This window comes from Xyrauchen texanus, chromosome 40, assembly GCF_025860055.1.
Source record: "Xyrauchen texanus isolate HMW12.3.18 chromosome 40, RBS_HiC_50CHRs, whole genome shotgun sequence".
Lineage (NCBI taxonomy): Eukaryota > Metazoa > Chordata > Actinopteri > Cypriniformes > Catostomidae > Xyrauchen > Xyrauchen texanus.
In genome coordinates, this window is record NC_068315.1 from 16,573,309 (window position 1) to 16,645,397 (window position 72,089).

The 72,089-nt window shown below is 37.9% G+C and overlaps 1 protein-coding gene across 1 annotated transcript; it reads right to left on the reverse strand.

Moving 5' to 3' along the window:
* Nucleotides 1-2,663: 2,663 nt before the first annotated feature.
* LOC127633286 (junctional cadherin 5-associated protein-like) lies at nucleotides 2,664-44,073 on the reverse strand. Its single transcript, XM_052112284.1, has 4 exons — nucleotides 43,929-44,073; nucleotides 14,391-14,857; nucleotides 8,404-12,503; nucleotides 2,664-4,738 (listed from the first exon to the last, which is right to left on the reverse strand). Exons 2-4 carry the CDS (start codon nucleotides 14,750-14,752, stop codon nucleotides 4,704-4,706), a joined length of 4,497 nt encoding a protein of 1,498 aa, XP_051968244.1. The 5' UTR covers nucleotides 14,753-14,857; nucleotides 43,929-44,073; the 3' UTR covers nucleotides 2,664-4,703.
* Between the last annotated feature and the right edge of the window lie 28,016 nt (nucleotides 44,074-72,089).

The following is a 72,089-nucleotide window of genomic DNA, read 5'->3' on the forward strand; positions in this document are numbered from 1 at the left end:
CTAGGATACATCAGCTGGTGACTTGTGGGCAAGAACCCATTTGAAGTTCCAGAAGTCAAAGCGGTACTACTGTGGCAGACGAAGGACATTTACTGTTGTGTTTACCCTCAAGAGTTTCCCCTCTGTAAGCTTGCCAAAGTCTGATGGCTTGTAAGAATTGTCTCACCCCGTCAACATTTGTTGTTTTGTTGGTCATCATTTTAATAAATTAATAAACACATGGAGGAAATGAGAGTAAATAGACTTCATTCTTTTAACGTGTCAGTAGCTAGTCCTGCAAAACCTCACTACTGTGATGATGGTAATAATGCTGTCACTGGTGTGAAAATGCTAGTAGTTCTCTCACTGGCTACAAATGTGCTGGGATGGGCAATTGGAAAACAGGAAGATTTTAGGGTTCTATGTCCTCCTGTCCTTCTGAGTTTGTTCTTCCAAGTTAGCTTGGCAAGACTGTTCTTCATAAGAATACAAGTCCATTCTCTGCATTCTTAGCATTGAGAAACACCCTATGTTTTTGATACTGGTTTGCTGGTGTCCCCACCAAGCTTCTTAACTACCTAAACCAGCAAGACTACATGACTCAGCCGGCTTCACCAGCTACAGTTATTTTTGCTGGTGAACAGCATGTCTATTGCAGATCCACCAGCTGGACAACCAGCACATACCAACATGGACCAGAATGGAAGATAAAGCTGGTCTAAGATGGTCTTTTCAGCAAGGTTACAAAGTCTATTTGTACATAGATGGGTTTTGGAAGTTTCTCAAAATAGAATGAAGAAGGAGGGGCTAACCCAGAAGTTTGGCACATGCAAACATATACCCATAGACCCAAGAAAACAGATTAGCATTTTTGGGCTCTATGGTGAATGCTGCACAACGGTTTTATTAACAGTGCAGTGTTTGTTGCGTATCTAAGTGATTATCATAATTACTGAGACCCTGCAGGTGTGTTTGAGGGATTAGTTCAGTAGCGGGTAGGACAGTTAAAACCAAAAAAATGAAAAATTATGAAATGCACATGTTGGAAATGTTTATCCCTCAATTTTACAAATATGATTTTGATTGAAGGAAGATAACTGTCGACAGTATACAGAAATAAATAAAAATGTTTGCTTGCGAAGTGCTTTCCTACTTTTTCAGGTGCCATGGTTCCGGAAGTATTTTTACCATAATTGTTTTTGCTCTCAAGGTTTCATAAAATTCTTCATTAAAGTGTTCTGAGCCATGAACCAAACCAACCAACTCTGAACTGAATCACAATATTACAAACTTTGATTTTAATCAAATAGTATCGGCTTTAGTGAGGGCATAAACTGCAATCCCATGAAGCATTAAAACAATGGAAAAGTATTAAACTACTGATTTAAAATAGTTGGATATAAGTATACAAACATATTTTATGTTTATTGCAAAATGCTCTGAAGCATATAGTACTGAATGTTTGATAGTGTAGAGAGACAATTTTGTCATCCACAATGCTTTAATCGGAGTGGGCACTTTATTGGAGTGGGCACTTCACACTGGACAAAGTGTCGGGTAGGATAACATAGATTCAGTTGCAGTGCTATCTAGATCTTGATTGACAGTTAATACTTCCTCAGTTGCCAGTAGTGGGTGAGCATTCTGATTTCTCTGAAGAGTCATTTAGGTGGTTAGATCAAATGCATTAGTCAAACATGGCTTGAGAGAGCATTGACAAAGAGAGGGCTCTTTCTGTGTTGGTCTCATTTGAATGAGCTCATGGCCAGTTACTGTTGGCTGATTGCTAAGCTAGGGGTCAGCCGAGGAAAAGGCCAAGCTGGCTCTGCTTCAGTCAGGGTAATTTGTTAGCCTAACCTTTTCTTTCCGTAACATGAGACAAAAAACAGCCACAAACACTCATCAAATGACAATTTGACCAGTGACTGTAATTTAACTTGTCTGGCAATTAATGTTCCTGACCTTTTGAAGTAACAAAGATCCAGACCATGTCTGGAAATAAATAAACAAGTGTAATACCATGGTGCATTTTGTAAGAAAGTATAGTCTATTACTTGTGATAAAGGAAAAAATTGAAAAATGATGTACAGTATATCATACAAGAAAAATGCTTTTTTTTTAAAGAAGTTCAAAAGTAAGTTGTGTTTGTTTAATCAAGATAGGGAGGTCTTGCATTGCACATCCTTCTGGGCAAAGCTATTGCTGAGAAAATGTTGCATTCTTTATTAATGTCTCATTTAGTGCACAAAGTATGAGCTGTAAAGTAAACATGTCATAATTTGTCAGTCGTTGATTATGAATGCATGTTTTATGAGTTACATCAATACTCCAAAACAGCAAGAATTTCAGACTTTTGAGAGAAAATGGGGAACAAATTAGGTTTTGGATTTTGGATAGAGAGAAAAAGGTTTTCTTCATTACATAATGTTCATTCAATAGATCTGTGTTCATAGGTTTGTTTGCATAAAACAAATATGATGGCATTGTGTAATATTTGTTTCATATACTGTATATGCAAGCACTGTTATTGTACTAATCTTAACATGTGAAATATGTTTTATGCATGGCTTTTATTAAACCCTTCAATGACAGAAATGATGAGGAGCTCTGGAATTGTTTCTTATCATCTTTCCATGGGTCACAAATTAAATTTAATGAAAAAACAAAAACAAACCACAGTCCATGCAAGATGTTTATTAATGAGCAATCTTCTATAGTTAATGCATAAAGGAATTTCCTTTCAAACAATTAATTCACATTCACCCAATACTTCAAAGAGACAAGTACTGAGGTGCACAGTAAACACTTCCCTTTCTGTAAAATATTCTAAAAATAGCTGGTTTTGATTTTAAATATTCAAAGCTTTTAGCAGGATAAAAATGTGCACAATGTAATGTAATGAATATTTTTAATGTAGTACCAAATGCAAAACAGTTTCCTGACCTCAGTTTGCATCTCATGCAGAGAAAGCAAGTCAATTGTAACCCATACAAAATAATCATGTACAGTTTCTGTATGAAAATAGAAAAAGATTTTAAATGCCATATATGTTATATGCAACAATATAATCATCTGTTTAAAAAAAATACAAAATGGTAGGAACAATCAAGGACTAATTACAACAATAATTTTATGCCAACTTACAAAAAGTGTGATGAATGCATGTCGTCATCAAAATTATGAATGGACTGTATCTATCTGCATGAGTTTATAAATTGATTTTTTTTAAATAATCATGCCTATAGCAAATGTCAATATTTGTACTACAGTAACATAATTGTTAATCCATAATAATAATAATCATGTTCTGAGCAAATGGAAGCAATTACTTTTATTAACTTTTTGCCAAGCCCACTATTGCCAGTCTTTGGATGTGCTAATTACTCCATTTTTTTTAGTCCACTCTGGACTGCAATTATAAAACAACCAAGAGATGGAAATATCATCAAAGTAACTGTTTTCCACCTAAATTTTGTATATACAGAGTCATAAAGAAAGAAACCAGATGATAACAAATGTATACTCAACTATATGAGTGATCTTCATTTAAGAAATTGCTTAATTTATGAAATAAAATGCATAAACACAAAACACAACATAATACTTTCTTAAATTTGTGCAACAAAAGGCACACCACACACACCCACACACCACAATAAAAGTCTCATTTTGACTAAAAGATTCATTGTGAGAGTAATACAGGATAATAGACATACAATATTAAACATATTCAGACATGATATATTTATGATTGTTAGCAAGCAAACATTTTCACAAGGTAAAATAGAAATTACTTCTTTGAATATATTTTCATCTGTACAGTTTGTTGATAGCTTGAAAAAAATAAATATATATATTTTTTTTATTTGCATTTCATGGTGAGATGATACACTATCATATTGCAACTCCGAAAAGCTCAAAATGAATATGAGTTAAGAAAACTTTTTGTGTGGAGTCATTTTAAAGCAATATCTACTGAAACTGACTAATGAAGTCACTGCAATTAAGATTATAATTGCAGGAGACCAAGACTTCAAACAAAATACCTTTCAATCTTTGTCTCTGTTCAGCTTTCTTCTTAGCTGCCTCATTTTGGTAAAAATGAGTACTGTGTAAAAGTAGCCAATGCATAATTTGATAAACAAACAAAAAATTATAATGTTGTATTGCAGCTTGTTTCTCCCAACTGTAATATATCGCACACATGCCTTCTAACATTTCTTTAAAAAATACTTTGCTCGGTGATTGGAATCGTAGTGTTATGTAGCTGATCCAGCTGCAGCCTCAGTCCTATTCATTGCTTTGATACATCAGGGCCTCTCTTCATTCTCTCATTGGTAATAATGCAGAAAATCTGAAGTGCAAGCTTTAGTGTCTTTTGTGTCGTTGCTTAATGGCACAACCACACTGTGCTCTGTAAAATTCCAACAGAACTCCAGCATTTGCTGGTGCAGAGAAACTTTAGAAAATTAGTAAGCCTACAGAGATTGATTTGTAGCTATATGTGTCATGTCTGAACTTTACTTGATATATATTGTACATTCATATCTAATTGAAAGACAAGTTAGCTACTCCAGACATGAACAGTTCATAGAAGCTCTGAAAATGTGTCTTAAAGAGTGGCATGAAGTCCATCCGCCTGCTTATTTCATCTCCAGCTATGTTTAAGATGAGAGTTTGGTTTTCAAGTAAGGTCACAGGGTTTGCTCTTAAGGTGTCCAAATTCAGACTCTCTCCACATGACTGGGGTCATATGGTTCTAAGGACAAACACATGATATATTAACAATTTTGACATAGAACCAATGGAGAAGATGGATATATCAAGGAGTGTCAACTAACTTTAATGCGTCTACTTGAAAAACAGATGTCTAATCTCGGTACAATGTCATCTAAACATTATTAACAAATCTAACAACATTTGTTATACATTATTAAATATAAAATTAGTCTGTAAGGACTGTTTTGGTCCATTATTGGCTGATTTGTGATGGCAGTGAGTCTATTAAATCAGACCACGCTTCCCTCTTGTGGTGAACAAAATGCATTACTGATTGGCTCAGAAGATTATGGACAGTTATTGTGGCCTTGCTGCTCATTATGCTAAAAGCGTTTTTCCATATGGCCAAAAATAACTTGACTCCCATGCAGCATAGTACTGGAGGTGACTTCTCCCAGGGCACTACATGGAAGGTACTTCACACAATACAAATAGCACATTAAACAAAGCCCTAATATTGGAAGCAGACTGGAATAATTTGTTAAACAATTACAAACAAAAGTACTGGAATGTTGTCTAATTTTAAATTGAACTTAATACATTTGTGTTTAAAACTATTAAGGAGCACAGGTATGAAGCTAAGATTTATCTACTCATTCATGAAGCTAAGAATAATTATACAGGTGAAACTCGAAAAATTAGAATATCGTGCAAAAGTTCATTAATTTCAGTAATTCAACTTAAAAGGTGAAACTAATATATTATATAGACTCATTACAAGCAAAGTAAGATATTTCAAGCCTTTATTTGATATAATTTTGATGATTATGGCTTACAGCTTATGAAAACCCCAAATTCAGAATCTCAGAAAATTAGAATATTAATGAAATCAATAAAAAAAAAAGGATTTTAAATACAGAAATGTCGGCCCTCTGAAAAGTATAATCATGCATATGTACTCAGTACTTGGTTTGGGCCCCTTTTTCATTAATTACTGCCTCAATGCGGCGTGGCATGGATGCTATCAGCCTGTGGCACTGCTGAGGTGTTATGGAAGACCAAGATGCTTCAATAGCGGCCTTCAGCTCTTCTGCATTGTTTGGTCTCATGTCTCTCATCTTTCTCTTGGCAATGCCCCATAGATTCTCTATGGGGTTCAGGTCAGGCGAGTTTGCTGGCCAATCAAGCACAGTAATACCATGGTCATTGAACCAGGTTTTGGTACTTTTGGCAGTGTGGGCAGGTGCCAAGTCCTGCTGGAAAATGAAGTCAGCATCTCCATAAAGCTTGTCTGCTGAAGGAAGCATGAAGTGCTCTAAAATGTCCCGGCAGACGGCTGCGTTGACTCTGGACTTAATAAAGCACAGTGGACCAACACCAGCCGATGACATGGCTCCCCAAACCAACACAGACTGTGGAAACTTCACACTGGACTTCAAGCATCTTGGATTGTGTGCCTCTCCATTCTTCCTCCAGACTCTGGGACCTTGGTTTCCAAATGAGATGCAAAATTTGCTCTCATCAGAAAAGAGGACTTTGGACCACTGAGCAACAGACCAGTTCTTTTTTCTTTAGCCCAGGTAAGACGCTTCTGACGTTGTTTGTTGTTCAGGAGCGGCTTGACAAGAGGAATACGACATTTGAAGCCTCAGTCCATTCCTTGTGAAGCTCCCCACACATTTGAATGGCCTTTTCCTGACAATCCTCTCCAGGCTACGGTCATCCCTGCTGCTTGTGCACCTTTTTCTTCCACACTTTTCCCTTCCACTTAACTTTCTATTAATGTGCTTTGATATAGCACTTTGAGAACATCCAACTTCTTTTGCAATTACCTTTTGAGGCTTTCCCTCCTTGTGGAGGGTGTCAATGATGGTTTTCTGCACAACTGTCAGGTCAGCAGTCTTCCCCATGATTGTGAATTCAACTGAACCAGACTGAGAGATCATTTAAAGGCTCAGGAACCCTTTGCAGGTGTTTAGCTGATTAGAGTGTGACACTTTGAGCCTACAATACTGAACCTTTTCACAATATTCTAATTTTCTGAGATTCTGAATTTGGGTTTTCATAAGCTGTAAGCCATAATCATCAAAATTATATCAAATAAAGGCTTGAAATATCTTACTTTGCTTGTAATGAGTCTATATAATATATTAGTTTCACCTTTTAAGTTGAATTACTGAAATTAATGAACTTTTGCACGATATTCTAATTTTTCGAGTTTCACCTGTAATTTTAGACTATAGCATTAAACATTTTACTTAAAAAAATAAACCCAGTTTGAATGTTAAAATACTCTAAAATGTCTTATATGCAGGGCTGGAAAGGGGTGGAAACCTGGAAGGACTGAGTCCGGTAGTGAATTTGAGGGGGGATGAAGTTCCACTCCCCCTTTGCCCTCCTGAGGTGAGGTGATTCTCTGAAGAAAGTCATATAATTTGCATAAATTCATTTTTGCTGATGCTTTTCATCTTCAGTGTCAAAGCGATTTATATATGATGAATAGCACAAAAATCTGTGTATCTTCTGTTCATTCCGTTTTGAAATAAAAAATGGATAACAAAAACAGATGTTTTCTTTTTTCATTTTTCTGCACAAGTAATACTCAAATTGATTAATTAAAAAAAAAGTTAAATTATTTTGTTTCTCATTATCCCTTCTTAAAACAAAAATTTAAGAGAAAAAAAATGAAAATAATTTACATCAACACTTACAAAAGTCACCAGCATGGAGAGTAAAGATTAGAGACCATGTATTTTACATGGGGTAAGAGGATGTGACTATTCAGATGATAAATAATAGTATAGTTACAATGGCATTTTGTGGAATAATTGGTGATATTAGCGAGCCTGAAATCCTATTTGACACTCTTGAATAAAAAATATGGACATTATATTTGTCCCTCTGCAAAATATGCACTGAAACGCAGGGAGCAAATCACAATTTGACATGCTTGTGTAGCTACCTTTCTCATTTTCTTAACTAAATATATATATAATCAGGGTTGGGAGGGTTATTTTTGAAATGTATTCAACTACAGATTGCATGCTGTAAAATTACATTTGTAACATATTCCACTAGATTACTCAAGGCCAATTACATATTCTAAATACTTTGGATTACTTCTTCAGCACTGGTAGATTTTTTCACTTGTTTTGACTATAAAACTCTGTCAGTAATACATATGTTAAAAATACATTCTCTGAAAAACCTAAATATCTTATGCAGTGTTGTTTCTAAAACAATATTAATCAAATTGATCTTGTTTTAAGAACCTTTTTTTAAATTTTGACAGGAAAACAATACAAAAATTATTAATAAGAATATGATTTTTGCCCTAATATCAAAGACTTACTATGATCCAAAGTGAATTTTCTTGATAAAAAAATATGATCGTGCCTGGTAACATGTGCATGTAAAATGGCATTTTAGCTTAGCGTAAAGCTGACAATTTACACTAGGTTAATTTCTATTTCTTCTGCTCCAAACTTACTTCAAACTTACTTCTCTCCAGTAATCAAAATACTTGATTCTATATATTCATGACTAGATAAACACTCAACAGCATAAAATGCTTGAGAAAAACATGCATCAGTCCAAACAGTGAATCTCAGCCATTTCCAGCACTGCTTATATGCCTGATAATGTGTTATCTTTTCGCTAAAAAAATTATAATGATAGTAGTAGGTAAGCGAATCATGTACTGACCTGACATAGATAGATTGTCATCATCCTCAATTGCAGACATTGTATTGTCCATGAATCCTTGTGGCAGAGTGATTTCTCTCTTCGCTACCTTGCCACTGCGGGGCTGTGGGATTGGACGTGCCATAGACTTCGATGGCAGTCTTGATTTAACTTGTATTAGATTGTCTGCTGATACTTTCTCTTCCTCCTGAGAATTTGACTCATCATCATGTTGTGTACAAATGGTTATGTCATTATTCTTGTTTTCTTCCACCACATTCTCAGTGTATTGATCCTTTTCCACAAGCATTTTGTTCTCTTGAGCGGAGTCTGTTAGTTCTTTTTCTTGTTCTTCTTCTGAACACCATTTTTCCTCTGTCTCTTTAGCCAAGGTGATCCTGGTCACAGTTCTCACTAAAGACTGAGAGTCTTCTTCCTTTGCATAGGCACTGTTCTCCAGAAATGCTTGATCATTTGTGGATAAAGAGGGCAGAGGTGATGGGGAATATGCCTGGAGCTTGTCCTGTGGTGCTTCAGTTATCTCAGCAATGACTCTATCCTTCCTGTCTCCCCCAGCAACACTTAGTGCCAATTCACCATCCTCTGTCAGTGGAAGCGACAAACACAAGTTACTTGGAGGAAATTCTGGTAGCTCCAATACAGACAAGACTCTGTGGCTGTGTTTCTCTACACTATGTAAATTTTCTCCAAACTCGGGATCCTCTTCAACTCGTATCACTGTCTGTTCTGTCACACCTCCATGACTTTCCATAGACGCATCTGGCACTTCCTCTGACTCTCTACTGACATTCTGTGTCTCCTCGTTTAAGCTCATCTCTTTGGTTTGCATTGCAAAGGCTGAACCTTCAGTGGTTTCCAAATTTCCATCCTCTTTTCCGTCACCCTGATCAACAACCAAAGCTTCAACTGGTACAGCAATGCCAAGTATCCTGGCAGCCCTTTGTTCAATAGATTCATTCTCAGGGATGCCTTTGGCACACTGAACTTGGTATAGGTTACTAAGGTCTTCTGTCGGCATGCTGTTGGCCTTCTCTTGACTCAAAAGGGTCTCTAGATGTTCATCTGCCAATGTCTTCTCATTACTCCAGCTCATATAATCTGAATAAAAATGGTCATCATCGTCCTCATAATTTGCTTTAAACCTGCAATGGAGACTCTTGATCACATGGATACATGAGGACTTCCCTGAACTTGTAAGCTCTGTGCTTCCTCTTCTTGATTCCTTCTCGATGAGGGCTTTGGAATTGAAGGAATTACTGTGGTTCAAGCTTTGAGTACCTTCAGCAAGCTCAGGGCTGTGCCTGCTCATATCTCCACTACTGTCAGATGATGTAATCTGTAGGGTTTCACACATCTCTGAATTATCTGAAGGGCTGGTTAACATAGGGGACTCGGGACTTACGCATGTTGGTGATCCAGAGGTCACAGTGTCTGGAATGGCAGTGTACACTGTTAAACCAACATCCCTAAGCAAGCACTCCTTTGGCACTGGGATATCCTGCCTATGTATCCCTGGATCACTGTACCCCCTTTGCAGAACCTCAAAGTTTACATAACTGTTGGGTTTGGCCAAAGGTGTCTCTTGTGTCTGGGTGTCCAAGTTTACATTTGCCTTGGAACTTTTTATTCTTCTGTATTCTGGATGTCCCTCTACTCTGCCTCTGTTTCCTGAATCTGTCATTACATTTAAGTTTTTTTGTTTCAGATGCATCTCTGTGACCTGTACTATATGTGACTGCTCATCAGTTTCCTTTTTCAAGTGAAGTGGAGCAGTTTCCTGTTTTCTATTGTTTACCTCTCTGCTAGTGTTACTCAGTTCGAGAATATTGTTTAATGCATCTTCCAGCTCATCTATGCTCTGGTCAACTTTTGGACATTTGCCTGTCTGATCCTGAATCTCCTTATTAAAAGATTCAAGCTCCCCAATTGCGTCCCATTTGCGTCTGTTCACCGGCTTTAATAAGAACTGTCCAAAAACTGCTTGGCCATCTGTTTGCTGTTTTGCTGCAGTCCTTCTCTGCAAAGTCTGAAGGTCTGGAGATGCTGGAGTTGGTTCTGATTGGGCTAGAGTTGGGCTTCTTATACTTGAACTGCTGTCAGTCCCAGTTCTGGAGAATGCACTGTAGCTGGAAGGGTTGAGATACTTTTGACCGATCATGGGACATCCATAGTTGGCACTGCAGTTCGTTCCATCTTCAATATCTGTGGTTGTGTGAGGGGATAGTTGGTCATTTATTGTCTGCATAAGGGCTCTTTGAGGATGGATGTTTCTGGAAAATTCTGGAGAGCCTGTCTGTGTTTCCTGGTTCCTGTATTGATCTCCAGGCCAGGATCCTACATAGAACAATTCATTGTCTTGGCTTGCATTCAGTGATGTAGCATCTGCAATCTCTGTCCTTAAAGGAGAGCATCTAATGGATAGGAAGCTGCTGGACTGCATTTCTGACTCCTTGCTTACTGGGGTTTTAGAAAGGCTTTGGTTGTCGGACTGTATCACTGTGTTTTCTTCAGATATCATCACTGGAGTAGCCACTTTTTCATTGTTATTTGGGTCAGAGACAACTTTGTCTGCTTGCATATTAATAGGGACAGAAACTAGGCAAAACATTGTCTCTTTGAGTTTCTTCTTTGAGTTTTTCTTATTCTCAGCCAAAGTTTTGGCCTCAAATTTCATCACTTGTGTTACCGTCTCAATGAAACCCTGGTTTGAGTTGGAATTCTGTTGTGTTGTCATCTGAAGAGCTATTGTATTATTGTGGTCAGTTGAATGCCTGTTATAGTTTTGGTCAGATATTGTGTTAGAACTTTCTGTCTCTTTCAATACATTCTTGTGCATACTGTCTTCATTAATATTGCTTTTACTTTGTTCAGTGTGGTCAAAGGATTTCTCTGTGAGAGGAAAGGCACTGTCATTGGACTTCTCAGATATGAATCTGACCGGAATCTCATTTCTGATGTTTCTAATTTTATCTGCATCCGTCAGCAAGTTACCATCCATTCCCGCTCCTGAAATGTGCCTGACGCGAGGGTCGTCAAAGGGAATGTACTGAACATTACCTATTCGCTCTTCGCTGTAGCCTGGATATGCCTGTCTCCTGCAGGGCATACTTCTTTGTCCATCTCTGTAATGATCTGGCCAAGCCATCCCTGTCTGCCTGATAAACCATTCCTGCACCTCTGTCATTGCAGAATCTTGCATATAGGGGTCACCTCTATACTGGTGATTACCCAATGAAATAGGATAAGTTCTATGACCTCCCTTAACTAAAGGCTGTCTCCTGTAGGATGGGGGAGGGTTATACACTGGGGGCTCTGCACCAGAGCCTCCAAGCTCTTGCACAAAGTATTCATGCCTTGAGAAGTGAAGTGGAGTCCTGTCTCTAGCCCGAGGGGCAACTTCCCCCATAAGCATCTCTACGCTCCCACGCATCTGCTGGTGCACTTCATAAGATGGAGGTCTAAGCGGTCGACTAAATCTGGGTTTTGATGGTGGAGCAGATTGTGCACCCGATCGGTCAGTCCACCTGCTCTCTCCATCAAGATGCCTTCCATGAGGGTCTTGTGTATGGTGGCCATTCAACCTATAGCTTCCATAAGAATCTCGGCCAGCGTTTGGTATGCTAAAATACTGGAGGCTTTCTGATTGAAGAGCCATTCTGGGCAATGACTGGGACTTGGTTTTTGTTCTAGGTGGAACAGCACCTTCTGCAGTTCGTGGCCTGCGTTGCTCCTGTTTTACTTCATTTTCAGATGGCTGGCGGCTCAAAGTGGTCACAGGACGCCACTCATCTGTTCCCAAACTCTGGTACTTCCTCTCAGCTGCAATTCTCCACTGGTGCAGGGCAATCTCTCTCTCCCTGGCACGTGCACTCTCAGCCCTACGCTGTCTTTCACGGTTATACTCATCTGTGCTCAAGGCGGATTCTGGTCTCCGTTGCATGCCCTCTGGCTTGTTGGGAAGCCCTACTGCACTTCCACGTGGGTCCCTGAAGTTGGCATAATCCAGAAGCACACTGAAGTCCTGACCTCTTCTTCGCCAGTATGACACATCCTGCTCAGATCTAGGCTGAGTGTGTATTCCTCTGTGGCTATCATAAAACCTGCAGAAATACAGATGGAAGTAAATAAGTAGAAGTCAACTTTTATATTTCATAAGCTACAATTTAACAGAGGCGGTATCTGAAGGACTTCAGAATATAGGATATATATATATATATATATATATATATATATATATATATATATATATATATATATATATATTTTTTTTTTAAATTTTTTTTTTACAATTATTAATTTCTTGTTACTAATCATATAATTAAGAAAATAACAAATTGTAATTCGAAATTTTCTAATGATTTTAATAATTAAGACAAGACAAGATTAAATTGTCTTACAGTCAGTTAACTCAATGACACATTTATGTTCAAATCCCAGTATGCAATATTCAATTAAAGTTCCAAGAGGTTCGGTCTCTAGATTTCTTTCCCAGCAAAGGTCCGGACAATAACTTATGGTGTTACTAGTCATTATAGCTATGAAATGACATAAGGAATAAGGCCTTGTGACTATTAAGGAAATAGTTTGGGGGTTCAGGTGTGTCCCCTGAGAGAAAATTTTGAAAATGTAAAAGTCTGAATGGACCATTTTTTCATTTTCCTTAAAATGAAAAACTACCAACAACAATATACAGCACAATATTGAAGCTTACAAATACTGTTAGCTAAAGGTAAGTAGGCCTACAAATGGTCAGACTATCAAATAATGGAAACATTCTCATGAGAACTCCACTATGCTACTAGTAAAATCAGATTTTTGGTCGTTTTTCCTTGCCATTTATGCGAGAGATGAAACTGATTAATTTTCACCAAAAAAATCTGTTTGTGAAAGACTCGAAACATGATGATTAATAAAGCAAGGAAAAAACTTTATAGTTTAAAGGTGCTATGGAAGCACATTGTCTTCCAATGCAATTATTTGAAAGTGCAAAGATGCACTACAGTATATGGCAATAATTATATCCAGATCTCTCTATCTATCTATCTTGAAAGAATGGCAATAATTATGTCCAGATCTATCATCTATCTATCTATCTATCTATCTATATATCTGTCTGTCTATCTGTCTGTCTATCTGTCTGTCTATCTGTCTGTCTATCTGTCTGTCTGTCAATCCATGGCATTACAAAAATCAATGGCACACATACGCACGCATGCACACACGCACGCACAAACACATGCACACAAAAACATTCCCTGAAGCCGCTCTGCGACAACAGAGCTGACAGAATGCAGATATTCACATTTATATTCATCATGTTTTATTAATAATGGTGTTATATAAGAGATTGTTATAAGGGATGGAATATTGATATGACAAAGGGCTCTTGGGACATGTAGTTTACTGCTGACTCTGCCTGCAAAACTGAGCATGCTCAGTAGAGGGTGCTGCGGGCTTTTCCACAACAGTGCTTTTTACACTCCTATGGTCCCATGTGAATGAGAGGAAATAAAAACAGCACTGCAAAATCTTCTAAACAGTTAATGAATTCATTTGCTTCAGGGAGAGGGGGAATGAGGCAGGAAGGAGAGCAGGCAGTCAAGTGAGATTAGGAAACAGAAACATGAAAATGTAGGTAGTACAAAGATTTTAGAGGAAGAGATCCAGATAAAAGAAAGCAAAAATAAGAGAGGGAAAGAGAAAGAGAGAACAAAACGGGAGGAATAAACCAACCAACCAACAAACAAACAAACAAACAAAAAAGGGATCTTGTCTTGGTGCGAAGAGAAACGTCCTTGACAGCTTCTCTCTTTACATAACACTTTTCATCATGCAAGACAGCTTAAAGCTCAGATCAAAGGGATGAAAGGCAAAGAAGGAAAGACAGCAGAAATAAAAGAGTGTGTGTTTGTATGTGTGGGACAGAGAAAGAGAGGTAATGCACTAAGGTAGAGAACGTCAATAAACAACAAATCAGTACAACTCACCCACTGTCTGTGGTCAGGCTGTCTTCTTGCAAACGTCCATCTCCTAGGTTACCGTTGTCTACGTCTTGCGTTCTCTGTTTTCTGACCCGGTTCTCTGTGTCACTGGGGAATCCCCTGGCAGAAGTCTGTCTGATGCCTCCTCTGCCACTACTGCTGTAAACGTGGTCCCCCTCATAGCCATTCACGCCACTCTGTCCTTTCCGCTTCTCACTGATTTCACACCGGCTGTCGCTTTGTGTTGGCAGACATTTTTCATAGGTTGCAGGGTGGGGGGAAGATGAGTGTGGCACAGGGACATTGTTGCTGTTCTTTTGTGGGACTTTGTATCCATGTGAGATAAGAAGGTCTTCCACGCTGTACATGGCCAAGCGGTAAGTTGTTGTTTTTAGTAGTGTTTGTGTCAGATAAATTGCAGTCCTACTCCAGATGAGGCGAGCTCATGAACAGCTGCACAGGAGAGGCCATCACTGTTAGAATCGAGAAAACGGGACAGTGGGGAGAGAGAGGAAGAAGGAGAGGGAGAGAGGGAGAGAGAGAGAGAGAGAGAGAGAGAGAGAGGGAGAGAGACATAGGTGAAGCTAAAATGATTCTCTCTCAGTATGTTTATCATAATAGGATTGCTGCTCGCTCGCTCCCCAATCAGAGGGGCAGCCAAAACAAAATGGCCCTATCTCACCACAAGAGAAGCGATTTGTATGGCTCTTTGCTTGTCTAACTACTGACCCAATCTAATTTTCTCCCTCTCTCTCATCTCCACTTTCCTCTGTTCTTTATCCAGAATGGAAAATCCATCTATTAGATCGCTGACTACCTCATCAGCAAAAACTTCAGAGATGTGGAATGTTATCAAAAACTTGAGCCCCAAACTTGACTTTAGCAAACAAAGGCTTGTTATAAAGACTTTGATGAGAGGTTTTTTGTAATAAGATGGCAATAAGAAATCTGGATTAAAAATGACATCCTGAGCAAAAAGTTTGTTTTAATATTTGAATCTGTGTTTACTTAACTACACATTTGTCCCCAGAAGTGAGTTAAATTGGAAAAACATCCCATTTTGGACAATTGCAGACATCCTTAATTGGAAAATTGTTTCAGTGATCAAACAGTGAGCATTTTTATATGCACAATCTTACACGATTATGCTTAGTAAGTATACAACATGTCAGGTTGTGTAAACACCTTAAATGGTTTTCCTTTATTGGGGTTAGGTCATAAATTGTCTAAGCGAAAACAAATCAGCACACAGATGTTTGCCCATTACCCTGATTTTGCATTGCATTTGTGGTTATTTATGCCAAGCATGGTGCTAACAATGCCAAGATCATGGGTTCAATTTGCAGGGAACACACAAACTGATAAATATATACCTTGAATGCACTGTAAGTTGCTTTGGATAAAAGCATCTACCGAATGTATAAATGTAAATGTAACTTCTTTACCAGCTTATCCAATGTGTTATGAGCATGCCTGTTTAGATTTTGACATAAAAATCAGAGAATAACCAGATGACTTTCTAAAGATGCTAAAAGTTTTTTTTTAATTGGCAGTGTTAGAGTGTGGGTTAAGGTTGGTCTATTGCTATTAGAATTACCTTTAAATAAAAACAATATGAATCTTGGCATGCCCTCATTTGGATAGCTAGAGAGAGAGCAAGAGAGGGAAATCAACATAGTCTACAATCTCCCACCATTAGAAGGATTATCATTATTATATTGATCTGCTGAGAGTGAAGTCCAAATGGAAGCTTAGAGTTCTGCATTTTACATTTACATTTATGCATTTGGCAGACACTTTTATCCAAAGCGACTTACAGTGCACTTATTACAGGGACAATCCCCCCGGAGCAACCTGGAGTTAAGTGCCTTGCTCAAGGGCACAATGGTGGTGGCCATGGGGTTCGAACCAGTGACCTTCAGCGACCTTCTGATTAACAGCCCTGTGCTTTAGCCACTACGCCACCACCACTGCATACCTTAATATTCTCTCACCCCTGCACACTGCCTGATCTTCCTAAAACAAACTAAAGAAAATGTTATTGTTCAACATTTCCAACATTCTGCCCAAAACAAAAGAGTCCATGGTAGTTGTTCAAATATCAGGAACTAAATCAAAAGATTGGACCAGGCTTGTGGGTTATGCCCACTTGTTTAAACATACAGAGATGGTGGTGCACAGCTCTCTTTGTGCACAGAGGCCCCATTACAATTTTCTCCAACCATAAACCTGTTACATAGTGTAGTGAGACGTCTCATGGTGTTACGTTACTTCACATAGACAAATTTTCTTTACGGATGGCACCGGATATTAACATAATAAAACATATAGACATATGTTTTACCATTTTAAAAACTGATATGTTTTAATTTACAGCAAATGCTTTTCAGAAGTAGAAGGGTTCAGTTTGCTGAGATATGACTTTCATATTTTCACACTTCCCAACCCAGATACTCGGCCAGACTGATCCACATTTACCATTAAAGGCCCTTAGAGACCACTGCATCTCACAGCTACAGCACACACAGAAGTCAAAAGAGGCACCCAAAATAATACAAAATGTTTTTTGTCCCCACACATTTGCATGTCCTCATCCCATAGCAAATGCAACATTTAAAAACCTATCCAGATCTATCTATCTATCTATCTATCTATCTATCTATCTATCTATCTATCTATCTATCTATCTATCTATCTATCTATCTATCTATCTATCTATCTATCTATCTATCTATATATCTGTCTGTCTATCTGTCTGTTTATCCATGGCATTACAAGAATCAATGACACACACACACACACGCATGCACGCACACACACACACACACACACGCACGCACGCACAAACACATGCACACAAAAACATTCCCTGTGCTATCATCACCTTGCACACACAGAAGTCAAAAGAGGCACCCAAAATAATACAAAATTTCCTTTGTCCCCACATATTTGCATGTCCTCATCGCATAGCAAATGCAACAACATTTAAAAACCAAAACTTCTAGGCAGTGTCCATTGAGAAGTTACAAGGCAAAGAACTGTATGTCTGGTTCAGAACACAGAGAAGGTTTTAGCATTGACAAACTGCCTCCTTGAGCATGAGACAAATTCATATAATTGCAGATATGTGATATAAAGCACATTTCTTTTTTTATTAATGGCCTGTTTTTATGACTAACACATGTTGCAAGCTAAAAATTAACCAAAGCACAAACAGACCAGTGATGACATGAGGCTGCTTTGAGCAAAAAATTAACAATAACAGTTAATCATTTGAATCCATTCATATATTTTGATTCCTTTTTCTGAAAAGAAACACTCATGATCACTTCTTTGAAGCATTAATTTCCTGTAAAGTCCCTTATTTGCAGCTACTCATAAAGATAAAACACATAAAGACCATGAGTCTCTTACCTCAGAGAAGACCACTGAACTCTTTTGCTCTACATACAGTAAGGTATGTCTGTGGAGCCAGCAATACCTTGCCTCAAAAATTAATTACACATTTTTAGATCTGGCCCGCCTCACACACCCCTCACCAGTAGGCCTGCAGAGCACAGAGCCACCGCCATGACAGTTTGGTGTCAACTCTGTATTCTTAGACTTACTGAGATTTGTGGTGTGTGTTTGTGAAAGAAAAATAAAATAGAGAGAGACAGACAAATAAGAGGAGTACATTTTCAGACACACAGATTGTGTCTGTGTGTGTGTGTGTGTGTGTGTGTGTAAATTTTCAAACTTATAAAACATAAATAGTAAAGGTAAATGCATAACATTTAAAAAAGAAACACTCATATAACATAGGTTACTAAACAAATTAATTAATAAGTCCTAAATACACAGTATTTGTAACATAAATTAGAAAAAGGTCACGTGGCCCCTTTAAGAGACGAGCTGATTAGAGAAGACGTGAAAATGATAGGTTACCTTTTCTGTAACCCCAGTTCTCTGAAACATTGAGTGGAAAGGGCATATGCTCCAGACCTCTGCACAAGCATCCAACTGCCCCAAATCTGGCTTGACAGACAGAAGCGCATGTCCAATGCCGGTGTAAGGCCCTGCCCTTACCTGAGGGCATAAAAAGACCTGTAGGCATCATCAGTGAGCATATTCGCTTCTTGTGAAGCAAGCGGGGCAAGCTTGGTGGATTTCTCCACTATGTTTCAGAGAACTGGGGTTATAGAAAAGGTAACCTATCATTCTCTTTTATCATCTCGTGCTCAAGATCCACCTATGGGAAGATATGGACAACTCCACAATTGCCCTATCAAAAGGATGGTCTCCTAATTAAAGGCAGTGCCTGACACATCCTTTATAATATTAGCAGGCTCTATAAACCATAAACATATCAAATCACAGAGAAGAGGCCATGCATTGTGCTTGTATTAATAAAAATTAATATTAAGATTCAACTTTATTGTCATTGTGCAGAGTACAGGTACAGAGCCAATGAAATGCAGTTGTTTTCGCATATCCCAACTAAGCTGGGGTCAGAGCGCAGGGTCAGCCATGAAACAGCACCCCTGGAGCAGATAGGGTCAAGGGCCTTGCTCAAGGGCCCAAGAGTGGTATCGGCATTCAAAGCCTCTCATCCTCCACAGTGGTGAAAGAAGGTGGATGGAAAGTGTTGAGCTCTAACACCTCCCTTGTTTTGTTTGAATTTAGGGAAACACTTATGAATAAAGGCTGGATTGGGTCTAAGAGAAACCTTCTCCATGCTTGGGGAAACTCTTGATCAAGAAGGATGAATAAAAAGGGCATGCAGATCAATGACACTTCTGGCTGATGCCAGTGCCAGGAGAATAGCTATTTTGTAAAAGGTTGCTGTGGCATAGCTTCCAGCACCATGGAGAGGTCCCACTCAGGAACAAACTTTCTAAAAACTGGTACAGAATGGCGAGCACCCTTCATGTATCTACGAAAGAGAGGATGCTGCCCTACTGCTGCATCATTGAAGCCAATGTGGCAAGCAGAAATGGCTGCCAGGAAAACCTTGATGGTCGAAAAAGATTTCCCTTTGTCAAAAAGGTTTTGTAGAAAGCATAATATATCCATGACTGAACACTGAAATGACACCAAATGATGTGAATTACACAATTTTTCAAACACCTGCCACTTACAATCATTCAAAGACCTCATGAACAAAGCCCTAGAATTTTGTATAATGGTGACAACCTTGGGGGGGAAGCCCCAGTGTGTTCAGGTTTGACCTTACATGGGCCAGGCCCATAGCGCCACCCTGTCTGGGTGAGGGTGGTATATTTCTCTGTTTGCCTGAGATACGAGGTTTGTGCACAACGGGAGTGGACGGGGGAGTATGAAGGAGGAGAATTATCTCCACCAGCCACGGTGCTTTGGGCCATCTGGGTGCTATGAGAATTAGTGTCAAGCTCTGCTATCTCCCTTGACAGGAGATCCTCGCCTGAGTTCAAAACACCAGGGAGGTGAGTCACACGTAATGACAGGAAGTACTGACTGCTCCATACCAAAAGTTTGTGGGCTAGGCAGTGAAGCTGAGGGGAGCACATCCCTCCTTGGCAATTGATGCGTGCTACAGCTGTGGTATTGTCGCAGCGCACTAGAACATGTTGCCCCTGAAGGCTAGGCAGAAAATGTCTCTGAGCCTTCCATACAGTAAGGAGCTCTAATAATTTATGTAAGCTGACTGTAGTTTGGTTGGCCACGTCCCATTCACTGTTCTACACTCCTGGGTGGCACCCCACCTGGACAGGGAAGTATCTGTCATAACAAGGTTTTATAACATAACCGCCCCTAGAGGCATCCTTTGTGCATAAATCTCTATGCTCGTACAGTGGCGCAATGCTGATGTGCAAGCGGGGGTCAATGTAACATTGCGATGGAGATCGCGTAGGGGGTTGTGATGAAAAGAAAAAATCCATTTCAAGAAAACTCTCATCCTCAAAAGTCCCAAGGGCAAAACATGGATGGATAAAGCCATGAGGCCCTGAAGTCTGAGACCAATGCGTTACTGCACGCTCCCTCCCTCTTTGAACTGTGAGAGACCGTTCATTAGAGATAGTGCGACTATGCGCTCTTCTGATAGACGAGAGTGCATCACAGTGGAATTCAGCTCCAGTCCAAGAAAAGTGACATCCTGGGATGGAGTGAAAACGCTCTTGCTCAGATTTACTCTAAAACCATAAAAGAATTGCAAGGTGCGAGAGCACTAGTTGTGTGCCCTGCACTATTTTCTCCCTTGAATTGGCTATGATTAACCAATCGTCTCTTTATATTTAAGGATTTTCAGCCCCGCTAGGCATAACAGAGCTGATCCTGCTTCCACACAGACAAAATATAAACAAGCTGAGGGCGAGACTGAGCGGCAGAACCGTGAATTCATAACAAATGCCATGATAGGCAAAACAAAGGAATTTCCTGTGTGGGGGATAAATGCTGACGTGGAAGAAAGCATCTTTCAGATCGACTGATGTGAACCAATCATTCTGATGTATTGAATGAGAGAGAGTGTTGCATGATAACATCTTGAAATTGTATTGTCTCAAATGTCTGTTTAATACTCTGAGATCCAAAATAGGGCGCAGTGAACCGCCCTTCTTTGGAACTAGAAAATAAAGGGAATAATACCCCTGTTGACATTGGTCCTGGGAACTAACCGAATTGCCCCTTTCTCTAAGAGAGATGAAATTTCCTCTTCCAGAAAATAAGCAGAGCTCTCGTTTGTCTGCGAGAAAATTGCACAGCCGAAAAATGGTGGTTTCATAGAAAACTGAAGCCTGTGGTCGTGCGTAATTGGCTGAATTACCCACTCGGGAGCCGACACGGTGTGCCAGACTTGTATGTGACTAGTGAGAATTCCTACCTGAGCTGAGGCATTGCAATGGGTTTCAACAGCGGGCAGTATGCTCGTTTGTGATACAATGGTGCCATCTAGTGGGCAACTTAGGGGTGACATGTGGGACAGTGGAGAATTTTCAATTCTTAGCAGTTGATTGATTTGATTTTTGATTTTCAAGCACACACTGGCGTGGCCTTTATTGCGAGTGTAAAAATGGTGTTGTGCATACGGTGTTTGTGCACTTGAAACTGAGTCTCTTTCCAGCGTGAAAACTCATAACACTGCATGCTGGGAGGCGAGACTTAACCTGGGCAGCACCTGAACTAGTGCAGTCATGCATGAAATGTGGGGAAGGGAACCCAGGATAAAACAGCTGACCCCACCCAGTGAAGAGTTTTCTCCTCTTGTGAGTAAGGAGCAGAAAATCAGAACTCACATCCAAAGGGCTGACAGCCCAGGAACCTGGACTTAAAGCCCCCGGAAACTACATTGGCAGGTTGCTTCCTTTTGCAGTCAGACGGGGTAGGGTTGGGGGGGCTCCAATGCCATAGCAGCAATAGACCCCACCCACTGAGAGTTTTCTCCTCTTGTTAGAAAGGAGCATAAAATCAGAACTCACATCCAAAGGGCTGACAGCCCAGGAACCTGGACGTAAAGCCCCCGGAAACTGTACATTGGCAGGTTGCTTCCTTTTGCAGTCAGAAGGGGTAGGGTTGGGGGCTCCTTGGCCATGGCAGCAATGAACATTTTCCCCCAGTGCTTTGGAGGAGGATTGGGCGGATGACTAGGTGGCTTGTTAAGAGGCTTAGGTCTGCCGGCATTGTGCTATGCTTGCCTAGTGGTAGGTGCCTGTGTATTCCATACAGTAGAAGCCTGTTGAGGCATAGATTGAGCCTACGGCCAGGAGCTTCATGAGTAAGGCGAGGCAATTGCTGCAGTTCTTATGCAGAGAAAGAGCTTCCTCCACTTGGTTCAACCCCATACACAATGCAGAAGGGATAGTATCCCTTGCTGCAATTAGGTCTCCGCAAGTGGCCGGGCATGCCTGCAACTGCTGGTCGCAGAGTTCAAAAACATTGTGGGTTTTGACTGAACCATGCTGTAGAAAACCGCTGAATTCTTATTCCCAAAATATCAGCAGGTGGTTAGCCTGAGATTCAGGAAAAAGAGCAACAAAGAAATCACGGGTAGCCGTATAGCAAGAGGGCCAGCGAGTGTGAGCGTATTGCTGGCAGGACAAAACAGCAACTGACTGGTATATCCTTGACCATCATGCCTTGCAGAGGCTGATCCTAGATCCTGTTAAATGAAAGCCAACAAGTTGTTGGGGGGGTGCGTGTCTTGGCCCCGTCTGCCGGTGAGTGATCCCCGCCTTCCTCGACCTGGGAGGAGACAGGAGGACAAAAACAACTACAAAACAATATAGGAACAAAACGATGGAAAAGGCCAACAAGAAGCAACAGCGAGAGTTTGGTTCTCTGATGCGCCGTCACTTCTCAACACTCTCAGGCAGACGGCAGCCGCTCTCCCCAGGCGGACCGGAGTCAGACCACCCCTCCGCGTTCTCGCCAATCCGTGGGGACACTCCTCCGTCCCTGGCAGCGGCCCCCAGGCGGTCAGGGAGTCGCTTCCTTCCTCCCCTCACGGACGCCGGTCTTCTCTTGACCCCTCGCGTTTCTGGGGGAAGGCCCCTGGTAGCGGCTCCTTCATGCCAGGCGGTTGGGGAGTCCAGTCCCCACTCGCACGGCGGTCGTTCCCCATGTCCGGGCGGTCGGGCTACTCCGTCCCCCGGCGGATGTTAGTGGTGCACCACTGGGTGGATGGCAGAGTTGAGGACTCTGCAACGGGCATTCCTCCTCCCTCCCGGGTTTCAGCACCAGTTTAAAGAGATTAATGGAAAGGAGGAGGCGAGAACCGGCATGACGATATAAATAATAATTTTTATATAAAACGGAACTAAAAACACACAATCATAAACACACAGAGCAGCTGCCTGTAATTTTCTCTCTCTCTCGAAATGTCATCACCGGCCAACTTTATCGCTCATGCGCCCCATCAGGCTGATTGGGGACGGGTGTGCTTTGTTCCAGCCCGGCCCCGCCCTCCTCCACTCTACAATATTAAAATAACAAAAACAAAATCACATAGACAATTAAATATAAAGACATTTTATAATCCTACGCCTAAACAAAAATAAAATGGAGATAGTTGAAAGAGAGAATGTCAAAATTACGAGCTCAGTTACAGTTAGTGGCCTTACTAACACAGCATTAGATGAAGACTTGTCTGACTTTCTAAATACACATGGCCATGTTTCCAGAATCCTTTGCATAGATGACCCACAATCTCCATATTATCATGATGTCATTGTGGAGTATGAGAGTTGCTATGCTCCTACAACCTTTGAACCCATGCTGCCTCATAGCTTAAAGAGACCACACAATGTCACATAAGACACTTGTCAAGCATGTACCTGCCCATAGTCATGGAGCACACCACATTGAGTTATTTCAGTGAATTGCAGTAATAGCCAAGCTTAGTGGTAAATCATTCGATAACCTCTTGAAAGAGCAGCTTTCCAGATGTACTGAATCAGCCGTTGGCAACCTGACAAGTTACAAGTGAGTTTGTAACAAGTGAGTCACAATTGCCTTATCCTCCTTCCCCACTTATGAGTACTAACCTTGCAGAAGCGAGTCAAAGCCCAGCTACAATTAATACAATAATTACAGAGAAACAATCACCTGCCTTTGGAGTAATCATTTTTTCTTTTTGGAGCTCATTCTATAAGATCCTTCTCTTTCAGACCTTCATCGGTCTGGGAAAATCCCAAAAAGACTTCTACCGCCACCAATAGACATAGTCATACACCTAGGTTCAAAAGCTCTACCCACAGCTTCCCTAGATTGTTGGACTCTACTTTTGATACTGTGGAAGATGGAACAATTTGCCAAGTTCTTAAAGACTTTACAGGATGCTAGTGAAAAGCTGTCCTCATACATACAGCAGTTGCAGACAGCTCTTAACAAGGTAATCAAGAGAGGTGGTGTCTCTGCTGATGAAGTCGACCAACAGCTTCTTTAACAATTTTTCAGAGGGTGTTGGGACAATGTGCTGATAGCAGGTCTCCAGCTCGAACACAACACAGAAAACCCACCTCCATTCCCTGAATTTCTCCTACAGATACATATTGAGGAAAGCAAATACACTGCTAAAGAGAGCACAATGACAAAGCATCTTGGAGCTCACAAGCAAAAAGTCACTTCCCACATTGTAAACGCTTGTCCAATTGACAAAGAACAGGACATAATCTTGGAAGAGAATGAAGTATCTGAGTTAAAAAGACAAGTTGCCAAACTTCAGAGCCAACTCACCAAATGTAATACCAAGCAAGCTGAAAAGAGTGTGCAGCTCCAAAGTAATGCTGTCCTTGACCTGAAAATGCAAGTTACTAAGTTACAGAGCCAGATTACAAAACGAAATGTACAGAAGTGCCAAAACCACTAATTGAATGTTACTGAAATGAGAAAGGCACCTTTTCCTAAACCTACTATGAAGAATCCTCCTCGTACCGCAACTAGGAAGACGCTCGATAGGCCCAAGCCCAGCTACTGTTTCCATTGTGGAGAGGATGGGCACATTGCTTCTGTGTTAGATAGCGAGTCAAACCCTTCGCTTGTGGCATGTAAGAGGAGACAGTTAAAAGAAAGACAACGTGTATGGGACAGCCACTATGGAAAAGCTGGTTTTGAGTCTTTAAACGAGAACTAGCCCTTGTCGCAGTGTTGTAGTGCTCAGGATTGGTCTTGGTCTATTTTTGAAGATGTCGGTCTCATCTCAGAATCAACCACATTTTTACTCGGTCTTGTCTCGGTCTCAGACAAAGAGGACTCTGGATTTTATTTCAAGACGGTTTAAGACCACAACTCTGGGGATGTCACTAAATTACCTGTGCATTGTCTGGTTTATTTGTTAACATCTTTACTGTGATTGGATGTAAAACTTCTTGCTTCAAATGCAAGCAATAACTTGACTCATTTCTAATTTGAAATGAGTTTTACTGTTAAAGGCTGTAACCCCTCCCCTCTTCACACACACTCCAAGAAAGTGAATGCAGGAGACAGGAGAAGAAACTGTGGCTGTCTAAGAGATGTCAGCCAAATCTTCAGTAATAAAATGTGGCAACCTAAACCAGTGTTTCCCTACCACTGTGCCCACTAGCATAACGCGAAAGATTGTCAGGTGTGCCATGGAAAATGATCACATTTTTCAAAATAAATTAATCCAGTTTTTTCACAGGATTTTAGTGAAGGCCTAGAGACGGTATAAGAGTTTTAAAGTTGCCAATTCGGTATATTTTCCATTACAAATGATTTTATGCAACCAGATTAAATATTTTGTCTATCATAACATTATTGTTCTAACAATCTCTAGTCCACTGTCAAACACAACTCTTCACATGCCCCCAGAATGATGCTTCATCATCACACTTGTGGTAATATCACTCAGTTAGTGAAACAAAAGAATGAATAGAATACAACAAACTAACAGATGATATGAACAGATGTGGCTTACTAGTTGCATTTCTCTCATGAAACATAAAAAGATTATGAGAAACTGTTACATACAGTTACTAAAAGCAAATTATCCTGTTTTAAACACGTCCAAAAGCACTGTGATACAATGTGTAGATTCTGATGTACTGTAATCTTCATGGAGCACGTTTGTCATCGGAACCAGTGAATTGAGGCAGAGCGGCTGCTCCCGGGTCCTAAAGCCTGCTGAATCTAACCTCTGTCATTGTGACATATGTGTGTATCAGGAGTGACTTATAGTCAGGTGCAACTTTATTTCTGGAAAATACACTAAATAAATAAAAACAAAAAATGTATTTGCTGTGCCATTGCAAGAATGAATTTGAAGAACAAATCTACAAATTGGAAAATACACAAATTTGTTGGTTTATCATTATCCAAATAGCACTCTTGATATCTATCTCTCTCTTGATTAGCCTAATATGGGACCGGGTGTGTAGGATCACGACCCGGCCCCGCCCTCCGCCCTGCCACACCCAGTAATGTGTTGAAACAGATCATCAGAAAATTGAAGCAATAAAGACCTGGCCAAATCCAAGGAATCTAAAATAACTGCGTCATTATTAGGATTCTATAGTTATAACAGAAGATTCATCAAGGATTATGCCAAATTTGTGAAGCCACTAAATCATTTTATGGCTGGTTATCCACCTCTAAAGAAGAACTTCAAAGTCAAAAGCCCCAGTAAAAAGTATTTGAATCCCAAAGCAGGCTGTTGGTGTGATATTAGCTATAGTAGCAGGACAGTTGTAAGTGTCACGGTCTGGAGCTGGTGTGCTGGCTATGGGAAACCGGCTTGTCCTGTCTGCATGTTATCTTAGAGTGGTGATGGCGTAGTGGGCTAAAGCACATAACGGTTAATCAGAAGGTCACTGGTTTGATCCCCACAGCCACCACCATTGTGTCCTTGAGCAAGGCACTTAACTCCAGGTTGCTCCGGGGGGATTGTCCCTGTAATAAGAGCACTGTAAGTCGCTTTGGATAAAAGCATCTGCCAAATGCATAAACGTAAATGTAAATCTTTGCAACAGTTTGCTAACCAACTACCTAGCTAACATTATTTACATTACTTGCTGTGCTGTTGTTCGCTCTATATTATAGTATTTTTCCGTTCAAATTTTGCAAAGGTTTGTAGATCCATGACAGCCTAAAAATACAAGTTTGCTAGCACAGTGTTGAAGTTACTAGAGATAATGACATCGATACATTGGCTAAATTTGTCCTCAGCTTAGACTTTGGCTAAGATAAGTATTTTGCTTCCACACCTATTGACAGGGTTATTGTCACACATTTTACAGTACTACAAAAAAAAAAAACATATGCCACATGAACTTTCATAGTGATTAAAATTGCTTCCACTTATTGAGGCCAACTTACCTTTGGGCAGCAGATGCACTGGATTCTGCCATATTTGTCAATTTGTCAGCTATCCCAGTTGTTAGTGTCGTTGGGGGGGGGGTTCTGAAGTAGCACTGAAGGGAGGGGTGTATTTGTTTGGCTGTTGAGTTCAAATATCAACAGTCTTTCTCAGGAATCGCTTACTCGACCCTTTAAAGATCATGAAACGAGACATTGGCATGATTTTGTCAAGCCGATTGCACATGTCTACAACTGTACAAAGCATGAAAAAAGGGTTTGCACCATATGATGTTTCGGTTACAGCCTAGATTGCCAGTAGACCTGGCATTCAATGTCCCTATGAGTCACACTCTTGAATATGTCCAAACCCTGAAAACCCATCTTCAGGAGAGTTACCAGTATGCTAGAAGGAACGCTGCCAAAACAGCTGACAGAAACAAGCAAAAATATGACAAAAGAGTCACAGAATCCACTCTGGAGATTGGTGACGGTGTCTTGTGGGCCTGCAAAGTAAGCACAAACTGGCAGATAAATAGGAGTCTGCTCTGCATGTTGTCATAAGCCGTGCAGGTGAACTAACAGTTTACACAGTCAAACATGAAAGCAAAGATGGTCCCATATGAACATTACGTAGAGACTTCTTGCTACCCTGTGGGTTTTTATCAGTTGGTTTCTACCTGTTGTAGAGAGTCAAGCTGTGTCCAAAACAAGAAAACGACCAGTAACACAACAAAATCCTGATGCTGACAGCACCTGAGCAATGATGATAATGATGAATGTTAACCCACATCCCTGGAGAACTCCCAACATCAAACACCACAATGTTTGCCCAAGAGTATGATGTAATGAAACATCCAATAAAACCGCCTCTTACATCCATTAATCCAGCTGAACAAATCCCTCCCAATCTAGAAGCAATCACTGAAGAATTTCCTGGTAATGTCAATTCCAAAACCCTACCTAGAGGAGAAGACGTAAAACCAACAGAATACATACTTGAAAAATTATATTTACCAGAAACTGAGGAACCAGAAAAGGAAAATGTACAAGATTGCTTACCCAGAGTGAGCTCTGAAAATCATGACCTACCTGAAATGAACATGGAGAAACAGTCTAAAATGGATCCAACTTGTGCTAAAGAAAACTTACTTAAGATTCCGTTTGAAACTAATGAAGTGCATTCCAATGAGTTTGATGTACCTGAGGAGGAAATTACTCAGAATGAAAGTGAACAAGATGTAAATCACATGAAAGCCTTAAGGAGATCTACCAGAATAAGAGAGAAGTCCAAAAGGTTGACTTACCCAGAGTTGGAAAACCCCCTGGCCACTACTATTCAATACTTGTTTCAAGGTTTGAACACAGTCTTCACAAATTCACTCACAGACTAGTGACACTTTGTTCCCTGAACCGAATAACAGTACAGACAATTAGTGTAATGCCAATGGACTTGCATGGAGTAAAGAGGGGAGGGTGTAACCCAGTCTAGGTTTTCAAACTCATAAAACATATATAGTAAATGTAAATGCATAAAATAAAAAAATAAAACATTTATTTAACATCTAACATTTTGAAAATGTACAGTAATTTCAAATCAGATGAATGCAATACGCTACAAAAAAGTTGAGACTAATAACAATTTGAGGAGTTGAAATAGCAAGGCGACGTGAAACAAGTGAGGTAATCGTGTCATAGTATATAGGGAGCCTCCAAAAGCAGCCTAGACCTTCAAAAGCAAGGATCATTCGAGACTTGTCAATTTGCCAACAGATGCTTCAGCAAATAATCCAGCACTTTGAGAACAATATTCCCAAAGACAAATTGGAAGGATTTGGGGTATTTAACCCTCTACAGTGCACAATATAGTTAAAAGATTCAAGGAATCTGGTCAAATCTCAGTGCGTAAAGAGCAAGACGAAAACCATTTCTGAATGCACGTGATCACTGATCCCTCAGACGTCACTATCTTAAAAAATAGCATTCATCTGTAATTATATCATGAATATGGGCTTGGGATAACTTTAGTAAACCTTTGTCAGTCAACACCACTCGCCACTGCATCCATAAATGCAAGTTAAGACTTTACTATGCAAAGCAGAAGCCCTACATCACCACTGTCCAGAAGCGCTGCTGACTTCTCTGGGCTCGGCTTCGTCTTAGATGGAATGTAGAACAGTGGAACTGTGTTTTTGGTCTAAAGAGTCCACATTTCAAAATATTTTTGAAAAACAAAGCCCTCGTGTTATAAGGGCCAAAGAGGAAAAGGACCATCCAAGCTGTTATTAGCCAGGGGTGTGGGTTATGGGCCAGGGGGTGTGGGTTATGGGTCAGTTACCATGGCATGGGCAACTCTGTGAAAAAACAATGAATGTAGACAGATATGTAAAAATATTGGAGCAACATATACTGCCATCTAGCACAGTCTTTTCCAGAGACGTTTTCCAGCAGGACAACTTCAAACCACATACTGCCCAGATTTGAAGTGCATGGCTGTGTAAGCAGAGAGTGTGAGATTGGCTCCAATTGAGAATGTGTGGTGCATTATTAAGCACACCTTACAGCAACAAAGACCCCATACAATTGTGCAGCTAAAGACCTAAATAATGGATGACTGTGGGAAAATTACACTTTCTAAACTTATCAAACTTGTGTTTTCAGTGACCAAATGCTTTATAAGTGTTATTAGAAGAAATGGTGATGTTTCACAGTGGTAAACACTCAACTGTCCCAACTTGTTTGGAGTGTGTTGCAATCTTCTGATTTGAAATTACTGTAATTGTTGTACAAAAACAATGAAAATCACAAGGAAAAGCATCATATAATGTTTAGTTGTAGTGCTTTCAATATAGCAAAGGGTGAATATAATTTACAAATCTGTTCTTTTCATTTTAAAAATAGTTCAAAATGTCACTGTTTTTACTGTATTTTGGATCAAATAAATCAAGTCTTGGTGAGCAGAAGAGATTCTTTTAAATGGTAGTGTAGGTCTAAAATTAAGTAAAGTCTTTGTGTAAAGAAATTGTATAGTCAGATTACTTCTTTTAACTAAAAACTTGACTTTGATCATCAAGTCTCCTCATATTCATTCTCTTTATGTCACATTCCTCATTGATAGGCCCAGGGGAGGGGTCTTTTGTCTCCTCAGGTGTGAATTATAATCTATATTCATGATAGTTCACGCCTCCTCGCATATGACCTTTCAAACACTAAAAGTGTCTTACAAAAGTTCCATTACTATATTGTTTTGTATGAATGAGTGATGAGGATGGTTTTCACATCATTTTGTAGCAAAATCTCTAGTCTACAAGATCCAGTTCTGAAAAGTCTTGTGGACACATGTTTAATATGTGTTATATGGCCTTATTTCAATTACTTATAAAAACCATGCATAAAGGTTATTTTCTCAAAAATACAAACCTGTACATACCTGTTGCTCACATATTATTGTAGCCCAGTTTCTGCTGAATACAGTGTTATCAGACTTTAGCCATTAATATATTTTAAAGCAACTGAAAAAAGCACAAATGTCAAGGCATGTCAAAACTTCTCCAAGGCCCAAAACACCCTCAGACCCCAGAGGGTTAAAAACGTATTTGTCCAAAACACTGTGGCAGAAATCTGTGTTCATACTGTATGTAACAGGAAAGTCAACCTTCTGCTGATCATTTGCATTTTTCATCTTCTACCAATCTACATGTCATGAGAACCTTGTGTGACTAAAATATCTTAAACTTCTTTTTTTCAAGGAACTTTTTATTTTATTGGTCTCATCTCATCAAGGGATAATGAAAGAAAAAGAAAATTAGCTGCATGATGCCACCTGAAAACTTTCACCAATGAATCATGCACAATAAGACCAGGAATGTGCATGGAAAAAGTAAACATGGTGAATTTTAATTTAATAAAATTCACTCAGCCTCTGGTGTGACAGAACTGACTGAGTGGGAATGAGACTCATGATGAATTGCCTCATCAGACTAATGTCTCCTCACAAATTGCCTAATAAGTGCCACATAAACATGCAAGTAATGACAGAAACATTATTATGCCTGAAACCACAGCAACTGTACTATGACACGCCATCATCTTTTTCACTTCAAGTTGAATATAAATAAGACTGGAAACGGAGTGTCTACGTGTAACCAAAAACCAAGTTAAACAACAAACAAATCAATGTCCTCCTTGTCCTATTAAAAGTTATTTCAGAGTCACACCCCATTTTTGTTCTCTCCATCCCGAAGTAACTCTTCATCGTAAACACTGTGACATCATCACAGTTGACTTCTGATTCCTGAGGATATGCATGCATCTAGGGAAAGTGGGGCAGAGCGGTTTAATAACCTGACATTCAAACACGATACTGAGAGGACAGAGATGATGCCAAAACAGAAGGAAAATGCTTAAACAAGCTGGATTTCAGGCTGACTTGAATATCTCCATTCTCTCACTCATAACTCTAAGCCTTGGCAGAGTCATAGGCCTTCAACTGAATTTTACATCAGTTGGGATCTAAACAAGCATAATGTTCTGGAAATTCCACAAAATCTGTACCTTATCCCTGGACCACCCTGACTTTAACTAAACCATTTGTAGGTTGATTTCACTTAAAAGCGTAAACAATGTGCCTCTGTAGTACTATTAAACATTCCTCTTTTTGTATAAGTGGCCTGTCCAGCCCGTCACGACTACATTGGCTCAACCAGTGGTGTGAGTTTGGGGTGGGACCAGGCCCGGTTACAGATAAAATCGCTGAGGGTGCTTCTGAAAAGAGTAGGAGTGCTCTGTATAAAGTGGAGAAGTGATATCATTATTATTATTTTTATTTTGTTTAGATAAAATCATATTTAATGCTACCAATACAACATATTTAATCCACGATTTACTGTCTTTAAGAAAAAAAAAATATTTATTTATTTATAAACATTTATTACTTAATTTTTCTGCTCATGAATACAGCAAGCAATGTGGGAAATGTTATCCACTGCCACTGATAGTCAGTTTTGCATTTCACTATAGGGTTCGATTTGGGAGAAGTGTATAGCGCTGGCAATGCTCCAAAATGGGCAGCAAAGATATAGGGAGACCACAAACCAAACCCTTACCTAATCTTTACATATTCTGAACTGCCCCACCCCCTTCTGGAGTAACCAAGCCCTCTTTTGGAGGTTATGCCCCTGTTTGGAGATCTCCGTGCTGCTACAGTACTTAGGATTTGGCTGTTGGAAACAGATACTAGACCAGCAGTCAAAATTTTTACAAACCAAAATTGTGTGTTGTAGTACACGTTCGGCTGCAGTTTTCCAGTGAAATATCCTGCGGGGGCTGTCAAAAGCAACTGCAATGATGTTGTAATCAGAAAAGGGTTTTAAGGTGAAGTATAGATGGGTGTTTTAATGAGTAAACCATACCTCCCTATTCTAAAACTTAAACTAAACCTAACCAATAGTATCCTAAAAGATAAATGAGAGGTGAACAAAACAGACATCCTTACTCTTAACAACACCTAAATATAACCAATATTTTAAAAAGCACATTTTCTGAAGCAACCATGCCATTTTTTGTAATTTCTATGGTACTTTCGTTTCAGACATCCTTGGCAAGGTTTGAACCATAGTCTAGGATTTCCATGTTCAATGCTCTATCAGGTGAGCGACTGTGCAAGTTAATCACACAGGAATAAGTTTGTAAATGTAGGTGGGTCTGTAAACCAAGCATTAAAATGTATAATTTTTCAAGTGATGGTTTGGAGTAAAAGTGTGTTGATATCATTAAAAAATTATTTATGTGAAAGTGAATAAAACGCACAGTTGTTGTACTGCCTCTCGTGTTTATTTCACCAGGAAACTGCAGGGAAACGTAGTCCATGGCACATAAAACTCAGTTTGCAACAATGTAGTTATAGTAACATTTTTTCTATGAGAATAGTTTAAAAAAAACACCTTTACTTAAGACAGTCTTTAATCATTCAAGCCATTTTTTACCATCTGTTCTGACATCACAAGAAAACTAACTGACATTTTGATACCAGTGTTTGTGACTTAAATACTAAAATGTGCAGAATGCATTGGAGTTCGTTGACAAGCTACAAATGATAATGATACATTTCTGAAGAGGGTTTACTCTAAGAGCTGATTCTGCTTAATAGGCTTAGATTACCTTAAATTAGATTGGAGATTGAAAATATATCTAGATTAAGTTCGGTTTAGGGTTTATACAGTAATATTTTGAATATAACGGGGTTCAATATACACTCAGACGATATAGTGCTGGTCCTTTGAGCCTCATAGTTTACAATTACATTTAATCATTTACAGTAGAAGACACTTTTATCCACAGAGACTTACAGATGAGGATAAACACAAGCAATTTATTATAGAGCAGCCATCAATATTAACAGCAACATAAAACTGCATTTTATTAGTAAACAGAAAAGCTAGAACAGAAGTGTAAAGGGAAGAAAATGAAAAATAGATTTTCAAAGGAAATTAATAGTAAGTGCCTTTAGGTTTATGGATTAATTAAGTGATCATTGACGTGGTAGGTTACATCTTCAGCTGTTTTTTTGAAGACTGTGTCATAGTTTCATTAACAGACAAATTACAGTGCATCTGGAAAGTATTCACAGCGCTTCACTTTTTCCTCATTTTGTTATGTTACAGCCTTATTCCAAAATGGATTAAATTCATTATTTTCCTCAAAGTTCTACAAACAACTCCATAATGACAACATGAAAGAAGTTTGTTTGAAATCTTTGCAAGGCACTGTATCCATGCCTCTCTTTTCACAAGTAGGTCTAATCTGCCAGCTCCTTAAGATACCATTGTTTTGTTTGAGCTGTGGCCATGGAGATTTTGTCCTTGGAGATTGTTGGTGGCCATTTTGCTTTCTTTGAAAAGTGGATTTTAGAACAGTAGACTACAAGTATGGTGTCACTGGAAGCACTAAAGAAATTTTTTCAGAGTGTGTTAATTCAAATGGCAGGACTAGGAAAGCATCATCATTGCATAAGGTAATGTTTTTCCATGCTGTGGTCTAACCACAGTGCCAATCCTACAATTCACATTTCACCATGTGTTCCACAAACCTATATACCGGTATATATATTTTTTTCATTGCACAAAATCCACAATAATTTAATAATTTACAAAAGATTACTGATCTAATTTTACAATAAACTTTAGTACTGTACAAGATCTTGCTCTATATACCATCTCTAATAAATTAATAAAGAGATTAAATTTGGAGTTATTCATTTATGCTGGGTCAGTTTAATTGTTTATCATTAAACATATTAGACTAAACATTTAAAATAATATGGCAACTTTTTGCTCCTTTCAGTCCTGAAATATTTTGGCTCAAAACTGGGGTTTTACGTATATAAATGCTTAAATGTACTTTCAAGGTCAACTGCTGCACTATGCATGTAGTTGGTGGTTGTCATTAGGAAATATTCATGATTTGTACAGATAATCTTCTTGTTTATGACAGGAAGCAGAAAAGGCCTTGACCAAGATCCGTGAAAATCGAATCCAACAAGAGCATATTATAACAATTTGTCATGAGGAAAAGCAATGATATTGCAAGGGGTTATGGCTTACAGTGGTTCATTGATTTCAAGGTTAGCGTCATCTACTAATGTGCACTTATAAAAAGCAACAACCAAACACATAGTATGACTTATTTGTGGGCTTAACCTAGATGAGTATGAATTATTCGCAACAGGGCTCTCAATCTGTGGCTGTTTCTAAGCTTACCAGAATGGCTGTACATAATTAGCGCATGGAGACGTGACTTACCAAGAGATGACAGCGACATGGTTTATCAGCTAAAAACACTTTGATCAAAGGAATAGTTCACGTAAGCATTCTGCTAAATACTCTCTTATCCTGCAAAGGAATATGATCGCAAATGAAGGGGAAGAAGACGTAGAGACATTTCAACAAACACCACTTTTGCATTAAAGAGGACAGACAGGGAAATATACCAAGGTAACCATAGGCTATTGCTGAAAGTTCAAGCAGTCAGCAGCCTTCAAAATATACGGCAACTGAAATAATAATTACAAAACAAATACAAAATAAAATTCAGTTTAACCATTTCATAAAAAACAAATACATGTCTGTGTTTCATTTTAACAAATACATTTTGAAAGGATAACACATACAGTTTAATAGACAACCTAATTCATGGTACTACATTGTACCTTTACAGGACATTGAAGCAGGTTGCTGTGGCCAGTGATCCTTGTCAATTCGTTTTCCTCCCCTGAGCTTAATCAACTTGGGCTAATGCATTTGACCGGAAGAAACCATACAGGAGCATACAGCAAAGAACAGCAATCCATCTGTTTTCCATATGAGTTTAAGGCCTCTAATGGATGACTTCATCATATGCAAGGCCTATACTGTACCAATCCTTTACCCTGCATCTCTTTTAAATACAATTAGGCCAATAGTCTATTACACTGCACTTTTCATCCACAGATGGTTGCACTTTGCTTGTTAAATGTTTATCACAACCCGAAAAGCTTCTGATCTAAAAGCAATTGAACTGTTGGCCCACCATCTTTCATATGCAACATATAAGGAATTTGTGGGGGTAAAGCTTATCTTTTACATTTCACTGCACCCAAACATCAACCAACCCTCACAGCATAGTCAAACTATTGTTGTGATACATTGTTACTTTGAGGCAAAGTTTCTTTAAAGATATTTAAAGGGATAGTTCACCCAAAAATAGAAATTACTTACCCACATGTTGTTACAAACCCATATGACTTTCTTTACTCCATGAAAAAAACAATCAAAAGATGTTTGGCAGAATATTAGCCCCAGTCACCATTCACTTTGTTAGCATATTTTTTCCATAAAATAAAAGTAAATAGTGACTGAGGCTAAAATTCAGTCTGATATATCCTTTTGAGTTCAATGGAGGAAAGAAAGTCAAATGGGTTTGGAACAACATGAAGAAGTGTTGATGACAGAACTTTCCTTTTTGGGTAAACTATCACTTTAGGCAATGTGTATGGAATAAATGCATGGCTGTGATTCAGCAGTACTGAATTTGAATTGGTGTTTTTTCTTCACCAATGAAAGAAACAAAAGCATCAATCTTTGCAAGGCACCACGCAACACAGACTGACAGCTTGTATGAAACACAGTGCATGCAGACAAGTGTGGCGATAAAAATCAGCTAAATGTCCCAGTGCTGTTATACAAAATAGCAGCACTCGTCCAATCAATTTAGAGGACTGGAAATGGAACTACGGTTGTATAAACTCTACAAATCTTCTGTTCCTTTTCTACATTTAATTTCTTCCCCTACTTTGAAGGCAGAATTGACAATAAACTGGCTTTGATGTTATCCATTATTTGAATGAGCCATGGACAAATATTTATTGTGAAATGAATGAGATTACATTCATGATCCACATGGACACTTGTCAACTGATTTTCCCTCAACTATAAACAAGGAGGAGATTCTAAGACAAAAAGACATTTTCTAAATTAGGCAACTCTGTTCATTAATCTCTATTGTGGACAAGGACTTGCTTGGACTTGGATAGTAAACTGATTGGCTGTTGTAAAACACTCCAACTCGTACAATTTCATCCTATTTAGCCAACTCGTACAAATCCTCATGATTTCTTCGTGAGATTTTGTTGGAAACTACTGTAAACTGATATAAAGTCCTTACTGTAAAAGTTCCCAAGGAAACACTGAAAGACCGTATCTAATAAAAACAGAATCATTCACTGTGCTGTTAAAAACCTGGAAAGAACAATGCCCTCACTCTGTTCAGCAATGAACAGCCCATACTGCTTCATTCATTAAAAATTCACTTTATGTGACCAACTGCATGTGTACAACAGCAAAATCAGCACATTTCCACATTTCCAGGAAACAGACTCCAGCTTTTTCTCCACGTACCACTAGATAAGTGATGCTCTGTGATTCAGCTCTCTTCCTCTTCTGCCCATCCCTTTCCTCATCGCCCTCCCTTTCCCTCAGATTTAAGGAGTACTCAAATAGAATATTTTAGATGTTTGTAGTTCATTGTTACTTGATGGGGATAAAATCCTATGATCTTGAGAAGCCGTCCACAGATAAGGAGTTTTCCATGGCCAATGTCGATGCGAACTCACACGTATGATGTATTGGTTTTATATATAAATTATTTATATTTAATTATTGAAACTGACACGTATACACTGAAATTAAACACTTTTTAACGCTATTTTTACATAAGAATATCTCAGCTCTGTAGGACCACACAATCAAGTAATTTGTGAGCAAAATGTTTAAGCTCAAAAAGCCCATAATGTCAGCAAGTAATCCATAGGACTCTCCTAAAAGTTCTTTTGTTTTTATCGATTCACATTCTGTGCATTTAACCACATAATGGGAAGGGAGGATCATTTATAGAAAAAAAAGGACATAAAAGAGAATCCTGTGTTCAATACAAGTTAATTTCAATCGAAAGCATATGTGGCATAATGTAAAGAGTGATAATCTCATTCAGTGAATTAACACACCCTGAAAAAATTTCTTTAGTGCTTCCAGTGACACCATTCTTGTAGTCTACTGTTCTAAAATCCGCTTTTCAAAGAAAGCAAAATGGCAACCAACAATCTCCAAGGCCAAAATCTCCATGGCCACAGCTCAAACAAAACAATGGTATCTTAAGGAGCTGGCTAAAGTTTGTTCATAGTAAATAGACCAAACAAATTACACCGCTGGCCAAATGTTTGGAAACATTTACAGATTTTGCTGTTTCGGAAGGAAATTTGTCCTTTAATTCACCAAAGTGGCATTCAACTGATCACAAAGTATAGTCAGGACATTACTGATGTAAAAAACAAAAGTAATTTTTGAGAGGCAGGCCCCATTTCAAGCAGCCATCACTCCAACACCTTATCCTTGATTAATCATGATAAATTGCTAATTTGGTACTAGAAAATCACTTGCCATTATATCAACACAGTTGAAATCTATTTGGTTCATTCAATGAAGCTTAATATTGTCTTTGTGTTAGTTTTTGAGTTGCCACAGTATGCAATAAACTGGAATGTCTTAAGGTCAATATTAGGTCAAAAAATGGGCTCTAACAAGGACAGAAAGAGACGTGGAAGGCCCAGATGCTCAACTAAACAAGAGGATAAGTACATCAGAGTCTCTAGTTTGAGAAATAGATGCCTCACATGTCTTCAGCTGACAGCTTCATTGAATTCTACCCGCTCAACACCAGTTTCATGTACAACAGTAAAGAGAAGACTCAGGGGTGCAGGACTTATGGGAAGAATTGCAAAAAAAAAAAAGCCACTTTTGAAACAGAAAAACAAAAAGAAAAGGTTAGAGTGGGCAAAGAAACAGACATTGGACAACAGATAATTGGAAAAGAGTGTTATGAATCTTAACCCCATTGAGCTTTTGTGGGATCAGATAGTCTGTAAGGTGCGTGAGAAGTGCTCAACAAGACAGCCACATCTATGGCAAGTGCTACAAGAAGTGTGGGGTGAAATGTCACCTGAGTATCTGGACAAACTGACAGCTGGAATGCCAAGGATCTGCAAAGCTGTCATTGATGCACGTGGAGGATTTTTTTTTGATGAGAACTCTTTGAAGTAGTTTAAGAAACTTAAAAAAAAAAATCAAATTGTAATAGTAATTTTTCATGTTATTAATGTCCTGACTATACGTTGTGATAAAATGAATGACACTTTGGTGAAAACAAGTACCACTTTCTCTCCATAAGAGCAAAATCTGCACATTATTCCAAACTTTTGGCCATCAGCGTATATTTAAAAACATTGATGCATTATGACTGCATAATAATATTTAGCAAGATAAAGTTTAATTTAAGATAAATATTTATTAAGCATTAGCTTATGGTGCATAAGAGACTATTTGAAAAGTCCACACACTGCTAAAATGTCACTGGTGTCCGAGTGTTCAATGCAACTGCTTACAGGTTCTGTCTTAAAAACTGCTATTAAAAAAACATTTACACATTCTAAAGTTTGTAAATTGTATGCATAACTTACACTTTAATTGGATGAATTAATGAATGTATACTTTTTTCAGATGGCCCCTTAAAAGTACTAGTTAATTAAAGAGTTCAATGTTTTATGCCTGTATGATATAATCATGTATTCTTTAACCTAAATGTGCTAATGATATTGTTGTAAAATTCCCTCATGTTTCGACACTGCTCTTCTGGTGGATGAATCTGATTTGAGCTTATCTTGACATCACCTGTTTGTGACCTTGACTGAGAAATTCAGAGCTGGAGTCATAACGTGCAATTTTCATGTTGGTATTATTATGTTATAGGATTAAACATTAAAAAATGAAATATTACTTGTTTTCATGAAGATAAACATCACTCTTATTTACATATTTTGAATGAATTAATTGTACACATTTCTGACTCTACGCTCAAAGTGCTTTTACATAGAGAACAGGGGACTCTCCTGAATCACCACCAGTTACCAGTATATTTTAATATGATTATTCAAATGTATTGTATTATACTTATCAATTTAAGAGGTGAAACTCGTGATACTGCTGATTCCAGTTCAACGAAAGACTTCAATTTTCATTATTAATCTCATCAATGAAATCTCTGAGGAAAACATTGGTTGACAAAAGGTTTTTTAATTTCGTCTATGATAACGAAGAAGAGACGAAAAAGACGCATATCATGATGATAATTAAATAATTTTATGAAAGCATACGGTTGAGGAAAATATGATGATAAACATTATACTGCAAAATATTAACAGTGATATATCTGTAAATAGAAGAAGATATTAGATATCAATTCATTGAAACGATTAATCCAGTGTGTTGGGCATTTCTCCACTTGAGCTGCGTGTTGAACGCGCTAACACAGGCAAAATGAACCGCTAGAAAACGGGGTAAATACAAAATTAAAATATCCTATTTATTCATGAGATTCATCAATATACTAAATTAATGAATATGTGAACCTGAACTAAATTACGTGCTAAACAGATTATGTGTAATTTGCATAGTTAATCCAAGGTTTCCATAAGAAACACATTACATGCAATGTTATTTTTCACAGAAAATCAATAAGTCTCTAAAGCATGAAGAATTCAGAAAACAGGCTAACTTCTAAAAAGTACCTAATACTTCAGTCTATTCATTATTACTTCAGGAGCTCAAAGGACAGTAGGCCTATGCACATTTATACTGTACAGCCCTATTGACAACATAGATACATCATGATTGGTAAACACACGAGTAATGTTCGATTCACAAAAGCATGAAAACCCTACTAGACAACATACTGTATCCAGTTCCACGCATTATTGCAGGTAAACGACTTTGCCAAACGGATAACAGATAAACATCCACCCAGACTGCAGTGATGCTGTACTGAACTGTGTGACTGTGACTGAAGGAACTGAACAGCATCCTCAGCCAGAACATGTGACAGTGGCACTTCTTTCCTGTGATTACGGACATGACGTCATGACACAAAGAGGAACGACAAAAGCCAGCAATTTCATGCCAAATCCGACCTGACAGCTCCAAATATAAATTATTTTTATAGGCTAACTGAAATGAATCGGGGTAAGGTAAGGACACTGTTTTGAACAATTACTGTTTATGTACATAATCAATAATGGCAATTTGTTCATTTTAACCAAATATTCTTACATAATGCATCTTTAATGTTTTGCACTGTACAATGCAGAAACAAGACAAATGTAATGCAACAAGTTTGGCAAACCAAACAAATGAAGTGACTCTGATGAAACAGCACGCTGGAACAGATGTAAAGAAACCAGTATGAAGAAACAACAGCTAGAGTTATACAGGGCCACACCACTTCTGCCATGTCAAATGTATTATGAATACTCTTAAAATCATAAAATTGGAACCCTTTATAAACCACCCCACTAAAGCCCAAATAAATGCCTTACCTTCAGCGAGAAAGGCTCTTATGCACAAAGCTCACCACATCAACACACTTCAACCTAATTATATAAACAGATTAATATTGGTGCGGTTGGGTACAGGTGCAAGAATAAAAAGCAAATGTGCAACTAAACAGGAGAGAGAGAACAAAGCTGTAAATGAAATGCAAGAGAAGCACTAAATAGTTGACAGGGACGATAACAAACACAACATCCTCTTTATAAACATAATTTATCAATCAAATACATTACATGCACCAATCACAAGGGAGAGGCACACGTGTGCTCAATAACGGAGGATTGAGCTTAATATTAGCAACTGCATTCTCTAATAACAGGCGCACACCAAGCGCACTTAATAGGGAATGCGTATAGACACTGACAGACTTAATAATGATTTTAAAAAAAAACACACATTAAAGCCATCTTATTGGTCACTTATAATTACGATGCATGCAAACGTTTTAAGCTCATAGTAATTGAGATGAAAAACAAAAATTTACTTATTACACTTGACCATTTAAAATTAAATATTGAATTTAAAAATGTGCTTAAAAATTCTTAAAAGAATCTTAAAGGAATTGGTGTCCATTTACATGACCACATGCCTAAAATTTTGATGTAGACTATCTTTATGCATCAGTCTTTCTAAGAACAGCATGGCAACATGGGTAAATGGGTTTATGGGTAAATCCAGAATGTCAGGGTGTATTGACTTGAATTGACGTGAATATGGAAAAAGTTGTATTTAAAAAATTGCAGGTCCACAAATATTAAAACCACAAATTATGTTTTAAATGTGTACAAGGGACATTTAAGGTATAATAAAGTCAAAATGACCTTAAAAAAGAACCGCCTCTGGTTACAGTATATACAACTTTACAACTTGTTGCCATGATACGTAATGCCGTAAACCCTAAAACGACAGTAAAAACTAAGATTGAAACTTTACAGCTCAAATAATGCACAAGTCTTAACAGAAGAATTAATGTAAGTGCTTTAATAAAATTATAAGCTTCAAATTTCTGCATAATTGACTCCACAAATTGGCCCCAATTGGACCCTATTGACTTGCATTGTGAGGACCAACATGGCTTTAATATCCTTCTAAAAATCTTTAGTTGTGTTCAGTAGAAGAAAGAAAGTGAAACACATCTAGGAATGCATGAGGGTGAGTAAATTATTAGAAAATGTTCATTTTGGGATTAACGATTCCTTTAATACTTATGTTAATCTACCATGAGGCTGATGCTGATCTCAAAATAGCCAATTATCAGCTGATTTATTGGACAATCACTAACCTTGAGAAATTTCACTTTCATTACACCTCTGCATTCTCATATGATCCTTTTAACCTCAACTTGACCTTTTCACATTTTCCTGTTAGAGACCATTTGTTTTGTTTCCTCACCTTCCTATAACAGCTTCAAAGTCAATAGGTTTTTATAACCAATGAGCTCTTTAAAAACAATAGCTCTTGCCACACAAATCATGTTCATTTTATTAAGATCTATAAGCCACATGAGGACAGACATGTTTATTTAGTGCATTGCAGCCTTCAAAATGTACCTTGGCAGTAAAGTAAAAGGCATGTTTTACTTGAGAAATGTGATACATTGTCCCAGAATTCAACTCTGATCACAAAACATCACTTTACATAAGGGCTAATTCTAAACCGCACTCTATTGGACTCCTTTGCTCTCTGCAGCTATCCACACAAATCAAACTCAAAAGCTGTTAACGGACCACTAAACGCCGCCGCTCTTTTGAACAGCAGCTTCCCAATTGAGTTGAGTGGCCATCCGGCGCAAAGTTGTTGACCTAGCACCTCTCTGTTCGTATCCCGCGAGCTTGACGCACAGGTCGCTTCCTCTTGCAAGTGAGACATTGTCCTTTGAAGTTGTTCAACTAACCAGCCGGTGTCAACACGACAGGAGGCTGTTTTTGCGGACAGTTGAACAACAAATGCTGACACGCCAAGAGATGCTGCCTGATATCCATTCATCTTTAGATATTTTTTGTTATAAATATGTGGATTGCGCGCGACAGCAAAATACGCAAGTCTCGAGCCAGCGTGGATAGCCAGACACATACAACCCCCGGAGGTGTGGTAGCTTTTGATAGATGATATGTTGTTTAAAATGTATAAAAAAAAATAATTTTTTAAAAGAAGAAAGAAACAGTCTAAGGCTGATGTTGTTGTTAACAGGGTGTGATTTAGGCACTTTTGTAATAGGACACAGGCAGTTTGCCTACACAAAACTTGACGCCAAGTTATAATTGTATAGGACCTATGTTATATATAACATATATGGCGGATAAACCTCATTGCTTCTTTGCACTATACAATCAGCTCAGTTCACCCTTTACCTCGCGTGTGTAGCATACACATCTTGCGCACTGCGCCCGACAACTAAGCACAGAAATTTATGGAGAAGCGGCAAGCTCAAGCTGCCTGTCTGTCTGCCTTCTGGAGGATATTTTTCCACAACGGAAAAATCAACAAATTAGCTAATAATTATCGGAGAGTGTCGCGCGATTCATATCAGATTAAAACATCATTTGACTGGTTGTGGCCATTTGTTTCGTGATAGATGTCGCGACATTCCGGCACGATTGATTCACGAGCTTAATGTTATTATGGAGACAGGACCCGTTATCTCGCAAGTGTATCATTATGACGCGTCATTCCCCGCCTGCATCGAACGGGTCAGTGTTACTAACGTCAGCAGCTGAAACAGCTTTAAAATCGGCAGTGTCTAGAAAGCCACATAAACGAGCCTGTTTGTATATTTCAGTAAAAAGCAATGTCCTTTCCCACGTACCTGGGATGTGCTCTTTTTGAGGTCCCACAGCAGTCTGTGTTTAGTTCTTCGTGTAGTGTGACGAATCCGGTCTGTGCTGAGCATTTCTGAGGGAAAGGTTGTGCAGAGGAGAGCGAGAGAATTGAGCTCACTCAGATTGTGTCTTGTGTGGGTCGGATGGCGAGGGGAATGGTTCCTCCCAGCGTGTGGGTAAACTTTTACGGAAGCACACTCCACCCCATCCCATCCCACTCCACTATTACACAAATGCTTCACACAGAGGCTGAATCATTGCCTACTACCACATGATCTTTAATGCGTTAATTAATTGTTAATTAAATACGTATTAAATACGTATCAACAAATATCTACTGTAAATAACCTTTGTATATCACTTGTTTACACTTTTAATTAATAACACATGAATAGCACCTGATATGATTAATGCCCTATTGATTAACTTGAATAGTCTTGGTTATAAGTTCACCCTGAAATGAAAATTCTCTCACCATTTATTCACCCTCATGCCATCCCAGGTGTGTATGACTTTCTTTATTCTGCAAAACACAAATTAAGAATTTTGAAGAATTTTTCAGCTCTGTAGGTCCATTCAATGCAAGTGAATGGTGACCAAAACTTTGAAGCTTGAAAAAGCACATGAAGGCAGCATAAAAGTAGTCTAAAGACGCCAGTGGTTCTTCAGATGTCTTCAGAAGCAATCCAACTGGTTTTAGTTGAGATCAGACCAAAATATAACTAATTTTTCAGAAGAAAAGTTGTGCATGATTTTTGTGCGAACTATTCCTTTAAAGGCATATACAAATATTGTAATTTGTTCACATTCACAACCCTATAATGATTCAAGACAAGTTCTAGAAAAAAATGTGGGCTGAATTATTTTCTTGGAAGCTTCATATAGTTCAGTAGCACACACTCATGTACCTGTTTCCGTGACTGACCATTCACAGATGGAAAGCTGTAGGCTTTGAGTAATTTCAAAAGTGCAAAAAGGCTGACAGATCTCATAATATTGACACAGATGTTACATATACCTAAATCCACACAATATTTTTTGAATGCGAGTTGGATATAGATTCTGGATGCATGCATCTTTACTTCTCAAATATACATCTGAAGAGTTGATCTGAGCTGTGGTTTACTTGAGTTTCAGTTAAATCACTTGGTTTGTTTTGTGAGGTCACCCTGTACATCTGTTGAAGTAAGGCCGAAGGTCATGGACCTCCAACTGCTGAAATGTTTGTGATAATTCCAGCTGACTTTAAATTACCTAGTTGCTGCTTATCTGCTTCCTGTAAATCTACCCATTGTTTAAATTGGTCTCCTGAACTAGAGTTCAGGTAAAAAGGATTAAGGAAAGTCATAACTTGTCCATCCACACAAAAAACTAAGAAAATAAATTTTCCTTTGAGATTATGTGGGAATGATCCCAAAATACTAAACCTGATTTGGCATATCAAGCTAAATAGGCTATACAACAATTAATGTGGCCTCACAATAATGAATTTTGGTGCACCTGGAAACCAATAATGTAGGGAGCGTTAAAATAAGTCAATGTCGCTCATTGAAAATATTTTAGCCTGAAATCATAGCACAACATACCATCATGTAGAATCTTATTAGCATAATAAATTATATGAAAGGATTTACGAGATATGTATTATTTTCATTAATATATGAGAAACTAATACAAAATTAATATACAGTTGAAGTCAGAAGTTTACATACACAGCCAAATACATTTAAACTCTGTTTTTCACAATTTCTGACATTTAATTGTAGAAAACATTCCCTGTCTTAGGTCAGTTAGGATCACTACTTTAAGAATGTGATATATCAGAGTAATAGTAGAGAGAATTATTTATTTTAGTTTTTATTTCTTTCATCAAATTCCCAGTGGGTCAGACGTTTACATACACTTTGTTAGTATTTATTAGCATTGCCTTTAAATAGTTTAACTTGGGTCAAACATTTTTGGTAGCCTTAACAAGCTTCTCACAATAAGTTGCTGGAATTTTGGCCCATTCCTCCAGACAGAACTGGTGTAATTGAGTCAGGTTAGTAGCCCTCCTTGCTTGCACACACCTTTTCAGTTCTGCCCACAAATCAAATTGAGGTCAGAGCTTTGTGATGCCCACTCCAAAACCTTGACTTTGGTGTTCTTAAGACATTTTGTCACAATTTTTGGAGTATGCTTGGGGTCGTTGTCCATTTAGAAGACCCATTTGCAACTGAGCTTTAACTTCCTGGCTGATGTCTTGATATGTTGCTTCAATATATCCAGATAATTTTCCTTCCTCATAATGCTATCTATTTTGTGAAGTGCACCAGTCCCTCCTGTAGCAAAGCACCTCCACAGCATGATGTTGCCACTCCCATGATTCACGGTTGGGATGGTGTTCTTCGGCTTGCAAGCCTCACCCTTTTTCCTCCAAACATAACAATGGTCAGACTACAGTTTGCAAGTGCACATGGGGACAAAGATCTTACTTTCTGGAGAAATGTCCTCTGGTCTGATTATTTTCTGAGGTCTTGGCTGATTTCTTTTGATTTTCCCATGATATCAAATGAAGAGGCACTGAGTTTGAAGGCATTCCTTAAAATACATCCACAGATACACTTCCAATTGACTAAAATGATCAAATTAGCCTATCAGAAGCTAATTGTCTAAAGGCTTCACATAATGTCTGGAATTTTCCAAGCTGCTTAAAAGCACAGCTAACTTAGTGTATGTAAACTTCTGACTCACTAAAATTGGGATATAGTTAGTTAAAGTGAAATAATCTGTCTGTAAACTAATGTTGGAAAAATTACATTTGTCATGCACAAAGTAGAATGACTTGCCAAAACTATAGTTTGCTCACATGAAATCTCTGGAGTGGTTAAAAAAATGTGTTTTAATGACATAAACCTAAGTGTATGTAAACTTCTGACTTCAACTGTAGAATGAGATAAGCATTATGTTTTGAAATGCTGTGTGTGTATGGGAGCAATGGAAAAATGCTTGGCATACTGAAACAGAACACAAGGTAATTGACATTGGAGGAAAATCAATCAGCTGTGATAGCTAGCATAGTTCCTGCCCCTTTAGCTCAATCAGACACATACAGAACTTGGTATGGCGGACAGAGGGATTGTCGACTACTCAAGGTTTCAGTGCCTCTTGGCCAACATGCTTCACCTGGGAGTGTCTACTCAGCTCTGATCTGGTTCACTTGACACTTACAGCCTGTCAACTAGAAACTGTCAGATAGGTTTTTTAATTGGCTTCCAGTTAATCTGTAAATAGATCAAGGGGATCCTTAATATATACAGTATGAAAAATTAGAACATGAACTGCTTCTCAAGTCTACATTATCTAGACAGTTTTAAAAAGATTAAAAATTATTATCAAGAATTAACATTAAATAAGTCAATTTATAACAAACATTCTATATATTTATGTTATGTTTGCTTATTATTCTGCCAGACTAAATCACTAAATACACTACTTGATTTAGGAAAAGGATGATTCTAAGCTGGGAAACTTTGCAGGGGTGCAGTAGTTGCTTGACAGTTCCCAAATTTGTATCTGCTGGAATAAGCATTAGTTTCAAAGACATTTATTTACATTCACTGAAATCAGGCTCTCCACTCTTTTGGTTCAAAGTGAACCTATAATTTAGAAGGACTATTTTGGGGATTGCAGAGTGGCCTGTGGTCAGTGGACCCACACCAGCTCGGAGCCAAATACCCAGCCGTAGATTTTTCCATTCCTCAGACTTGTTTGACCGAAACGGTTTGACTGTCGCCACATTGATTGCTGTCGACACGTAAGTCTGTTAAATAGGAAATTGAGAAACCAGAGGGAACATTTTTGGGATATTTTGGCCTAGAGCATTTACATATGAGGTTGAGCAATGACTAAGGTAGGCAGTACTGTTATTGTTGACAGAATGAGATTGTGTAACACATTAGATATAGAACATATGGGAATGCTTGTTACTATTTGACTGGAGAGAGATTTATATTGTTTCAGTTAATGTGTTTATTAATTACCCAGTAAGTAATCACAATAGTAAATAATGCTTCTTGAATTCAAACCGTATTACCAAGTTTCATAGGCTACCCAAAAGTCCATCATTGGGAAATTCGAAAGACCTTATAAATAAGGTGTATCACTTTGCAATTAGGTTGGATTTTTGGATCTTTAACATTTGTTAACTACACTAGTTACCTTGAACTGATAATGAAAAATGCTTTTTCTGCACTTATTAATCTAATGCCAACATATTCTAGTACATTTCTAACATTAAAAGTTGTATATGTTAACAGTAGTTAATGCACAATGATGAATTGTAAACATATAAAATGTTAATTGTTAAACTAACATTATCATGATAATGCATAAACTAACCAAATAAGGTATAAAGATACTGTTGCTGTCTGAAGAACAGACATTCTTACTGTAGATTCTTACATCTGTTATGGTGCTCCCATTTTCAAACACTCTATCTCATGTACTCAATTTTTCCTAAATATGTAGGATTAAAAAAAAGAATGGGGAAGTCTGATTTATGCCAGAAAAGTCTCTTTGAGTGACCAAACTGAATGTTTGCTGGGTAAACATTTTGAAATGCTTATATTAGTTTGTATATATTTCAATGCCTACTGTACACAATGCAGTTTCATCAAAATAATGATTTGGGAAACCCTCCAAAAATGGCAGTCACTCACATGAACATAATAGATATTCAAAACAATGCAGTGGTTTGAGGTATATGAAAACCACATTTTGTTAAACATACTTTTTGCCATCAAAACTAGACCTTTGTTTGGCTCTTCACATCATTCTCCTCCTAAACCAAGACAAATCTATAAAGTTACTGAGGCTGCCTTGGCTACCGCCTGTGCTGACAAAGCACAATAAGAGAGGAATAGCAGTATTGGTTCAGCCACAAAATTGGTTTGTGTATGTGTTGTCAAGGTGGCTGGGGTCGGCAAGGACCATCAGATCAGAGACTAAAGGTGGGGCCTAGTTTATGTTTCTACCTCAGTTGGGGCATCTGGATATCATGAGGTAGGACAGACCACTGGTGTGGCAGAGGGGTTGCATTAAACATATGAGGATCATGTAGAACCCACTCACCTCTGAACCATTTCTGAGAACAGCTGCCAGCTGTTGATATTAGGGCTCATGCTGATCTACTTTGATGTAAGACAAGCCCACAACCTCATACGGAGATCTTCTGTTCAAGAGCACTCTATAATGAAACACATCAGGGTGGTGCAGAGATGGTTGTCCCAGATTGACTCTACACAAAGAATTCAAAGATAAATCTTAATAGCAACTGAATTTATAGTTAAATGTTGTTTCTTTCTTTTTACCATGAAAGGTGAATAAAAAAAATTCTTCACAAGGTTTATTTGCCATATAGTGAAAGTGAATAGTGTCAGTCAAGCTTGAAAAATTACAAAAATAACAACAACAACAACAACAAAAACAACAAAAGAACACACCATAAAAGTAATCAATACAACTCATGCACTATATTCCAAGTCTTCTCAAGTGATACAACTGAAAATGAAGTTGATATTCACACTCAATTCAAATAATTGGTAAAGCGCTGAACTCAAAATTGGCGCTATGTTAAGAATATCAAACCTCTTTGGTTCTCATTGTATCTCATGACCAAACGTCTCGACCTCATGCTGCAGCAACCAATGTTTGATGCTATCAATGCAGCCACCATATCTGTTTTCAGTGCTTTTTTAATCAATCGATTTATTTATTTAAATTAATTTATTTATAAAGCACAATAAAAATAACAATAGTTGACAAATGTGCTGTGCAACCACAATACAAGAGGACAAGACAATCAAAAATGTTAAATGCACAGAACACACAGTACACTCTAAGGTTGATTATATGTCTAAGAAATAAAGTCTAGACTTAAATGAAACTTTTGTGGAAACATATCTGGTAACACTGGAAGACTGTTCCATAGCTTAGGGCCAGCTACCACAAAGGCACGGTCGTCCCTCATCTTTAGTCTTGATCTGGGAATTGTCAACACATTATGTCAGAAAGATAAGAAGGTGCCATTCCATTTAAATAATAACATAAATTCTGTAATGGATTGGCAGCCAATGCAGAGAAATTAAAACAGGAGTAATATGTTCATAGTCAAAAGTCTAGTCAAAACTCTGGACTCTGGACCATTTGCAATCGAGCAATTTATGAATGGCTTATTCCTATATAAAGAGAGTTACAACAGTCAAGTCAAGATGAAATAAAAGCACTAATTCACTCAAACTCTAAATTAAAGAAAAGGCTTAAACTTTGCTAAAAGTCTTAAATGGCAAATGCTCAACTACTGCATTTATATATCTTGTGCAGAGTTAAACACAACACCTACATTTTTCACAGAGGGCTTAACATAGGATGCCAAATTACCAAGGTTGAGATTGATACTGCCTAAAATACCTGAAGTCCCAAACACAATGATCTCAGTTTTACGCTCATTTAGATTTTAAACATGGAAGGACATTCAAGATTTGATACCAGACAAGCAGGCAAATAAGGATTCTAATCAATTATTGTCATTATGTTTCCACGGCAGATACATTTGAGTGTCATCTACATAGCAGTGAAACGATTTTAAAAATAGATCCCAAAGAAAGCATGTATAATGAAAACAAAATTGGAGCAAGAATGGAGCCTTGAGGGCCACACAGAGCTACAACCTTCAATGGAGACTGAGAAACTTCTATCACTCAAATACGATTTAAACCAACTGAGGGCATGTCCTTGGATGTCCACACATTGTTCAAGGCAAGAAATAAGGATACTATGGTCTACAGTACCAAACGCTGCACTTAAGTCTAAAAGCAGAAGTATCACAGTATCCCCAGAGTCCACAGATAACAAAATATAATTTAAAACTTTTCAAAGTGTGTACTCAGTACTATGGTGTCTTCTCAACCCATACTGGAATACTTCAAAAGTGCTATTAATCTAACCCCCCAAAAACCTCTGCAATTAATAATGAATTCATTTGATGATTAATGACTTAAATTTGGTTTTGTTCATCATACAATTGATTGTATGCTTCAAAAATCTTCAAATTTGTTGAATGAGTCTTACTGAGAGCTTTTACTGTGGTATTGGAGCGATAGACCAGAGTCTCTATTCACTTTCATTATATAGCAAATAAACCCTGTGAAGACTATTTAAAATGTCTCCTTTTGTGTTTTATGGAAGAACGAAAGGGGTGGAATGACATTAGGGTGAGTAACTAATGACATCATTTTCATTTTTAAGTGAACTATTCCTTTAAAAACTGTCTAAAAGCTGAGAGAGTGATCGAAGTCCTCAGTGATCCGTCATCTGCAACCGTGAAATTCAGTAGCGGTGCATAATATAACATAACTGCCACTCCGCTGTGGAATATGAAAAGCCAAACTCCTGTCCTTGATAGATGTGCACTGAACATCAAAGGTGTTTAAAAATTTGCTATAGGCTATGTATACATATGCAAAACAAACAATAAAATGCCAAACCCTAGACTCTCAGAAACTAATACATCTCTTTATCTTTGTTGTGAAATGTCAGGATGAGCATTTTATATACCCACTCATGACAACAGCTAAAAAACGTTTAGGGCCAATTATTTCAAGTTTAGAGACACACATAAGAAATCCCAATTATCACATTGGTGATCGGAGTCTGGAATTGGACCAAGATCTACATGCCCAATGCCTGAATACGAAATCCTTCCTGTTTTTGTAAGCTGTGCAATGCTGAGCATCTGACATTTGTTCAGCCTGATGTAAGCATAGATAGTTATCAGATAACCCCAGACAGGCCAGACAACACAGCTCATTTAGTACACCGATCCACCACAACATTAAAACCACCTGCCTAATATTGTGTAGGTCCCCCTCATGCCACCAAATCAGAGCCAAACCACATTTTAGAATAGCATTCTGACATTCTTTTCTTCTCACAACAATTGTACATAGCGGTTACCTTAGAGTTACCGTAGACTTTGTCAATTCGAACCAGTCTGGCCATTCTCTGTTGACCTCTCTCATCAACAAGGCTTTTCAGTCCACAGAACTGCCGCTCACTGGATGTTATTTGTTTTTGGCACCATTCTGAATAAATTCTAGAGACTGTTGTGTGTGAAAATTCCAGAAGATCAGCAGTTACAGAAATACTCAAACAAGCCCATCTGGCACCAACAATCATCCATACGATTATCTAATCAGCCAATCACGTGGAAGCAGTGCAGTGTATAAAATCATGCAGATATGGGTCATGGGCTTCAGTTAATGTTTACACCAACCATTAGAATGGGGAAAATGTGATCTTAGTTATTTGGACCGTGGAATGATTGTTGGTGCCAGATGGGCTGGTTTGAGTATTTCTGTAACTGCTGATCTCCTGGGATTTTCACACACAACAGTCTCTAGAATTTACTCCAAATGGTGACAAAAATAAAAAGCATCCAGTGAGCGGCAGTTCTGTGGACGGAAATGTCTTGTTGATGAGAGAGGTCAACAGAGAATGGCCAGACTGGTTTGAATTGACTGCGGTAAAGTCTACGGTAACACAGATAACTGCTCTATTCAGTTGTTGTGAGAAGAATAGGGTTCGTGCTGTTTTGGTGGTATGAGGGGAACCTACACAATATTAGGCAGGTGATTTTAATGTTGTGGCTGATCGGTGTATATCCAGCATAGGCAGGGTTGGGAGGGTTACTTTTGAAATGTATTCCACTACAGATGACAGAATACATGCTGTAAAATATAATTTGTACCATATTCCATTAGATTACTCAAGGTCAGTAACGTATTCTAAATACTTTGGATTACTTCTTCAGCAGTGGTAGATTTTTTTCACTTGTTTTGACTATAAAAACTGCCATTACATGAAGACAAAATACATTCTCTGAAAAACCTAAATATATTATGCAATGTTGTTTCTAAAACAAGATTAATCTAATTTATCTTGTTTTAAGGAATTTTTTATATTTTTACAGGAAACAATACACAAATTATTATCAAGAATATGATTTTTGCCCTAATATCAAAGGTCTTTATAGAAAAACAAGAAATTATGGTCCAACATGAATTTCCTTGATAAAAAAAATATGATTGTGCCTAGTAACATGTGCATGTAAAATGGCTAGAAATAACATTTTAGCTTAGCGTAAAGCTGACAATTTACACAAGGTTTATTTCTATTTCTTCTGTTACAAACTTACTTCAAACTTACTTCTCTGTCTGCTCATATGAATGTAACACATCATAAGAAAGTCTTTCACCACTGTTTAAATGCACTTTGAATCGCATAATTTAAATGTCTAAATGTTTACCATCTGAAAGGACTAAATATTAAATGAAACTAATGACAATAAAATGCTAATTAATCTATTCAGTAATCAAAATACTTTTTGAATGTAACTGTATTCTAATTACAATTAATTAAATTGTAACTGTTTTTTATATTTAGTATTTTAAATACGTAATCCCATTACATGTATTCCGTAACTCCCCAACCCTTAGCATGGGCCACATAATAACATTACATTAAAAACTGCATTAATGGGAGATTCCCAATTCAACTAAGAACCTATAGACAAAACATTAAAGCGTGTTATAAAATAAGATTTGGTCAGTGAGGTCAGACATCAGCACTATGGGTTCTCCCTGTCTCTGATTCTGATACAATTGCACTCTTTTCACAAAGACCTGCAGATTTAAATGATAGGAATTCAGGGTAAAGCATTTTGTGAAGGAGAATGGAGGGGAAAATAAGAGGAAAACACAAGATGTATGCTTTTAAAGTTAAAGGGTTGCAAATTAAAATTCTGTCATAATTTACCCTTATGTTGTTCCACACCCAGATGACTTACTTTCTTCCAGGAACACAAAAAGGCAGTATGTTAGTCTCACAGTCGCCTTTCACTTTCATTGCATCATTGAAGAACATAAGTCATGTGTGTGAGGAACAACATGGGAAAGTAAATTATGACACAATTGTCATTTGTGGGTGAGCTATCCCTTTAAGAGCTTGTCTGTATTGCTCATGATGCCCTACACATATTTCCATAAAACAATTTAATTGCATGTTACATAGATTAATTGCACTTTCTTTGCAAGCCACATCAATTTTATGAGATTTTAACAAAACAATGCTGTCCGTTTGTGTGTGTGTATTGGTTTCATGCTCTTTGTTTGTGTGCTCTGACTTATGGGTGTGGAATACCATCATGTTTACAATTCAGTGTGTGCCCCAATACCACTGAACTTTTAAAGCACACTAACTGCCTCTCAGTCAGCTTATTAACAAGACACACACACACACAAGCATGCATACACGCAGTCTCACTCGCCTACTTTTAGCAGACTGTGTAACACAAACATTAAGCTCTGAAACTCTATCTGTCGGCCTCATATGTGTGCTAGACTGTTGTGAGTGTGGAAATACTAATGCTTATAATATAGTAAAAGCAATTAGCCACTTACAAAATATGTATACGGCCTTATGTCTTTCTTTTGTGGGGAGGCAGTGAGTTTGGAACATAAATGTAAATGCAATGGTGTAAATATTTATTGTACAATAAAACTGTCCAAGGCTAAATTTGAGTTATGTCTACCTGTTTTGTCTCTTCTTCTCTCTACACCTAGGATAAAGGAAAGCAGAAAGCAATGGAATAGAGAGAGGGAGGTAAAAAGGGAAGGGATTGTGAGCACAGGGCGAAGAAGGGAGTGTATAGGGAAGGGATTGTAAATAAGATAAGCACCATCTGGAGTGTAACAATCTACATTTAAACAAAACAGGCACTCAAAAACATTGCATTCCATGTTAATGAAAAATTGGGAGTGTTACATTTAAAAGTAAAAAAAATACCACTGTGTTTATGAAGTGAGATAAAATTCCAGAATGTAAACAGAGTTGATGCTGGTATTACTCTGTAATAATCTTGTGGCATTTTTGCACTGAACCATACCTTGCCCGTGACAAATGGGTTTTCCTCTGGTGGACTGAACACTGAACCTAAAACCCTGAACCTCAAGACATCACCATCATTCTTTCTTTCATCATTATATGAATGAAGAGAGAAGGAAAGGGTGTGAAGTATTTCATCACTTTCAGAAAAGGGGTGTTAAAATAAGTAGATAGAGAAGCAGATATCCAGAGTGAACATCAAACATTCAAACACCAGAGGTCTGATAGTTTAAAATGCATAATACATGCACACACACAAGGCATGTTTCAGTGAGGCTTCATTTGGCAATGTGGTTAATTTTTGTAATCTACAATAATATCATTGCTACAAATCGCCATTGTTTTCAACTATTAATTTTTTTAAATAACACTCTCGACCACACTTTAAACCAATAAAGCAGATAGTGGAACTGAGATGTAAGACTTTTGCCAACGTAATCTGTACCAGTGGAGTGATTGGTGGATTGTTTTGAATGTGACTGAGAGGGAGAATTCGTTGCTGCTCTGCTTTAGTCCAAGTGTAACACACTGGTCTGTGGTCTGAAACCTCCTCTAGCTCATCAAGACAGTGTAAACAATGGAGAAAGACAGAGATGGAAAAAATGACAAAGACTCCATCCTGACATTTTATCCATTTGGCAAAGATATAAAAAGGCCCACTTTGGTTCAAAGAAAAAAAAAAAACATTTTTATGGAATTTTATATTTGGTGTGTTTTTAAAAACTCGTTAAGCGTGGCATGATGTTTATGGGCTTTCAGGGCAATGTTTGGTTTAGAGGAAGAGCTCTTTCTCTTTTGCAGCAAGCTGAAACCCTGCTGCTACAGGTCATAAAACTCTCTAAAACTCCCACCAACAAACCCATATACGCACACACACTAACAGGCAGATCAAGAAAAACACCTTCACACTCAAAACTGAATAAACAGCACTGTAAGTAAACACACAAGCTGTGCTGTGGGAATGTGGCTCTTAAAACTGGTAGGATTTGGGGAGTCCTTGTAAAACCTGATCACACACACACAGATAACAGTGAGAGTGGTGCTATCTATCCCAGGTTAAAACCCATTTAATACTGCTTTCGCATGTCATAGGCATCATATCTAAGCCTGCATGGATTCACAGAAGCATCAAATCTCGGCTTCCAGACTGCTGAACAGCTGCTAATAGGTGGTTAGTGCTGTTCAGGGGGTTATAGTTATTACTAAAAATATCTCATCATTGATCAAAACCACAAATTGGTAGAGGGACTGAGATTTACTTTTAAATCTGCAAAGTAAGAATATTGGGTTTTATTTTTTTATGTTAGGAGGTCTGCATTTTATGAGTGGGATTACATGGGCCAAGCTTATGATGCCAAGCTTCTATTATAGCCTGTGAGTCTACTCCCTTTATGGGGGCAACCTGTTGGGTCACCCAGACTACACCACTATAAGTTCCTGACAAACTGCAGCCAGACCACCAACACACAGTCTAGTATAACTCTTAGATGGATTCTTCCCAATTACTTCCCTTTCCCTCTCTTTCTCTCTCCTAATCTCTTTGTATTAATTTGCTCTCGAAGTTGGTTAGGTATTTAGGAAATACTGCATTTCTTTGTCTTGGAATGGAGATAGTGACAGGCACTAGGTTTAGATTTTGCTTGAATATCCTTTTATCCAAATGCTAATCCTAAAATTCTGGAAATTAGTTTTCATGAACAAATAGGGGAAGCAAGGACTAGCTGTAAAAAAAAAAAATGTATCACTGGTCTCTCTAATAAATTGTACCTATGTATGATAAAAGTGCCCACCATACTAGGCATAGTATTGGAATGCCAAAACAGTTTAAAAAAGCACCCCAGTTGGATAACTCATGAAGTAGGTTGAGTGAAAGCCTGTGAGTTGCTGACTTTTCGAAACACATGAGTGAGGGTACACATGAGCATTTTGAGCGCTTCAAAACAGAACGAGGGACTCCCTTAAGCATTCACCGATCATCTGTGGTTCAACCTAGAGGGTTTCACCATGTGTTGAGGTTTTCACGATGGAAAACATTGCCTTCAAAATGGGACATTTGGTATTCTTGATCATTCAGGACGTCTTCATTTTTGTAAAAATATGGGATGTCCCACCTAATACGGGACAGTGGGCAACCTTACTATGCACAGAGTGTGCTAAGGTATCCAAGCAGTGAAAATATGGTTTTGGTAAGTTTTGATTTGTTAAAATTTTTTTGGTTACTACATAATTCCCATACAGTTTCGACAACTTTACTGTTATTCTAAAATATGGAAAATAGTTAAACAAGCATGTGTGCCCAAACCTCTGACTGGTAGTGTACTTATGTGTGCATACATCTGTGTGTGTGAGAGAGAGAGAAGTAGAAGAGGAGACAGAAAAGGGAAAGTACGAGTCCTCTGTTTGTAGTACTGAACCACTTACTGTCATAAAAGATGTGTATAAAAAAGGTTACAATGTGGGATTCTCTACTTTAGCAGTTACTGAAGTTTTCCACTATCTTAAAAAGTCATTTGTTTATGTGTTTCTTCTTTGTCCAGCCCATTGTTCCCCTTTGTGCAATTACTTCACAGTAACACTCTCCTCCTATTCTCACTCTCATCTCAACATACTCACTGTGGGAATACAAACCAGTGACTACTCTGAGTCTGAGCATTCCTCTCTGAGAAAGTGTGACTTTTACATAACCGTCAGCTAACAATCTCATCCCTCTCTAAGAAAACTTCTATGACCACAGAATTCCTAGTATACCTCCAACTCGTGGTGTCCAAATGTTGCTGCATTTGACAGCGTGTTTGCATTCCAAGAGATAACGAGCAAGGGAAGTGAGATATCTGTATCCTTATCACCAATACAGTTACCAACCAAGAAAACAGAACACTATAATAGAGCCAATCATAAGACAGTAGCATTACAGCTCCTCAAATATTTTAAGATTTTCAAGGCAACAAATCCTTTTAGTTCTCTGAAAACTTAGAACTCTCAATGTTTCCTTCAGTAACCAATCATAAGTGAATGGTTTTGAGGCACTTGAAGTTCCTTGAGTACATAAATTAGACATTTGAGGCTCCTGTAAAGGGAGTCTCAAGGTTATTTATTAACTTATGGCAGAGTGGCATCTGAGGAACCCAGAAAGTTGCCTCAAAAATCTTTTAATTCTCAGTTAGTTTGACAAGTGCATCATCTGCTTTGGCATATTCATCTAAAAATGTACCAAAATTATACAGAAATCAGAAAGTCTGATAATTAATTGAGCTACCCCTACTCCTCCCCACCCTGATTTGGCACACTGGTAAAACTTTGGTCTCTTAGGGCAAATCATTCACCCTCAGTGTTTTTTTGCATCAACAACAGTCTTTATTGCAGATCATTTTGATTCCTTATCAGAACTTTTAACTTGGCCATGACTTCAACTTAGATCACAGAAGGGATGTAATTATGATTTATTAGTAGGTCTGGTTATAAAACAACTTCTGTTAACAATCAAAAGTTAAAGTGAGACATCTTAAATTTATGGTCCAGACAGTTGTTGGGATTTATTGTCCCTTCCCACCAACTCTTGTCTCAATCACAGTCTCTGCATGGGACATGAAGTCCTTTTTCAGATATTATGTCTTTTTCATCACTCTGTCAAGCCATATTTGAAAATAGAGTGGTTCTTAGTGAAATAAGTCATGCATCATGAAACGTGTCATTCCTGAAGCATGCAACCTACTGCCCTTAACCAACAAGGACCCTGCACGTAAGTCCCATAGACAAGACCACATGACCCTGTGATTCCTGCATTAACCTTTGGACCTTTCTAGCCTTCATCTCTAACCTCTTGTAAGGCAAGGCCTGTGCTGTGGTGGCCAAGCATTAGGGTTAAGCATGATAGAGAGGTTAAAAATTGAAGAAAGACAGCACATATAATGACTGATTGTGTGTTTGTTTTAGGGAGTGTGTGTAAGAGAGAAAAACAGACTGATCAAAAATTGTTCCATTTGAATTAGGACTTATCTGTAACCGAACCCTCTCATTTTAACCACAGGAAGGATTTTGATTATATGTGTGAGTCTGTAAGCAGGAAATAATTTATATATATATTATATTTATTTTTGTAAGATTACACAGGTATGAGAACACAGGGTAAGCCAACACACATACTGTAAATAATGGAAACACACACACACACACACACACACACACACACACACACACACACACACACACACACACACACACACACACACACACAATCTGACATCACAGACTCCTTGCAGATACTCCAAATCAATGTAGACTGCAGCTACAATTTTCCATTCCAGAAACCAGAAACAGAAAATATCAATGCCATGGTCCACAGAGAGAGAGAGAGAGAGAGAGAGAGAGAGAGAGAGAGAGAGAGAGAGAGAGAGAGAGAGGAGAGAGAGCATGACTCACTTGGAAACCTGTATGACATGATAGATCCATTTTCAGCTGACAGTAATATCTACAAATCAAAGCAAAAAGAAATGCCAGTGTTTGTAAGGCAGCAAAAGAACAGTGCTTTAGTTTTAGGTATGGTTTGATTTGATGTGTAAATGAAATGCTGCATCTCTTTGCCATTGGCACTTAACATGAGTTGCTTGCCAATTACACTCAACGTGCATCACTGGCACATATGAGTCAACAAAGAATGCAACACTGTAATCACATGGAACTAAACATTTTGTTAGTTCATTTAACAGTTCTGCATCAATTCAATCATAATCCATCTTGTGTGCTACTGATAGTGTTGTGCGAACAACCTCAGAAACACTGGTTCTAGTCCCATGAGAACCAGGCAGTAATCACATTCACCTAAACAATGGTGATCACAATTTGAAGGTTACATTTTTGCTCTAAAATAAAAATGTTACTCCAATGATGGTTAGATTTAGGCCACGTCCACACTCGTACGTTTTCCTTTGAAAACATTGTAATTTTACTGTGTTAATGGCTGTCATCCACACTGGAACGGCATTGAAAACAGAGGTGCAGTAAGCAATTTTTCATGGAAAATTATGTAAAAAATATTCCTACTCCCTTAAAGATATAAATTACATAAGTGTCCTAAGATCTCACACTGGTCTCTGTGACAGCTGTAGACTTTGTAAATAGCGAACAAATATGTGTGGACAGTGGACATTGACGCTTTTCAACTGTCAGTTATTTCGCTAGTTCGCATTGTGTTGTCTTTGAAGCGGATCATTGAGGCTTTGATTGATAATGATTGTCAGTATAGGGCACTATTGTGCCACTGTTGAATTTGACAGCCAAAGGAACAAGCAATGCTGCTCTTTTGCTCGGGTTTGGTCTCAAAATTATCTTTGGAGGGCAGGCATTTGGAATGAGGGGGCATGGCTAATTCAACGGCTCAGTCATATGAAAGGTTCAGAACGCTAAAATAATTTACAGCACCTTAAAATCACTCTCTTTAACTGCATAAAGTACTTTGGAAACTGAGGACATTAGGAAACTGAACACTGAGTTTTTAAACTTAAACAGATTAGTGTGGACATGGCCTTCGGGTGGGGGTTTGGGGGTACAGTTAATAAAATATGCATTCCTGTTGAACGAAATACATAATTTACAACCAAAAAATACAACTAACTTTTTGGCGCCACTATTTGGACTTTTCACACAAAAACTGAAGCTCGCACATGCCCATACATAAGTTCAAAAACATTTCTAGCTTTGGCCATTGGGTTCAGCACTCGATCTACTGTCACTAAATTCTCAGTGTGATCAGCCTGTCTTTGCAGTGTAATGGTAAAAGAAAAATATGTGAGAATGAAATGACCTCTGACAATTCAGTATGCAAAAACATGTGCGAAAGAATACTAATTTTAATTCAGTGTGCAGATATTTCAATGTCAGCAGTGTTGGTTAGATTTTGAATGCAGAAAATTCTCTTATTGTAAGTCAAAGGGAGATATTCAAAATTATTCTTAAGTATACAGTTTACAAAAATAAAATAGACAGAACACCCAAGTAAAAAATTATCTACAAAATAAAGTTTCAGCCTGTACATCAGGTTTAGGATTAAATAATTACAGAAATGTAATTGTAACCCAGGTTACTAGTAGTCCAAGTCGAAGCTAGAAAAAAAGAACTTACGAAAAGAAAGTGTTATAATATGCATAAATATGTACATTTAATTTTATTTTATTAATATCTGTTGAGTTTGAGAGTGTTGTTCTGAAGAGAGTTTAAGAAAATTTAAAAAGTTAAAAATAAGTTTAATTTAGAATAATGATAATTTAGCTCCGCCCTGTATGTGCTGCATCATTGCAGACAGCGGGAGATTCTGAGGAAGTTCCTTAGGTGAGAGCACGGTTGATGAAGCTGCTTCTGTTTGCCGCCTAAAAAGCCTTAAAACAGAAAAAAAGATTAGAAATTACATAACTAAAAGTTGGATTTCAGAAATAAGAGAGAGAGAGATTTGAAAATAGAAGTGTGTATTTAACGTCACTGAGTCAAACGATCGCGAGTGAGTGCTCACTCGGATTCAACAAAAAAAAAAAAAGCTCCTTAAAACCGGAATTTTTGCTCTTCAGGAAACTTTCTTTCAAATAAATCAATTTCTCTTGGTAAGTGGAACTAAAACTATATCATCTATTGAGATCTTGGTTAAATACTTGTTAATTGTTGTTTAAATCTTAAATGCTGCTGTGTTATATGCAGTTATATGTAAAAGGTGTATAAAAGCCAATTTTGGGTTCAAAGAAAGAGAAGATAATATGTGAATGTTTCATAATGAAAGGAAATAAGTAATATTTAAAAGTTGAATGTTACTTTTAGGAGTTTTATAAGTATTTGCACGTGTAATTGCGTTATGAGCTATTCATGCTAAACATGCAGTGCACACGTGCTGCCGGTGATGAGGCCCAATATATATATATATAATATATATATATATATACAGGTGAAACTCGAACAATTAGAATATCGTGCAAAAGTTCATTAATTTCAGTAATTCAACTTAAAAGGTGAAACTAATATATTATATAGACTCATTACAAGCAAAGTAAGATATTTCAATCCTTTATTTGATATAATTTTGATGATAATGGCTTACAGCTTATGAAAACCCCAAATTCAGAATCTCAGAAAATTAGAATATTGTGAAAAGGTTCAGTATTGTAGGCTCAAAGTGTCACACTCCAATCAGCTAAACACCTGCAAAGGGTTCCTGAGCCTTTAAATGGTCTCTCAGTCTGGTTCAGTTGAATTCACAATCATGGGGAAGACTGCTGACCTGACAGTTGTGCAGAAAACCATCATTGACACCCTCCACAAGGAGGGAAAGCCTCAAAAGGTAATTGCAAAAGAAGTTGGATGTTCTCAAAGTGCTGTATCAAAGCACATTAATAGAAAGTTAAGTGGAAGGGAAAAGTGTGGAAGAAAAAGGTGCACAAGCAGCAGGGATGACCGTAGCCTGGAGAGGATTGTCAGTAAAAGGCCATTCAAATGTGTGGGGGAGCTTCACAAGGAGTGGACTGAGGCTGGAGTTACTGCATCAAGAGCCACCACACACAGACGGGTCCTGGACATGGGCTTCAAATGTCAGACGTCTTACCTGGGCTAAAGAAAAAAGAACTGGTCTGTTGCTCAGTGGTCCAAAGTCCTCTTTTCTGATGAGAGCAAATTTTGCATCTCATTTGGAAACCAAGGTCCCAGAGTCTGGAGGAAGAATGGAGAGGCACACAATCCAAGATGCTTGAAGTCCAATGTGAAGTTTCCACAGTCTGTGTTGGTTTGGGAGCCATGTCATCGGCTGGTGTTGGTCCACTGTGCTTTATTAAGTCCAGAGTCAACGCAGCCGTCTACCGGGACATTTTAGAGCACTTCATGCTTCCTTCAGCAGACAAGCTTTATGGAGATGCTGACTTCATTTTCCAGCAGGACTTGGCACCTGCCCACACTGCCAAAAGTACCAAAACCTGGTTCAGTGACCATGGTATTACTGTGCTTGATTGGCCAGCAAACTCGCCTGACCTGAACCCCATAGAGAATCTATGGGGCATTGCCAAGAGAAAGATGAGAGACATGAGACCAAACAATGCAGAAGAGCTGAAGGCCGCTATTGAAGCATCTTGGTCTTCCATAACACCTCAGCAGTGCCACAGGTTGATAGCATCCATGCCACGCCGCATTGAGGCAGTAATTAATGCAAAAGCGGCCCAAACCAAGTACTGAGTACATATGCATGATTATACTTTTCAGAGGGCCGACATTTCTGTATTTAAAATCCTTTTTTTATTGATTTCATGTAATATTCTAATTTTCTGAGATTCTGAATTTGGGGTTTTCATAAGCTGTAAGCCATAATCATCAAAATTATATCAAATAAAGGCTTGAAATATCTTACTTTGCTTGTAATGAGTCTATATAATATATTAGTTTCACCTTTTAAGTTGATTTATTGAAATTAATGAACTTTTGCACGATATTCTAATTTTTCGAGTTTCACCTGTGTGTGTGTATATATATATATATATATATATATATATATATATATATATGTATATATATATATATATATATATATAATTTGAATATATGTCGTTTTATATCAATTTGATCTTAACATGTTAATGTTAAATGAAAAAAAGGAAGTAAAATATGTGTAATGTTCCTTTATTTGTAAGTTGATTGTTATAATGTATATAATGCATTGAGTGTCTAATTGTGTTTTTGGCCTTGTCTTTTGCAAGGTTGGGTTTTTTTTTTCCTTCCCCTTTTTTCAATTTTTTTTCCAATCTATCTTCACCGGAGTTGGATGCCGATCACATTTTGCTCAGTATTAGATGATTTCTGAACTCAAATTGTTCCTGCCTCACGCTAAAAGGTGTCAATGCGGTGCAGGAACTGGCGAGCCATAACCATATAAGGACTGAACCTTGGATCAGGATTTGAAAATCATTGGAGTGGTAGGATTGTGCATTTTCAGCATGAACTGTTTAGTTCAAGAACTGAAGTACGTGAAAAGGAATTCCGGGGAAAGCAGTGTCATTACATTAACATTGAACTGAATTGTAATCTCAATTTATATTGAGACCGGTATTGAATACCAATTTGATTTAATGTGATTTATCATTTTCAGACACTTTATTGTATTTTGTTTTCTTTGTTTTTTTTGTTGTTGTTTATTTTTATTCTTTGTTTTCAAAAGAGGACAAAGAATATTTGAAAAGTGTTACTTAAAAGGATCATTCATTGAACAATCATAGTGAATAATTATCAAAAAGGGAATAAATAAACTAATTAGGACTGCGCTAATATCTAGCTAAATTATCTAAATTAGAAACTAAAAGATAAATAAACGTATTAGTATTTATTAATAAATAGGTCAAAATTAATAAAAAAATAGCTAATAGTAATTAAAATAGGGAACTAATTAATACATTACAAGTAATAATACATTTCAGAGTCTAAATTAGAAGTCATTTTTTTGTCTTGTGTAATGTGATGCTTTAACTGTTTTTTTTTTTTTCCAATACATATTACTTTTTTTTACTACAGCCAGTGTTGTTGTCATTTCCTTCCCCCCCCCTTGTTGTTGAGCCTGTCTCTTGAGCGAATTTAGTCTTCTGATATCTGGTCCATATATGAAATTAGTGCATCCTCCTTGTGCTCATTTCCATTGGTCGTAGGGTGCGAGAGAGGATTGCACTTGCGTCACGGCGCGGGTTACATAATACTCAAGGTCAGCAGTTCAGTTAGAAAAAACTCAAACCCTAAGCAGATTTTGTTGACAGTTCTAAGTACAAATGCTGTCTTTACTGAACCTGAGATCATCAACAGCTCCAGAGAGCTGTTCGCTATACTGGACCTGAGATTAATCAGAGCCATGTGGATCTGGCTGCTCTGCATCTCCTCACCAGCCAAACAAGAAAGAGAAAAAAATCTGCTTCATACTTCCTTATTTCCATGACACACGCCTACGTTTTGATTCCTTGGCCACTGGTGAGAGCGAGCTGTCGGGAAGACAACTCATAATGGAATGAAACCAGGACAGGTTTTAGATTCTTGATTCAGTGATACGTGTTTAATTCGAGCTGTTTATAGATTATGTACTACTTCACTGACAGCAAGCCAAATGGTAGCATAATCTATGATGTCATCACTGTAATTCAAACACACATTTTTCATACCTGTGATATATTCTGTAACTCAGCAGATACATTGTCCTGTCTAAAAGGAAGAGAATATTATATTGCTGATGAATTAATTAATGACCCAGTGCAAGCCACTGCTGCTGCAATTGTGCAGTAGATCAAATCATAGAATTCTTTAACATGCTGGTCTTAAAACAGCAATTACAACAAAGACAAGGCCTCTTATCAAAATATCAGCAGCTGATATTGATTAATTGCTCTGTCTATTAATTAATAAATTAATTATTTGACAAATAATGTCTATACGCAATGTTTGCGTTAGTTCTATCATTGAAAAAGCGGCAGCATTAATCCGAAACGAAAAATCTCAGTCCTTGGAACCCAGTACAGTGTATCTTTCAATATAAAAAGCCTTTCCCACTGACTGCAGTAGTCATTACCAGAGAAATGTAATTTTTTTTTGCTGCATTTCAATAGGGTTGAACAATAAGAGAGACCCAGTTACGTCTGCAGTATTGTGTGAATCAAAGCCCTATGTGATTATTATTTTAACTCTCAGGGATTTTCCTTTCCCTGCTCAGTATCCATTGAAACACCCCTCTCAAATGCAAGAGCTGACCAAGACCTGCTTTCTTTCGGCATACACATTTCTTTCTATTTCAAGGTAGATATTTAGCATGTAACCTGGGGTGCTTGAATTAAGTTATTGGAGAGATCACAATAAAATCTCACATGAAATAATATTAGAATAATACATTTGACTGCAGTACGAATGTCATTGGAGTTTACACTGGTCTTTCTGCCCTTCACCTCCTATAGGGAATTCTAACAGCACTAGGGGTGTGATAATATTAGCACTGTCTGCTGCTTCAACTCACTTCCTGTGGACTTAGAGATCAGACTTCAAGTTCTGTTCTCATTTATTCCAAGGGAACTTTTATAAATGGATTGCTGTCTGCAAACAGATGCCTTAAAGGTGAAATGCATATTTTTTTCTGTTACTGTCTCTCCTGTACCAGCTTAATACACAGAGACAGCTACAAGTGAGCCATTGTAGGTGGATCTTCCCAGAAAGTTTACACACTGTGGCACTTTCAAAACATTTCTTTTTTGTTTGATCATCCAGACCTACACAGCAACATCGATTTAGCATAAGGGTAGGATAATTTGTTTGTTTGACCATTAGAACACAGAGGAACACAGAGTGTTCGAGAAACCGGTTTTAAAAAACTCACAACATGATCACAGGGGAAGTCGGCATTTTGCTTCAGAGTGTTCCAACACCTTGACTTAGGCGCAATTTTGCCAATTACGAACAAGCGGCATCTCCCATCAGACTTTTTTTTTGCATCGGTTCAACTGTAGATTATTTTCCTTAACTGAGAGTTATTTTTGGCGTAACCTGAAGTTATTGTGTTCGCATAATCGCCGACGAGTGCAATTTGGAGGTTGCATTTTCCCTTTTTTTTACTCCATTGACCATAAGGGTTGGGTGGTGAAGTTAATAAAATACACATCCTCTTAATTATAATAAAATATAATTAATTATATAATATTATATAATTAATATCTGTACAGGTAAAAATAAATTGCTTTACAACACGCTTTTGGCGCCACTCTGTGGGCATTTCACCCTGAAATTGAGAAGGATATAGCAGTCCTCCAAGCTTCAAAAAGGGACGGGAGACCCAAACCGCCAGAAATCCGTCCCCATTTGGAGCTGGCCAACAGGGGCAGTGCATTAAATCTTTTAGCTACAGTAAAATCAACCTACAGTTTTCAAGTTCACTGTGAGATCAGTCTGTTTAGGGTTTTCACAAACTCTTTTAATGTAAGACTAACATTTTAATTTGTTACTCCTCTAGTTTTTGAAATTCCATTTGGTTTAATGCATGTATTGTAACACCCAATGATGTTGTTACATTATTAGAAAAGCATATCAGGTCCTGTGAGATTCAGTGGAGAGTGCTATCTCATTGTTTGTATATGTTTGTATGGATTTGCTTGTACACAGTGTACAGATTCACTCACATCCTAATTTTCCCATCTCACCCTCATCACTTCTCCACAAGCATCTATCCCATTCCATTTCACCCTCTCCTCCTCTCCAAATCACTCAATAACATCCTCTCCTTTGCTGTGTTCCCCCTTACTTCACATCTCACCATCTCTTCCCTTTCCATATTGCTTTGATGACCTTTTTGCCACCTTCATTTGATGGCCACTCACTGAACTGTCAGTGTGGTTGGATCTCAGCGGAGGGGGGTCGATATGGGCTGTTGGTGGCCCCACACCTCTGGCTCCCTCCTTTCTATCAACGTATGTGCAGACTGGAGGGAGTGTGGAAAATTCCTGAGCAGTAAGCTAGCTGCACTCCTGGGCTCCCTCCATCCCAAATTAAAGGCATGTGTGGAATCTCTAGCCGAGACTCTGGCAGCAAGGAAAGAGGAGAATGGGGGGTAAGGCGATGATCCATAAGAACGTGGATGACCAGAAAAAGGAATCTAGGAGTTAAAAACAGATGAGAGTGTGTAGCTGAGAGAATAAGAGTGATTTTCTCTAAGGACAGAAAGTACAGTAGATGAAAGAGAATAAGAGAGATGGTTTGAAGAATTAGAGAAAGGGGAGAGTAAAGGGTGGAGCTGCTCCCCAGGGATGGTTAAGCACATGTGCTTCCTATCTAACACTCATGTGTATCTTTCCTTTGCTCATTTGTATGGCCCCCACTCACTGTGAGCTTCTGGAGTGGGAGGAAGAAAGGCTCTTCTAAAGTCCTTAACACAGATGTGAACAGTCCAAATGCCAGTTTAATAAAAAGAAAACAAACTTGTGTCTACTTTCTCCTGCTTAATCTGTCCTACTAGAGAGGGACTTATAACTCTGGGCAGGGACAGAAACTACCTACTTCTCCTTCACTTTCCATTTCCCCCTGCACCTAAATACAGATAAAGAGAGACCGAGAGAAAGATACGCCTCATTTGGGATACACAATACACATGGTGTCCTTGCTGTGTTGCTTATTTCCATCTAGAGCCAAAATAATATATTAGTGGTAAAGCAAAGATCAACAATACATGAAGGATTGTACTTCATCTGTATGTCCTATACATATATAGTGAGGTCCAAAAGTCAGTGACCACTAAAACAAAAAGTTTTGTTTTGAATTTGTTTCCTGACCTTTCCTACAGGGGAGTTAACATGGTCAATGACACATATTTGCTTACATTTGATGAGTGACCTATAAAAAAAATTATATTTGTTTTTCATATTAAGCCATAATTTGTAATTGAGAAAACCTTAAATATTTCTTCTCCATTTAATGTCATAATGTTTTATGTTTTTTTTTTACATTTTTAAATATGCTAAAGCTTTGTTTATTCACAAATTTAAAAAAAATAATCGATTTTTGGGCCCCAGTATACAAGACGTTTTCTTATGTTCTAACACAAATTGCCCACATGTACACACATACTGTGCACACACTGATTTTTGAATCACATGTTTCTTAATGAGCTCTTACACTTTTAGGCCATGGTTCTGCTTTGCCTCAGTAAATAAAGTGAATTATCATTGATAATCTGCCCTGAAAGGAACAGAACCTGAGATGAAAATAATAAAATGTTTGATGCTCTTTATTTCCTGCAACCAACTGTATAAACACATTTAAGGATATTTTTGAAAACAAGTTTTTATACAAAGTATTTTACTTTTATATGCTATAGTTTACTATTAATATCAAAACCACAAGGCACCAAGGGAGTTCAGTAGATATTGTGTTTGGCTGCTGGTTTACAAAAGAAGAACATTACAAAAGCCCAGAGAAATCAAAAACCTTTAAATGGCAAGAACATCCCCATGGCTACTTATTTATGCCATCACTGCTGTTATCGCTTGTCTAACAATAAAAATGGCTCATTTGGTTCAGTGGAGTTATTTCTAAGGAACTGTTAATAATTCTGTTATTTTTGCTCCACTGAATGACAGAGGATGAATTTAGGACGCATCACTCTATATCACAAACGGCAGTCAAGAATTTCCCTACCGTTTCCTTGGACAGGTGACCTCTGTTAGAGGTGAACTACAAAAGGCCCGAAGGAAAGGATGCAGAGACCAGCTCATCACCACAAAATAACAGCTCAACTAATGCCAGACCTCAGGATGCACGTGTAGAGCATGTGCCTTCTGACCATGCAGAGGTCAGCAACATAGCCTTAAAAATGTGCCATTCGAACTTTGACCTTTAAACAAAGATTTGACATTAAGGTGTTTATTTACCTAATCATGTCAGTGGACATACTTGTAGTTGTGGAGATCTCTCATTGAAGAGAGTCTGAGTGCATTTCCTTTATTTTTCAAAACTAAAAGTAGAAAAGGAATGCCTTTACTTACTGCTGCCTAATTTTGGTCTTTCTATATTAGTTCTATGCTGACAGCATCAAAGATGTCACTGTGCTTATGACATCAGAAAATGAGTTTTTCATTACCTCATGTAAAGGGATATAAAAGGTTAGGCTTGTACAGCCTCAGTAACAATTTACTTTCATTGTATGGAAAAAAGATAATAAAAGAAAATGGTCTAACATTCTACATTTTTTGTGTTCCAAAGTCAGTCGGTCACAAGGGTTTGAAACAAAATGAGGGTGAGCTGAAAGTAATTAAACCATCATGAAAACTTCCTAGATGGACATTTTTTTTTTTTTTTTTACAGAGGGCTGGATGAATCCAAACAACCACACATGCAAACAGATCCAGAACACAAAGAGAATGCTGGGTGCTAACATAGGGGCAGTGGGATAATGGGAGAATCTCTAACAAAGGCCATTTCCACAGAGCAAGCTTTGTCTGCGTCAGCCCACAAATTCATGCACTTCAAATGAACTCAGCAGAAATAATAGGTCTTTAAACAGTGATGGCCATCAAAAAACATCACAGTTCAGCAAATAACTTTGACCTTTTGTTATTTATCTTAACCACTTTAATTCCACTACCTAGTAAAAATAAAGTTGTCTATTTGCAGAACCATCCATTCTAAATCCTATAGTTTCTTTGTTATATCTTTTATTATTTTACTTTTTCTTCCAAGTATGTTGTTTACAGAATTAACAGAACATGTAAATGTGTCTCCTGATGATGCTGACACAGGTGTGATGCTAGTGGTACATGGGTGATTCTTCAGTTAGGGGCACTTGGGACTACTTTTAAATTTGGGAAAATTATACTTCTTCAATTTTAAAACATTTGTCTGTTTTTTCCTGTAAAAAAAAAAAATACATTATACACTAAAATGCTCATCATGATGGCAGTGATAGCAGTATAAAGATAAACGTCAGTTTGTTATAAAATCCTAAATTGTACACATAAAGATAAACAAATATTTCATACTTTTAAGGATGTAGTAAGTTTTGTAGGAAGGATTTAGGGAGTCTCCATATAATTTGTGGAAGCATTGCCGAATTTATTGATGTCTATGGGTTAAAGCATCAGGATTACCCCCCAGCACCTGCACAGTAATGCGACACTTACAGTTCTAATATTTTCCCCCGTTGCCAGGGACCTTTCGAAGCATCAGTTAATGATTACAGAGCAATTCGCAAATACACAAAATCTGTCTTTGAATGACAGGTTGGACTTCACATCAAAGTGATTTTCACACACATTTTTTACCTCAATAATTATGTACACAACAACAAGAAATTTGATTTATGAAGAGATTTGAAATGTCTCATTATTTATTTTATATATATATATATATATATATATATATATATTATACACCAATCAGCCACAACATTAAAACCACCTGCCTAATATTGTGTAGGTCCCCCTCGTGCCACCTCTGAAGGTGTCCTGTGGTATCTGGCACCAAGACATTAGCAGCAGATCCTTAAAGTTCTGTAAGTTGCGAGGTGGGGCCTCCATGGATCGGACTTGTTGGTCCAGCACATCCCATAGATTCTCAATCGGATTGAGATCTGGGGAATTTGGAGGCCAAGCCAACACCTTGAAATCTATGTCATGTTCCTCAAATAATTCCAGAAAAAGATTTTTTCAGTGTGACAGGGCGCATTATCCTGCTGATGGAGGTCACTGCCATAAAGCAATTCCGTGGACATGAAGCGGTATATGTGGCTTTCAACAAAATTTAAGTAGGTGGTATGTGTCAAAGTAACATTCACATGAATGCCAGGACCCAAGGTTACCCAGCAGAACATTGCCCAGAGCATCACACTGCCCCCGCCGGTCTGCCTTCATCCCATGGTACATCCTGCTGCCATCTTCCCCAGGTAAACATGATTTAAAAGAAAACAAGATTCATCAGACCAGGCCACCTTCTTCCATTGCTCCATGGTAAAATAATAATAATAATATTTTATATATATATATATATATATATATATATATATATATATATATATATATATATATATATATATATATATATATATATATATTCATTTTTTTTACTTTATTAAATTATTATTAAACTAATTTAAATTCACCAAGAACAACCTTAGACCTTATCAAGTCCTCTTATTACTTTCTACAATTAATGTATCAAATCACTTTATCTCTTCAAAAAACATGTTTTCAATGTTTATTGTACACACTTCCTGTATTGCTTGCCTGGCAAACTCTTAAAATTGTCCCTCTGTTCTGCTTTCTGTAAACACTTGACATGGGAAAAGCAGCTCGATGCTGGCATGAGGAAGCTGCTTTAAGAAAAGTGCCTAGTAGAACTACCATGATTTCAACACTTATAAATATATTACAGAGGGAAAGTTACAAAGTCTGAGTAGCAGACAAGCCCAAATTAAATGCTGGCAACAACTGAACACTCTTAAACACAAAGAAATATTTACAATATAAAAGAAGTTTAAATCTATTATAATCTACCATTATTCTAAAAGTTATCCTTAATGAAGACTTTCCCAGTAATGCTTGTAAAATTGTTAGTTATTGTTATACTATTTTGTTGAGTATTTTAATTGTAATTTGTAGTCCAGTCTGAATCATTGCCACACTGGAGACACCAATGTACTCTAC

Coding starts and splice junctions, on each gene's coding strand:
- LOC127633286 (XM_052112284.1), bottom strand. CDS start 14,752: ATGTACAGCGTGGAAGACCTTCTTATCTCACATGGATACAAAGTCCCA. Junction 12,504..14,390: donor AGCCTGACCACAGACAGTGG/GTGAGTTGTACT, acceptor GTATTTCTGCAG/GTTTTATGATAGCCACAGAG. Junction 4,739..8,403: donor TGACAATCTATCTATGTCAG/GTCAGTACATGA, acceptor GTTTGTCCTTAG/AACCATATGACCCCAGTCAT.